The sequence below is a fragment of the Vitis riparia genome, chromosome 4, assembly GCF_004353265.1.
Source record: "Vitis riparia cultivar Riparia Gloire de Montpellier isolate 1030 chromosome 4, EGFV_Vit.rip_1.0, whole genome shotgun sequence".
Lineage (NCBI taxonomy): Eukaryota > Viridiplantae > Streptophyta > Magnoliopsida > Vitales > Vitaceae > Vitis > Vitis riparia.
In genome coordinates this window covers 5,414,729-5,485,616 of record NC_048434.1, presented here as the reverse complement: position 1 = coordinate 5,485,616, position 70,888 = coordinate 5,414,729, and the positions used below count along the sequence as shown (strand labels likewise).

General features: G+C 35.6%; 6 protein-coding genes across 8 annotated transcripts; 3 read left to right on the top strand and 3 right to left on the bottom strand.

The window, feature by feature from the left end:
* Positions 1–528: 528 nt before the first annotated feature.
* Positions 529–7,530, bottom strand: LOC117912419 (synaptotagmin-5-like). 2 transcript variants are annotated; one of them, XM_034826990.1, is made up of 13 exons: positions 7,209–7,530; positions 6,956–7,060; positions 6,820–6,870; positions 6,591–6,711; positions 5,507–5,628; positions 4,286–4,387; positions 4,027–4,101; positions 3,595–3,674; positions 2,632–2,782; positions 2,311–2,541; positions 1,689–1,976; positions 1,353–1,466; positions 529–1,086 (listed from the first exon to the last, which is right to left on the bottom strand). In XM_034826990.1, the coding sequence occupies exons 1-13, from the start codon at positions 7,518–7,520 to the stop codon at positions 940–942; spliced, it is 1,899 nt and encodes a 632-aa protein (XP_034682881.1). In that variant the 5' UTR covers positions 7,521–7,530; the 3' UTR covers positions 529–939. The 2 variants fall into 2 exon arrangements, with proteins under 2 accessions (XP_034682881.1, XP_034682882.1); XM_034826991.1 differs by lacking the exon at positions 4,027–4,101.
* An 11,440-nt stretch (positions 7,531–18,970) lies between these two features.
* Positions 18,971–33,875, top strand: LOC117912407 (probable sucrose-phosphate synthase 1). Its single transcript, XM_034826975.1, has 13 exons — positions 18,971–19,269; positions 19,826–19,915; positions 23,592–23,833; positions 23,993–24,056; positions 24,219–24,917; positions 25,106–25,222; positions 25,428–25,559; positions 25,693–25,869; positions 30,438–30,491; positions 30,582–30,644; positions 30,765–31,721; positions 31,842–31,969; positions 33,157–33,875. Exons 1-13 carry the CDS (start codon positions 19,087–19,089, stop codon positions 33,428–33,430), a joined length of 3,180 nt encoding a protein of 1,059 aa, XP_034682866.1. The 5' UTR covers positions 18,971–19,086; the 3' UTR covers positions 33,431–33,875.
* Positions 33,876–35,232: 1,357 nt separating this feature from the next.
* On the top strand, positions 35,233–40,021 carry LOC117913540 (probable glycosyltransferase At5g11130). The gene is made up of 4 exons (XM_034828534.1): positions 35,233–35,590; positions 35,667–35,824; positions 38,526–38,889; positions 39,195–40,021. The coding sequence occupies exons 1-4, from the start codon at positions 35,357–35,359 to the stop codon at positions 39,855–39,857; spliced, it is 1,419 nt and encodes a 472-aa protein (XP_034684425.1). The 5' UTR covers positions 35,233–35,356; the 3' UTR covers positions 39,858–40,021.
* Positions 40,022–40,679: 658 nt separating this feature from the next.
* LOC117912432 (probable glycosyltransferase At5g25310) lies at positions 40,680–44,947 on the top strand. The gene is made up of 4 exons (XM_034827008.1): positions 40,680–41,176; positions 41,452–41,624; positions 42,511–42,862; positions 44,169–44,947. The coding sequence occupies exons 1-4, from the start codon at positions 40,931–40,933 to the stop codon at positions 44,832–44,834; spliced, it is 1,437 nt and encodes a 478-aa protein (XP_034682899.1). The 5' UTR covers positions 40,680–40,930; the 3' UTR covers positions 44,835–44,947.
* A 1,745-nt stretch (positions 44,948–46,692) lies between these two features.
* On the bottom strand, positions 46,693–50,389 carry LOC117912911 (ACT domain-containing protein ACR2). Of its 2 annotated transcripts, none has more exons than XM_034827710.1 (8): positions 49,788–50,389; positions 48,977–49,048; positions 48,836–48,887; positions 48,617–48,731; positions 48,463–48,530; positions 47,658–48,323; positions 47,404–47,508; positions 46,693–47,318 (listed from the first exon to the last, which is right to left on the bottom strand). In XM_034827710.1, the coding sequence occupies exons 2-8, from the start codon at positions 49,045–49,047 to the stop codon at positions 46,950–46,952; spliced, it is 1,446 nt and encodes a 481-aa protein (XP_034683601.1). In that variant the 5' UTR covers position 49,048; positions 49,788–50,389; the 3' UTR covers positions 46,693–46,949. The 2 variants fall into 2 exon arrangements, with proteins under 2 accessions (XP_034683601.1, XP_034683600.1); XM_034827709.1 differs by lacking the exon at positions 49,788–50,389 and adding an exon at positions 49,323–49,767.
* Positions 50,390–50,553: 164 nt separating this feature from the next.
* Positions 50,554–70,581, bottom strand: LOC117912910. Its single transcript, XM_034827708.1, has 10 exons — positions 69,080–70,581; positions 68,089–68,562; positions 67,684–67,985; positions 60,984–61,709; positions 60,388–60,666; positions 60,029–60,190; positions 58,972–59,910; positions 58,655–58,868; positions 51,643–51,905; positions 50,554–51,255 (listed from the first exon to the last, which is right to left on the bottom strand). The coding sequence occupies exons 1-10, from the start codon at positions 70,425–70,427 to the stop codon at positions 50,911–50,913; spliced, it is 5,052 nt and encodes a 1,683-aa protein (XP_034683599.1). The 5' UTR covers positions 70,428–70,581; the 3' UTR covers positions 50,554–50,910.
* Between the last annotated feature and the right edge of the window lie 307 nt (positions 70,582–70,888).

The following is a 70,888-nucleotide window of genomic DNA, read 5'->3' as shown; positions in this document are numbered from 1 at the left end:
TACTTGAAACAAGGTTGTTTTATAGATTCAATGCCTGATATGTGATTAAATGGTGCAGTCAACCACACCCTTAAGAGTATAGCAGTATTAAGGTAAAGCAGGATCACCCAACAAGAATCCATTGATGGACAGGCGAAGAATATTCATGGGAATCAGTCCTTTAAGTTCAAAGTCCTTGCTGCAAAAATCTCATTTGGACAGTTGACAGCAAAAATGTCTTTAATTATATTGGAACATGGACCTTTTCCTTGTAGACTGGAATGATCCAGATGGTCCATCTGGAAAATTTAGCTTTGGGTTGAGAAAATCTTGATACAAATTGATGTTGGAGTTTGAAGAAGAAGCAGGTATCAAGCCCATTAACTGTTGAGCTTGACATTTTGAAATGTGTGAGAATGAAATGCATGTTGCTGGTTCTTTTTTTTTTTTTTTTGTACACTGATTTATTTGTGTTTACCCTGCAAGTATTTCATTGGTTTTTTATTACTAGCTTCAACAATGAAAACAGAGCTTTGCTCATTTTTCTTGACCAAAAATAAAGTATACTCAAAGGGGGTGGGGGGAATTATTTGGAAGAGCATACATGAGCTCAATCATCCAATACAATATAGAAACATCTCCCTCCACATCTCAATCTATCCAATCTCTCTTCCATATCTACAACAGCATAAGTATCGTTATTTAGCTATTTGCAGGTCTTATTTTGAACAACTTCAACTCTAATCTCTCTGTTCTTCTGGCTTTAACACAGGAAAACAACCAGATCCAGGTTCGATGCAGAAGCAAGGCAGAAGAATACATTTTTTTTTGGGAGGGGGGGTGTGGTGGGGGAGGTTTCAATTTTCTTTACAGGTGGGTCTTTGGGTATCTGTATCTTGTTCTGGTGCCCTGAAAATTTCATTCATACTCTGATAAGAACACTTCCATAACTCTCATCAATCAAGTATCCCGGAATATTGGCTGGGGGCTCCACTTGAGATGTAAATTCAGGCTTCCTGACTTAGCCCCTTCGAGAGGAAAGTTATCTCTGAACTCCCCTTCTAATATGACTCTAGTGAGCGTGAAGATGCATCTCCCAATTTTATCCTGAAAAATTACCAAAGCCATTGAAATTAGTGAAGCCCAAGGGAAATTTCAACAAGATGGTGATGATATGTTCAAATTGTCATGCCTAATGGTTGGACTATAATATGTCCTTGACCTTATGCATATTGATCAAGATTCATGAATTCTAATACATGACTAAGAATTGAAGAATGGAAGGAGCTTGACTAGACTTGTATATGATCTATGAATTCATGAACCAGAACAAAGAAGTGAAAAAAATTAATTAATCAGTATGAGAATAGTACCTTCCCAAAAGTGTCATGATCCCAGACATCCAGAATTAACATATCATGTAACCCATCTTCCACAACAAAGTCAAATGTTTGATTCCAAATTGGATTCAGGCTGTTATTTACAACCTGAGAATGTGAAAAAACAAAATAAAGAAAATGATAATCTCAGTATCATATGCAACAATAATCATTTAAGAACACATCAATAAAAGGCCTTGAGGTTTACAATTTGGGAATGGAAAGGGGCCAAATTTAGGACCTTCCAATAGATTGAACTGTTTAATGATTGATGACTGGAATTCTTTTTGCATGGAAAATAGAATGTAGAAAACATGGGCCGGATCTTACCCTAGTTCTGTGTTTTGTATTGGATTTCTTCATTGTAAGCTCGACATAGGGATCGGCCTTTCCTATTAGGTCTACAACTGGTAAGTTTTCTGCAGATATTACTGTCACAGAGAGGACTCCCCTCACAATAATATCCCTTTTCTTGAGCGAGTGTGATTTTTTAATATCATCAGCCTCTGTTCCATCTGCTTTAAGGACTTTCTCTAAGGAGGTCAATAAATTGGGCCTGAATGGATTTGTAAATACACTCTCCATGCCAAAAGGACAGTACAATAGCTCCAAGCGGACCTAAGGCCAACAAAAATTTATAAGACTGGTTATTGCAAGTTCCAAAAGAAAAGCATATGAAAACTGTGTTGAACTTCATGATGCATGCAGGAATAGAAAATTAAGCCTTCAAATTTATCTGGGTGTTTCATGATCTGTATGTGCATATACATGTATCTGCCTGTGAATTTAAGACGTTATGTAGTCCTTTTAGTTTGAAAATTATGAGCAGGAAGATGACAGAGCTGGTGTTCTTTTGTTTGGTGTAAGTGTCCCCTCAGCAATACAAATTATCTTTTGTTTACTGAAATTTATAATGCATAGGGGAAAAAGGAAGAACTACTTCTAATCTCACCTCCCCCCTGTATTTCTTATCTCTTTGGACATCCAAATCTTTGACCAGTTTCAACCAGACATCCTTCACCTTACCAGGCTCAAGGTCCTTTAACCGCACTTGAGCACAACCAATGAGTTCAGAAGCTTGAACACCTTCATCATCAAAAATTCTTACTGTCAAGTGTTGGGTCGATGCATCTTCTACTATGAACTCGAAATGCTCATTCCAAATTGGATTCAGTTCGTTATTCTGAAGAAATAATACAGGGTCATACAACTTATACTTAATTCGAGGAAGGAAAAACAGAGAATCGGTATAGAATGGTGATTTATATCTTACTATTGTTTTGCTTGTTTTCATTCTGTCACGTATTGGACGAACAAATAGCACAGCATAGGGATCAGATTTCCCAATCAGGTCTTTATTTGTTAAGTCCCTGGCTTGCACAAGCTTCACCTCTAATGTTCCAACAGGCTTCAACTCCAGGTCACTACAAGACAGAAGAGCCAGGGATGGGGTTGTAAGCATCATGAGTGAAAAAAATGTGATTTAGACTGGAGCATGTAACTATGAACAGCAAAGATTTTTATAAGACAAAGTAGAAAATTATCAATTGCCAAAAATGTATTAAGAGTTCATATGCAGGGATTGTGCAACCACTCTATGGCAAAACCAGAGGATATCTAGAACCAGAATCTGACCTGACAAGATGATTAAATGATCATGATGATCAGGATGCTACCCCAGAATCTTGGCTCCTCCAAGTTGAGTGCTAAAAATAAAATACTATTTATGCTTTCCAGTGAAAAACACAGATTGTAAGTTGTGGCATAACCTTAGACCAAAATAAAAATTCATTGATCACTGAGCCAAACTTGAGAATTGAACTCACAACTTCATATCTTAGGACCAATATTACCAAAAAATTCTGGCCTGAAAACTCTGGTCTTGAGCTCAGCCCAGTTCAAACTAGAACGGCTTGATCTGAGTTCAAACTAGAACTCAGACTGAGACCAAGCCACTCTGCCTTTAATCTAAAATCATAGAGACTTTGAATAAATTGAGGAATGAGGGAGTGTCCAATAGGCTGAATTGATTTGGTGGGGAAAAGGAAATTGGTTCTATACCATACCATTTAATTTCAATGCTGACATGCCAAGATTCTAATGACCTAGTTTTTCCACTTGATTTTTTCCTCAGAAGTAGTAAGATGTCAAAACTATTCATTCACATAATTTTTTTTTTTAAAAAAAAACCACCCAGTGACCCTGGGGAAAAAGAATCAGGGAAAAATTAGCATACCTGTAATCTCCAGGTATTATGGGGACAATTTTTCGAACAGGCCATGTTATAGAATCTTCAATAGCATCTAGTATTGTTTCCTATACAAAAGAATACCAAATTTTCAGTAGCTGCATGCTTGATTCATGGTATGATTCTGAGAGCTGGCAACAGAATATATCCAGGAAAAAATTAAACCAGTCAGCATTATAATGCATGAGTCTTTTAAATGAAATACAGCATTGCTGCTTAGCTTATCCAGATTTTTTTAACAGGATTCCTTCTCCCTATATTCTCACCAAGAAGACGGCTACAATCATCTACCCAATGTTCCCTGCTACAATCATTTTCCTAGTGAACCTTAAATCTATTTAATCCATTGAAAGACAGGTGCTCATTTTATATGCAAGTGAAAGAAATAATAAAGCATCAGATGATGGAAATTTCTCGAACCTCAATAGCATCAGAAATCCCTGGGAGTGCTGTTATATCACCACCAACAACTTTAAGTTTAAAATCCAGGTTTTTCTGTAGCCAAAAACATAATATATGACATCAAAATCATGTATGTTGATGATCATTTGCACTTTCATATATTTTTTTTCCATTAAAATAGGATCATATTTATGAATGTCTCTTTCTCAAAATGTTAAAGAAAAATAGTCCCTAAAATGGGGGGAAAAAAGAGTGCAACAAAATAGTAATGACTTACCTTTTCTCTCAAGGAATAACAAACAGCTCCAAAACACGGAAACTCTTCAACCATTGGTTTGAAAATTAACCGGAAAACCCCAGTGAATCCAATGTTTTTTACCTAGTTTAACAAATCAAAACCAAAAAATTAAAAGGCATAGCAGAAAAACCCGGTGATTAAATACACTTGAATAATGTGAAAGCCTGACACTAGAATTATCCCACCATGCTTCAATGATAAATGTTGCCATCCTGTAAGTTATCACTGAATATAATTTGCTGGATAAAATGGCACAAATTGAAGAAGGACTTCTTTTATGACTAATCATAGGTGTAGATGGACACATAAAAAGACGTCTGCTGACAGACTCTTGATATGAGATATAAGATTATTGCTTTCTTAATAACAGAACACAATTGTCAACATCAAGAACTTTTTCTATCTTCAAAATGGAAGTAATTCCAAATAGATATGTAGTCCATAAATGGATTATGGCCAATTCCAGTCCCTGATTGTTTCAAGCCCTCTCCAAGTTAATGGCCAACTGAAGCAATGTCAATTCATGTTGAAGCTAATACTTAGGACAGATTCAAACTAAGGTGCTAAGCTTCCTACCATACAAGCATTTCTAGGACAGGCAAATGACCATTTCATACAAGTATGAGATTCTGTTCTGTGTTGGTCCAAATTCACCATTTCTACATCAAGGGACCAATTCATATAAATGACTAGTGACCACAAATGCTTAGTGCTGGCAGAATAAATTGTTCATCATGCATATGTTTGGAGCCAAAAAAAAAAAAAAACTCTTAAGGCAAAGCATTGATCAACAAAGCATTATACCTACTTGCAAGTGAAAGACATAATAAGGGCAAATATTCTCTTAAATTTTTAGTTAATCAACTTAATTGCAAGGGTCAAATTAAGGAACAAGTAAGTAAAGCAAAGTTTCTATTTTAGTTGACATGGTATTCAAAATCTCAGACTACATTATAAAACAAAGTATTCAGATATTATATTCAAAGTTCAAAACTAGACCTTGAATTAATTATCAGGTATGGACATGAATGGCTTCGTTGTGATCTATGATTCTTTTCATCATACTGAGATGCCTGCGTTTTTTCTTATCACAAAGTTGTTCTAGGAAATTGTCACTGGCATTAAAAATCAATGCAACTTTCTAGAGAAATAAGAAGTTAGCAGTTTTAGCCCAAGCAAAGGTTGGTTGCTGACGATCACCTGTACAGGTAGTCCCACACCCACTCTCGTCTTAATATCAAGTACAATATTTGGGTTTCCATCCCACTGCATTTCCAACTCCATAGAAACTTCCCCTGCTTCACCTTCAAGGATAGAAACTCCTATAGGACATGAACAACTCGTATAAGTATCAGAACTTAATTCCAAATGGAAAAAATCAATGTGGTCTCTGCTTGAATACCAACATGTCTCTCCTAGAACACTGGCAAAAAATCTTCTGTTACAATATTTACAACTATATCATCCATATCAAAATTTTTATACATCGAGAGCATACCAGCTTCACTTGTGGAAATTCATATGCAATGAGGTTTCTCATTCAGATGGTATCACACATAGATCAGTACTACAACAACATTAGTTTCAGAGATGGTCATTCAAAAGACTGAACAATAGGGATGATTGTCCAGAGAAACTCTGAATATTTGAGTTCTTTGATTGAATAAGAAAAGTAGAATACTTTACTCAAGTGGAAGAGATTATGGCTCGTAAATTTCAATGATGTCATGATGAAATACTAAATTTCACGGAAGTTTAAGAATCAGGATCATCTTCTTGAGAATGTTATATCAAATATTCTGATTGAACATAAGAGGAAACCAGAATCATAATACCGATTATGCTATTTTACAATTTTAGGTACGCAGTGTTTGAGATATTAGATATCAGATGAATAACAAATTAGCTCTATGAATGATGAAAAACAGAGAAGTACCCCATCAGGGTCAAAAGAAAACAGAGGGCTCTCATTCAATGAGAAACAATGGGAATAATGAAGAGTAAACATCACTTTGAGTCCCATCCCATGAAACGCCTAGATGAGTTAAGCAATCCGTCACATAGAAATATTCAAGCAACAGTGTGGGCACAAGCTCAACTGAGATCATGTTGCTAATACTTTACCACACATGATAGAAATTGTACAAGGTTATAGAAAAAGTATTGAACATCTAAGGTGAAGAATCAGAAATTAATGATATATTTGTCAATCCAATCATACGACTGTCACTTGCTAAAAATTCAGAAACCCCATGACACGAACCTGAAAATCAATCAAACCAACCTGTAAATTGGGGAGCCACAGTCCCCAGTGTCAATTTCGAAAACTTGAGAGCTGACAAGATAACGGGCCTATATTGTTCAAGAATCGGCTCCACATTACTCCTTATCAATTCAGAAGCTGCCTACTTCAACAGATGGCCCCAAAAAGAGAAGGTCCATTCTCATCACTCATCACCACATCAAACTCAAACATATAATCACCATTGGAAGGCCAATATCAGAAAATTTACCTCATCAACATATGGCCATATCTTTCTAAGATGAGAATTCAGCCAAGTTAACTGCAATATAGAAAAATACAAAGCAATGTCAGAATCTGGGTCAACAACATATATGTACATAAACACATCCATTCATATAACTCAACTTCTGTTGCTGAGAAAAGACGACCCAAGATGGGTAGAACTGGGGAGGAAGAATTTTCCTGGAATCTTGAACTGTCATTCTCGCGAACGCAGCCACAGTTGTCGCCTGAAAAATCGAAAATTAATGGGAAAAAATCAGAAAATTCAGAAAAATCTTGTTAACCAACAAAAATGGGATTGGACCAATACGAACAGAAAAAGTTACAATTAATGGTCAAATGAAAAGGATATGAGAAACCAGATTGGATCAATACCAAGTCGCATCGAGACTTGGATCGGAGATTGGCCAAACGAGCGAAAACGACAACAACCGCAATGCCGCAGGCGATGCCGATAACAATGCCGAAGAAAAACGACATTTTCTGTGGGAAGTGGAGAGACCCAATTGAGTATAAGAGCTGGAAACAGAAGGTAGATGGGAGTTTCAGAGAGGACGTTGTAGTAGAAGAAGAATAGGCGTGGGTTTGAAACGACGTCGTCGGAGGGGTAATCTGAGGTGAGCCATTTGCGTCCAAGAGAGGGAGAGGACAACAGAATGTGAATAGGCGGTTAGTATGGGAAAGCATAGGGAATGTACGGACGTGTTTACATGGAGAGGATGCTTTGAGCCTGTGGTTATCTATTAATATTAATTAATTAAAGTGGTTTATTTTAATTCTCTTTTTGTCTGAATATATTCTTTTTCTTTCCTTTCAATTTACACCCTTAGTTTTCCTTCTTTTTTTTCAGGGATGAGGTGGAAAGAAGTAACCGAACAAACAGCCCCTTTGCTTTTGCCTTTTGTAAATATGCCCGGTTTTTATTTATTTATTAAAATTGGCATCACATTGAAAGGAAAATAAGAAATAAAAATAAGAAGCTCTAAGAGTATGTTTGGTTTCAAAAAATTCGAGAAAAAAATATAAGAAAAAGAAAATAGAAAAAGGAAAAAGAAAAAATGAATAATTGAAATAGTACTTATTTATAGCATCTACTTAGTATATCAAATTGGCACCGATTGGACATTGGTCTTGTTTAGTTTTATTGATTTTATCCGTATGTATGTTGATCTTATTTATGTATCATTCAATAAACTAGATTTATTATACACATTCAGGGGGTGTTTGGTACACGGGAATAGGGAGTGGGAATAGACATCTCATTCATTTTCTCCCTTATTCCTATGTTTGGATAAATGTTAAGAAGGCGGAAATGAAATAAAAAATTATTCCGGCAGAAATCAAATCCAACTTATGAGTCGGATTTGCATTCATTAAAAGTAGGTGGTATTCTGATTCCTTAAACCTATTTGATAATATAAAATAACCTAAATTACTATTTTACCCTCTTATCTTGTTCTTCAAACCCGATGTTTATCTTCTTTGTAAAGGTAGAGATTCATTCATCATCTACTTCTTATCTTCTTTGCAAAGCTAGAGACCCACTCATCATCCAATTCTCTGCAACAAGTGATTCTTCCAAATTGAATCAATTAAACCTTCCACGATATTTAAAAAAAAAAAAAAAATTAATTTATAATTTATAAGGTTTTGGATGTTCATTTTTATTGTTGGATCTAGGATTCGTCATTGTTTGCTACAACTAGATTCTGAAAACTCTCTTCTACATCTTCGATCAGGTTTACCTTATTTTCTCTTTTTTCTTCTACTTCTTTATATGTGTTTCTTCTTCTCTATAAATCGATTAATATTTTTTTATTAATTTATGTTTGGAATCTTTGATGTTTCTTTATCTTGTATTAATGGAAACTGGAGAGAAAAATTGAAATAGTTGGAAAAAGATTTTTCAATTTCACGTGTTTACAATATTGAAAATTTTTAATGGTTAGGAAAAAAATAAAAAGAAAAAAACAAACAAAAACAAAACTTTTGAAAAATATAATTTTATAACATGACAAATTATTCAAATTTTAATAAAAATAATAATTGAATATTTGTGCATTAGGGTTATACGATTTTTTATGGTTAATTTTTTATTTATTGAGTATATATATATTTTTTAGTCTTATTATTTAATAACAAAAAACCTCTCAAATTTTATTTTTTTAAAATAAAAGTAAAAATAAAAAAATATTTTAAATTATATGTAAGGATATTATTGTAAATTTATTTCTTTTTCATTTCCATTCCTATTATTATCAAACATTGGAATGGAAACAAATAATCATTCCAATCTTGCATTCCTAAGTTCATCCAAATGCTAGAAATGGAATCATTAAATTCATTCTATTCCACTAAGAAATAGGAAAGGAAACAAAATATTATTTTCATTCCCTATTCCGACGTACCAAACACCCCCTCAATGAAAGAGATTGGGAGTTTGGTGGGTATCGGCACCATAACATTTTCCTTATTTATATGATATATTTTTAAAATAAAGATATTACTATTCATATTTTATTTATTATATTAATTATACCTATAAAATTAGGGATAGAAATTGTCATCTTCTTCTTCTTCTTCTTCTTCTTTTTTCTTCCTCAAAATTATAATGAATGTGAGGTTTAAGTTTTCTTATCAGTTGTTTCCATTTCATGTTTCTTTGGAGTAGCCTCTAAGAATTGAAATAATGACATAAAAATGGTTTTTCAGAACAACAAACCTAAAATAATCATAATTGACATACACGCTTTTATTTTTGTACACTTTTTAACTTTCTAACCTATTAATATTTTCTAGTCTTACATTAGGTGAGAGTTCAAGATTCATATGTGACATCTCATATCAAATATCTGATATGAGAAAAAGTTCATAATACTATATAAACATGAACTCTTCTTATCAATGTTAAGGTGTTTTAAGGTTATGAGAATCCAGAACGAATAATATCTACACAACTGAATACGAGTTGTTACAAATCGTATCAAAGTCAATTCCGATTTTGGCATCAAGGTTTGTTTGACCTTTTATAATCTCATGAGATACAATAAAAACGTTGTGTTTGTATGGATGAGTAATTATGATATTCACAACGGATATGGAAGAATACATATGAATTCCTCGTACCTATGTAGACATAAAATGAAATATATAAATAATATAAAATAGTATAAAGGGATTATTGCTTTTTCCCATTTTCAACCAATCACATTTTTATCAAATAAAATATAAAATTTAAATAAATATTCTCTCACAACAGTTTTTGATTTTAATTATCTAAATCAAAAGTGTTAATAGATGTTAAATGTTTTAATATTGTTTATTCTTAAATTAATACTTCGTCTCAACACAAAAGGTGAATTTTTTTTTTTAATCTTAAATGTAAAATTTAAATGACAATTTTGCATCTATTTGTATTTATATTTTAGACAAATTCATAGCTATTCATATTTTCAATAAAAATAACAAATGACGTGTGGGAACAATTTTCATGGTTATTGGTAAAATTATAAGCCTGAATTTGGAAGGGAAGGGCACTGATGCAAAGAATTCGCAGAACACAGTCCACAAGTATAAAAACTGAGAGTGTAGGGCAATATAATAAAGAAACGAATATTTGATTTTACAAACACGCTTTTTTAATGGTATCTAATTCTTTGTTTCTTCTAGTAATCAATCTTTTTGCGACTAATGCTCCTCCGCTTGTCACGTGCACGTCTCCACTTTCCCATGCTTATGGTTACTTGCACGTGACAATAGGATGAACCAATCCTATATATCTATATTTCATTAATTTTTATAGGGGTCTAATTTTGATGAATCTCGACTCAATCTAACTCGGTTTTGGGAATAACCTTTTTCGTAATTTGGGTTGAGTTTGGGTAAAGAAAAAGAACAAAGAACAAAAGGTTGAGCATTGATTAAATTCCGATTGAGTTTAGATTTTGAATATTTGATAACTTGAATTTAGTATTTAATAAATTTAATTAAATAATCATATTTAACTATATATATCATAAATAATTAAATTGTCTACCATATTATTTAACTAGTAATGTTTAATTTTTTTTAACCATATTTTAAGAATTTAATTAATTCTTAAATAGATTATCTTATGTAAAAGTATTGTATCAAATTGATATATTAGATTGATTTGATTTAATATTAATGAGATTAATATGTTGGATTACTAAACTCTTATACACCTTTTTATTTTTTCTCTCAATGCAATCCAATTAATCCAAGCTAACCTAATCCAATCCAATCCGACCCCATTTTTTAGATGACTAACCCACTTTATCTTACTAATCTAGGTCTAACTCACATAATTTTCTATAACTCGGTCTTAACTTAATTTCAACAGAGGAAAAAAAATTTCGATTGAGCTTAGGTTGGGTAACTCGGGCTACAAATGGGGTTAGATTAGACTTCGAACAAATATGATGTATTATTAGGATGCGTTTGGATTTCCAATTAATCTATCCCAACCTACTAGAGTTGCAACTATAGTTATTTATTTATCAAAATCAAATATATTAATCTATTTAAAGAAATTTGATTCAATTGTAAAAACTATACCTGATTACTTAATTTTAAAAACAATTCCTTATATTAGCAGGTTGTTTGAACATATTTCTTGTTTTCTATTTTTAAAAATATAAAATAATAATAGTTTGGATGATTGGAGGTCAAATTTGCATCTTCACTTGTTGGTTTCACTAACAACTTCTCACGTAAATAAAGTGACGCTTTCAAATAGTTTCTATCCTCATTCATAAGAGGAGTTGCTTGAATTTAATATCATTGCATTAGGAGTGGCTTATACTTCACTCAAAGGTGTTGGATGGCACAATGCTTTAGTGCTTTATGCCTACTTGACTTGATATTTCACTCAAAGGTGTTGGATAGCACAATGCTCTAGTGCTTTATGCCTACTTGACTTGAGATCATGGCTCGAGGAGCCCAATTAAACTCGGTACACCTTGGTAGTGGCCTTGGCCTTGTTCTACCTCACCATTATGTACATGACATAACTCCTAAGCTCATTTTTTTGTTGAATTGAGAGGAATGGAAGTCATTTTAACAAGAGACACGTAATCATTGCCACATTGATTCCATAAACAATTACTTAAATGGCCAAGTGGCAACATGTTATTGATCCATATACACATGGCATCATTAAATTGATGCATGTACATATAATATGATTTTATCGGCTTTTGTTATGTTATAAAGTTGGTTCTTATCTAATATTCCCTATAAATAGGCCCCAAAAGGTCATCATTTTAGTAGATTAGGTTACAACGCTTTAATCATGATTAGGATCCTCCTTTTAATAGAAATGATCAATCCCTCTTATTTCTTGTGTAAAAAGCACTTAATCATTTCTATGAGACAAGGAATGTGTACGTTCATAGAAAGTGATTACTCATTTCGCGTTTTGATATGTTGTATATCGTTTTCCCTAGGTTACTTTAGGAATGATTAAATTTCATAACTATTTGTTATTTTCCCCAAAATCTATGATGTGCACTTCTATTACAATTCATTTCTTGGATTAAACAAATAAACTGTAAAGGTTCAAAGAAATTATTTTTGAAATAAAAGTAACAAAATAATTCGATGTGTGAAACAAAGTTAATACTTTCAATCATAGTACAAACATAACTCTCTTCAAATTGATAAATGATAGTTTTTTCATTTTTTTCTTTCATTCATTCATGTACAGAGTATGTATAGAGAGTAATCACCATTCTAAAAATGGGAAAGAATGGTACAAAGAAAGAATGATATAAGGAAAGAATAACTAATATCTTAATATCTCAACTTTCCTAATATCTCAACATTCCTAATATCTCAACTTTCCTAATATCTAAACATTCTTAATATCTCAACACTAAATGATATAAGGAAAGAATGATATAAGGAAAACATTCTTAATATCTCAACACTCCCCCTCAAGTTGGTGCATAGATGTCACACATGCCCAACTTGTCTAAAAATTTTGAAAACACTTGACTTGAGATAGCTTTGGTGAGGATATCGGCCAATTGATCTTCTAATCGAATCTTAGGCAATTCCACAATCTTATCATCCAACTATTCCTTAATGAAGAATCTATCCACTTCGACATGTTTTGTATGATCATGTTGTACTAGATTATGAGCAATGTCACATGCGACTTTATTGCCACAAAACAATCGGATTGGTTGCCTAGATAGGTAACCTAAATCCTATAAGAGGAGTTTTAGCCATAATGCCTCACAAAGTCTTAGAGTCATACCTCTAAATTCTTAGACAAGCGACGACATTCTGCTTCTTACTTTTCCATGTCACAAGATTACCACCTACAAATGTAAAGTAACCAAATGTAGATCGCCTATCATCCAATACACCGGCCCAATCAGCATCAGTATATACTTCTATACTCTGATGATCAACATTTTTAGCGAACAAAATTCCCTTCCCAGGAGCATTCTTTAAATACCTCAAAATACGCATGACTGCATTCATATGTTGCTCTCAAGATTATGCATGTATTGACTCACTACACTCAATGCATAAGCAAGATCTAGTCTTGTATGAGCTAAGTACATTAATTTCCCCACAAGTCTCTGGTATCTTCCCTTATCGGTTGATATTTGATTAGGTTCAACACACAATTTCAGACCTTCTTATATTGGTGTATTAACAGGTTGACATCCCGACATTCCAGTCTCTTGTAAAAAATCTAAGGCATACTTTCTTTGAGACAGAAAAATTCCTTCACTTGATCTGGAAACTTCAATCCCAAGAAAGTATTTCAGAGGACTTAGATCTTTCATTTCGAATTCTCTAGATAGATAATTCTGCAGAGCTTTTTTTTCTTCATGATCATTTCCTGTAACTACCATGTCATCCACATATCTGTTGAGTGTCGTAATCTTACCATGTTGTTTTTTCAAGAACAAAGTGTGATATGAGTTACTTTGACGATAACCAAAAGCTCTCATTGACTTTGTGAACCTTTCAAACCATGCTTTCGGGGATTGCTTCAACCCATACAATGACTTCTTCAATTTGCACACCTTCTGACATTGCTTTTTTGACACCATGCATCCTGGTGGAAGATCCATATATACTTCTTTAGATAACTCGTCATGCAAAAAGACATTTTTCACATCGAACTGTTGTAATGGTCAATCCAGGTTTACAGCTAAAAATAGTAATACTCGAATTGTGTTGATCTTAGCTACAGGTACAAATGTCTTTGTGTAGTCAATTCCATAAGTTTGAGTGTACTCTTTTGCTACCAGTCTTGCTTTAAATCGCTCAATACTACCATCTGCCTTGTATTTCACAGTATAGATCCAACAACACCCAACTGACTTCTTTCCTGGTGGACATTCTACGAGTTCCCAAGTTTCATTCTTCTACAATGATTTCATCTCTTCATTCATGGCTGCTTTCCACCTTGGATCAGTTAAGGTTTCCTGCACACTATTAGGAATAACTACAGTAGATAATTGATTTACAAATAACTTATTTGATTTAGACAAAGAATGGTTAGACACATAGTTGCTCATGAGATATTTGACTTTGGTAGACAATTCAGGTTCATATATGGATTTAAGAATACCTCTATTATGACGGTGTGGTACCCGTTTCATGCATGGATCAAGTTCCAAATTAAAAACACCATCAACAGACGACGATTGGTTTGGTACTTCAATGAAGGCATCTTCAGACCCAAATTGTTCAGATGGTTCAATTGTATTGTCTTTCCCCTCTTCTATCACTTCTTCAGCTTTTGGGTGGTCATCACTACTTGTTCTAGAGTTGTACCACTCATATCCAATTCACCCGCTTCCTGGTTCACTAGTTCAAATTGTCCAGATTCATCATCCTTAGAGATATGATAATCATACTCCCCCTGAAGTTCAGACTCAGATGAAAAATACATTAAATCTTCATGAAACACCACATCCATTGTAATAAACATTTATCGAGTTGGAGGATGGTAACATCGATACCCCTTTTTATGCAATGCATATCCAACAAACACACATTGCAATGCACGGGAAGTTAACTTGGTGCGTTGGTCTTTGTGTAGATGCACAAATGTCATACAACAAAAAATACGAGGAGGTAGATTTGTGACGATTAGGGCAACTACAACATTAGTAAGAGCTTGGAGAGGTGTTTGGAAGTCAATTGAGCTGGAAGGAACTTGATTGATCAAATATGCGATAGATGTGATTGCTTTTTCCCAATAAGATATCGGTATTTTTGCTGCTATCAAGGAAGCACGAACAACATCTAACAAGTGCCGATTTTTCCGTTCAACGACTCCATTTTGTTGGGGTGTATTAGAACAAGTAGTCTGATGAATGATGTCATGTCCTTCCAAATACTTTTGAAGATCAGAACTCTAATATTCTCCACTATTATCGCTACGCAGAACCCGAACCTTTGCATTGTACCGAGTTTCAATCATTTTATGAAATTTTTGAAACAACAAGTTCACTTCATTTTTGGTCTTCATCAAGCATAACCAGGTCATTTTGGTACAATCATCAATAAAAGTAACAAACCAATGTGAGCCACTCAAAGTTGGGACTTTGGATGGGCCCAAACATCATAATGTATATCCATAAAAGGAAGCAGACTTTTATTCAAAATTAACGGAAACGAAGTACAATGACTTTTAGCCAATTCACAAATATCACAATGGAAACCAGAAATATCACTCTTTGCAAACAAACTAGGAAACAATTTTTTTAAATAACCAAAGGAAGCATGTCCCAGATGTCGATGCCACAACCAAATTTCAGACTTTTTCTTCTCCCCCTCAGATCCATCTGCCATCAAGGCTTGTTGCAACTTATTTGAATCATTTGACTGCAAGTCCAAGTAATAGAGTTTTCCCCGCTTAATACCACAATCAATCGTCTGTCTTGTTTGGATATCCTTAATAACACAAAATTCAAGCAAAAAAATGACAATACAAGATAAGGTTGTAGTGATTTGAGAAATTGACAAAAGATTATAATCTAAAGATGGAACAACTAAAATAGAATCCAAATTCAAAGTATCAGTAAGAGTTAAGGATCCTTCTCCAATGACTGGGGTTGTGTTACCATTGGCTATGGAAACAATTTTTTTGTGAAGAAGGTCTAAGGGGTGAAACCTATCTAAAATCAAAAGTCATATGATCTGTAGCACCAGAATCAATTATCCATGCATTATTAATAACAGATGCAGAAGTATTCAAAAACTTACCACCATAATTTGTAGCGGCTACTAATGCAAAGGCTTTCTCAACAACATTAGCTCCTGTTTTTATTTCAGTAATAGTTGCAATCGAGGTTTTCTTGGAATCCTTTTTCCGTTGATCACGATTATTATCATTAATAACAAAGTGGTGATAGCCTAAACATGATCTAAAGGTCCATGGTTCAAACCTTTGGTTCCTCATTGTTTTACTGGTCATACCAAGAATCGTTGCTTTGAAATTATGGGATATCCAGACTGGTGGGATCAGTCTTATTGCATTAAGTACATTTGAAGGTTGACTTATCAATATTAGGGTTTGTCTTAAGATAGTTGATCGCTGTCAGACTACCATAGCGACAAAATATCCAGGATTTCAGTTTCATGGCTCTAATACCATTTTCAAATTGATAAATGGTAGTTTTTTCATTTTTTTTTTCTTTCATTTGTTCATGTACAGAGTATATATAGAGAGTAATCACCATTCTAAGAATGGGAAAGAATGATACAAGGAAAGAATGATATAAGGAAAGAACAACTAATATCCTAATATCTCAACTTTCCTAATATCTCAACACTGAATGATATAAGGAAAGAATGATACAAGGAAAACATTCCTAATATCTCAACAAGCTTAACTCATAAAAAGATTAAGATGAATTTTTAGGATATAATAAGGAATTTGCAAGTTTGGATTCAATGCATTTAAATAAAGAGCTTTGAAAGAGGGAAGGTAGGTGAATATTTAATCAATGCAAGTGTTTTTTACTTCATAAATGCAAAGAAGCTTTTCAATTTATAGAAAATCACCTCAAACACCAAAAACAACACAAAGGTGTTGATTGATCGAGTTCCAATTCAACAAGTTAACTAGTCGTTGGCATTTTTAAGGCTCGACCAACCTTGATTAGACCTTGATAGGTCAAACACTAGCTATTGGTTAGGACCTAGGCTGGGAAAACCTAATCAATTGAGTCGATTCCTTTATTCGTTCGATTAGTTCAAGGTACCCTTAATCGGTTGCACCAAAAAATGGCCAAAATAACTCTTTTTCAAATCTTTATAAGCCATTTTTGAAAGAACTGAACCTAAGTTTGAGATAAAAAAAAAAACATATTCATCCACTTTAAAAATAAAAAGCTATTTTGAAGCTTAGGTAAGGATGAATGAAAATTAGTTTTTAAGTACATAAAAATATTGAGATCTAAGTACATAAATGAAACTTATCTTACAAAGATTTATAGACACCTTTTAAATGTTCAAGTAATTCAATTCTTCACGTCTCTTGAATTTCTCACAAGAGTATTTAAGTTTATTTTTTTAAAAAATCATCTTTGAAACCTAAAAACTTCACTTGATTTAAACTTGTTAGTGAACTTAATCTTATTTTATAATCAACAAAACATAATTAGGAGAGTCTTTGGCCTAACGCCATGATAACAATTTAGTGACATTTATCCAATTCAAATTATGTGATTTACATAGTCATGTTCATTTTTATTTGTAGTCCACGATGTTTCAAGGTCGTGTATGTATTACTATATTTATTTTTTTATTTTATGTCAACATTGTTCTTATCGATTAATTGATGCATTTTCAAGATTTCCTGAACATTCCAAGTTTAGTGCAATACCTAACACCTTCTCATTACTTAATATGACCTTTAAACCATGCTTAATTCATAGACCTACCATCTTAGAGTTATTAACGATCTTTTGGATCTCTTTCCACTTAGGATTATTTTATTATTTTATATTTTTTAAATATAAATAATAAATAAAGATAGAACCACCACACGGACGAGTCCATAAAATGTCAAATCCATCGTGGAAATACCGGAAAGAAAAGCATATTAGAGAAGCGTTCACGTGGCATCATGTTAACTATGCCACCTCACATAGGAACTAGAATATTACAAAAAAGGCCCTAGATGTTTCGGTCCAAACCACAACCTTGATACTTTCTATTACATCAACATATTCCAGGAATGCTTGTAATATTTTGACTTGGTTTAATATTTAGTTCTATATGACTTAAAACGTAATTTGTCAAAAAAGTAGAAAGAAATTTAATTTTTTTTAATTTGAATAATAAAAGGAAAATAATTAAATTAAAAATAAAAATCCTTTTTAGGAACACATAAATTTAAAAATATCACAAAACTTAGGTAGTGTTTAGTAAAACTTAAAATTTATTATTTAACTATTTAAATTTACTTTAAATTAAATTATACTTAATTTATTGAATTAAAATATATACTTAAGTTTTATTTTAAGTATTAAGGTTGTTTAATAAAATTAATTTAAACTTTATTCTAAATTATCAAATTCATATTTATAAAGTTGTTTTTAAGGTAATTAAGATAAATGGAGATTAAAAGATAAAATGAAAATGTGAATTAAAAAAATTGTTTTTATTTATTATTTAAATTTGTTTTTTACTTTAAATTATAACATTAAATTATTTTATCAAATATACTTAATTTATTTAATAACTTAAATTAAATTATTAAGTGACTTTAAGTTAATGTCAAGACTTGATTTTTTGATTTTTTTTTTTAATAAATATATAAAAGGGAATTTCTTAATTTTTCATAATTTGAATGAATTTAAAAAAAACTATAAAATTCATGTTATAATGTTTGAAATAAAAATATCCTTATTTTTTCTTGTAAAAATAATTATTTTTTAAAAAACTTACATATAAATATTTATAATAATTAAAAGTATTTATATAAAAAAATGGTTACTTTTTTTATTGAAAAAAAGACACGGTGGATAAATTCACAGATATAGGATTATTCATCCCTTTTATGTCAAAATTTTGTGCTTCACTGTTCGTTCGGTTAAAAACACACCTCTCTCTCTCTCTCTCTCTCCTCATTCTCACGATATAGAACAGCAGAACCAGAAACAACGGTCTCCCTCCATAAATTTCTCTCCCTGGAATTCTGCATGCTCTTTCTCGCTATAAACAATTTCCACATTCTCTCTCTAGAAAAATGGCGGGAAACGACTGGCTCAACAGCTACCTCGAAGCCATCATCGACGCCGGACCAAACCTCGGCGACGCCAAGTCCTCTCTTCTGCTCCGGGAGCGCGGCCATTTCAGTCCCACTCGCTACTTCGTCGAAGAGGTAATCACTGGCTTCGATGAGACCGATCTCCACCGCTCCTGGGCTCGGGTACGCCACCTCCACCTCCACCTCCACCCCCGTTTCTCATTTCTCTCTTTTGTGTGTGTGTGAGCTTTTATTTTTTATTCTTATTTTGAATTTTTAGGTTCTATTCATTGGTTCTTTGAAATGCGGTTTGTCATTCTTGGATTTGAACCAGTTTGTTTTGGGAAGCATATGATTTTTTTAATTTTGATTGCTTTGGTTTCAAATTTTATTTATGTTTTCCTGTGTTTGATTCATGTTTTATTTGAATCATCGTTCTCAGATTTGTACTGGTTTGGATTTCGGAAGATATTAATGTAAATCAATTAAATTGGTTATGGCACCTCTGAAATACAAAATAGGCAATGATAAACAAATAGAGAAATAATATAAATAAATTTGATTTCGTTTCTTTTATATATTTGATTAGTCCTTTCTCTCGTTCTGGATTTGGCGTATTTTTATTTTAAAATTGTTTTTTTAATTTTAATTCTGATTCAATGGGTTTAAGTAATTATTGTTTCATTTAAGCAAGTGGTGGTTGTTGTTGTTTTTATTATTGTTATTTCATTTTTGGTAGGCCTCTGCAACGAGGAGTCCACAGGAACGGAATACCAGATTGGAAAATATGTGTTGGAGGATTTGGAATTTGGCTCGAAAGAAGAAGCAGGTAAACTTTTTTGGATATTTTCTTTTCTAGATACAGTGGTCACTAGTATTAGAGTCAGTTGTGATTATTGATACAGAGTTAGATGATTTAAACATAGTGCATTTATTTTGATAGGTAAATATTAATTGAGGGCATTGATCAGGATCAAATTGAATTGACAGCATGGTTAAGTCTGTCATGTTTGAAATATTAAATCAGATAACATGGCATGGTAAATGTTACAGATGATGATGTCATGTTTAAGCATTGAGCTAATTTGATGCAACCCATCTAATAAAAGATCAAAATGCAACACTTTACATGGCATCATCATCTGTAATCGCATTTGTTGTTGCATCATGTGTGCTTATTATGCGATGAGGCTGAAGTTATATGAGAGGCACAATCTCTCTGAAAAATATGGCATAGCGGCACTAGGTTATGTGTCCAATATGGTTGAAAAGGGGACAGTCCATAGTGACACCTCATCAGATTGAAATTTGGATCCTATAGCCCATGCAGCTATTTTGTCTTAGTTGAGCTGAGTTTTTTCTTTTTCAAATTTTTGTTGAAAGCCCCCAGTGATATAGAATACAACATCTCTTGTTTAGGATCGAAGGAGAAAGAATAACATTTGACGAAGGTAGTAGGAGGAAGGAGAGGTTATCAATTTCTACATCCATTACTTATCAAAAAAAAAAAAAAAAATTTACATCCCTCAATTCTTTTTGAAATCAAAATTTATTGGGTGGAATCATGATGCAGGGAGAAAAAACTAGAAAGTTGTAAGGCTTTGTTTGGTTCTCAAAATTTAGGGAATTAGACTTGAACTACTTAGGATATAATTTCCAAGGATGGGTTCCAAGAGTTAGTTATTCTCATTCTATTGGCATTCCTAGAATCCAATTAAAGAAATTGTTTATGTTGGTGCTCTACTTTCAGTTTGTGTAGAAATAAAAATTACCCAATTTCTTAATAATTTGTTGCACTAAGCCTTAACCCAAGTGGTTAAAGGATTGGGATGGGGAATTGGGGGATTCCAATTCAAGTCCAAGTAGGGACAAAAAGAATGTCACCTATCAAAAAAAAAAAAATCAATAATTTGTTGCATCACTAAGTGTATAAAATTAAAGTTAAAAAGATCTTTAAGGGTTTAAAACTATAATTTTATTGAAATATTTACCCCATCACCATGAGACATAATGTATACACTAATTTCCATTATACTTTAAAATTCCAAAAATAAAATAATCTTCTAAGGTCATATATAACATAATACCATAATTTTCTGTGTATTATTCTATTTTATTATTTAAAATACTTAAAACTTAAAAAAGGTAAAAGGTTTGCAATATCACTTTTCTTTCTTGTAGTTTAGGTTCAAATTTTTCTTTTTAGAGTAAGTCCAATGTAGAGTAAAGGGTTTGGTATTCATATTTTTTTTCTTCTTAATTTTCATCAAATTTTTATTTTTAGACTAGTTCTATAATTTTTAACTATCTTTATTTTGAGTCATGAAAAACTATTTAAAAAAGTTTTATGTTTGAAAAATTAGATAATATTGATGTCCTATTCTATAAAAACCACATAGACCAATCTTTGCATACCACATGTCTAATAAATGTCATGTGAGCTCCATTATGATATGATTAATTATGGAATGCCACATGTTGGTACATAGTACATTCTAAAAACCAATCTCTACTAACATGACATGTAGCACATCTCACCCTCGATCTCCAATGCATGGATAAATCTATGTTCTTCTTACATAGCTCCTATGTAATAGTGCTACACCATCTAGACATACACTGTTATCCCCAAACATATATCCGGGTTACTCGAATGCCCATAAAACATGGATACCCTCCTATAGCAAATGCCAAGAAGGTCTTTCCTTCTTTACCTTTTGGTGAAGGTGACATTAGGTGCGCCTAAGAGGGCTGATTATTTCATTCTTGTTACAAAAATGATGTTTTTGGTCTGATAATCTCCCACATTCCCTTCAAAGTTAACACCCTTGACACAACACCTTAATGTTAGAGTTAGGAGTGGGGATCATGCAGTCTGAAATAGACTTGGCACGTCTTAATGGTGGAACACGCAATCCTATCATCAAGCACTTTGGGATGGTTTGAAGGTCTTAGTTTAGTGGTTAGAGTTTGAGGTTCACTGAGATGGGACTAAAATGGGGAACTATTGCATCTTTGTGACATGTATCATCTCCAAAAGCTTCCACTTCATTATTGATTCATTAATATGGGAATTACTATTTTGGAGCACTATAAAAAGGCTCCATTTCTTGCCAAAAAAAAAATTCCTCCTCCTTCTTAGTGCTCTCCTTGATTCCATTGCCACTCTCTCCAACCCCTTCTTGTTAGGATAGAACCCTTAAAAGCATAACATAATGTAACAGATTTGAAATTCATGATTTATTTAATGATATTCCATTTTCACTTTTATCCATTATAATTTCATGCATTATACTTTACGAGCATTCTCACTTAGCATCTCTTATATTGTATATGACTTGGGTGGGTTAGGAGTTGCAAGGAAAATCTAAATCATCAATTCCTTGCAAATATATGATTTGTTCACAATCAATTTCAATTTTTGGGTCTATGCAACCCATTAGAGACTGTAATACACTACCTCCTAATTGGAGGGATGGGTGGTTTTGGCCATCAGGATGGGTTTCCCACGGTGAATGCACTTGTGTTTATGGTTACACATTGAACATGAGTTATGGTGAGTTGTGACGTAAGGTTATCAAGCAGTCATGACATCACCAAGCTATTTCATTGTGTCTTCTCTCAACTTTGAGAGAATACTGAGTTTGTGTCTAAGTTAGCAGTAATTTTGACTTTCAGTATAGATGTTTGCCTCATATTATCTCCTCATAATTTCTCCTAGTTCCAATTTCTTGTGCATTCTAATCATTATGAGGTCATCGATATTTGATGAGATGCTTCCAAGCTGTCAATTCCTGAATGACTGTTGGAATTCAGATTTGAGGACATGTATGATACATCCACTATTTTAAAGTTGTGCATTACATTTCTCTGACAGTTAAATGGCCATCCATTAAAGCAGTGACTTCATTGATTTGGCATCCATCATGCCTTAAATGTTCTTAGGCTCTTTTAATTATTGTAGTAAATTGGAATTGTGAGGATGATTAATTATGATCGTCAGTTCTTTTCCTAGGGAACTTCATTTTTATTTGGACATACTAATTCAATCTTCCTTGAGATTCAAGCTCTTGTTTGCAAACTAGAAATAGTCTATGCATATCTGAATTATTACTAGTGGATATCCTCATCTAGGATTAGTTTCCGAGAGCTTTACTAAACAATAGTGATGATGTGGCATGCTTTTGAGTTTCTTTTAACATTATTTCATTCTTCATTTGCAATATTTTGCTTAATTAGCTCACTTAAACTGCAGAACAGGAATAATTTGTCTAACTGATGGCTTACAGGGTTGTTGGTTGTTACTCTTGAGTGCTCAAATGTATTAGTTTTAAGTTTGTTGGATGAAGTTTCAGATGATTTGTGTATAAGAATGTTCAATTCTTTTCTTTCACCTGTACCTCATTTGTGGATAAGAATGTTGTTTTTTTTCCTAATAGACATATATTATTCCATTTCATTGTCTATACTCTCTCTCTCTCTCTAAACTTGGTTTTGTTATGTAGCTTGAGGGAGAGGAAGCTCAACGTGTGGCTAAACGTCATATTGATCATGAAAGGGGACGCAGAGAGGCAACTGCTGATATGTCAGAAGACTTATCAGAAGGAGAGAAAGGTGACACAGTTAGTGATCTGCCAGCCCAGGCTGATAATTTTAAAGGACAAATGCGGAGAATCAATTCTATTGATGTTATGGAGAACTGGGCTAGTCAACACAAGGAAAAGAAACTCTATATTGTATTAATAAGGCATGAACTAAACTTTTTGTGCTCGCTTTTTAATGGAATGGCTGGAGGTTTATCCTGAATGTGGCTTTAGTTTTTAAATATAGATGTTATTTAGAGTATAAATTATATCTGTCATTTGTGATGGTACTCGATTCCTTTTAACAAGCCATATTTATGCAGTCTTCATGGCTTGATACGTGGTGAAAATATGGAGCTCGGTCGTGATTCTGATACAGGTGGTCAGGTAGCTTGGTCTCAAAATTCTGTCCAAAACTCTTGTTGATGTGGTTTTGCAACTAGTTAATCTTCTTTCTTCTTCTTCTTTCTTTTTTTTTTTCATCCATGCAAAGGACCACAAATCACAATATTGTTTATGAGGTTGTTTTGATTGTGTTGATTGTATCAGGTTAAGTATGTTGTAGAACTTGCCAGGGCCTTAGGTACAATGCCAGGAGTTTATCGGGTTGATTTGCTGACAAGACAAGTATCAGCACCAGATGTAGATTGGAGTTATGGTGAACCAGCAGAGATGCTACATCCAGTAAACTCTGAAAATCCAGTACAGGAGACTGGTGAGAGCAGCGGTGCTTATATAATCCGCATACCATTTGGACCAAAGGATAAATATATTTCAAAAGAACTCCTCTGGCCCCATATTCCTGAATTTGTTGATGGTGCACTTGTCCACATTATACAGATGTCCAAGGTTCTTGGAGAGCAAATTGGTAATGGGCAACCAGTCTGGCCTATTGCAATCCATGGACATTATGCAGACGCTGGTGACTCTGCTGCTCTTCTCTCTGGAGCTATAAATGTACCAATGCTTTTTACTGGCCACTCACTAGGACGAGACAAGCTAGAACAACTCCTGAAACAAGGACGACAATCAAATGAAGAAATAAATGCAACTTACAAAATTACTCGGCGGATAGAGGCTGAGGAGCTAACCCTTGATGCCTCTGAGGTTGTAATCACCAGCACGAGACAGGAGATAGAACAGCAATGGAGTCTATATAATGGCTTTGATCCAGTAATAGAGCGAAAACTACGAGCCAGGATCAGACGCAATGTGAGCTGTTTAGGCAGGTTTATGCCTCGTATGGTTGTAAGTACTGCTTCTGTACTTCAGTTTAGTCCTTTATTTAATTCTTGAAGGTTCTTTTTCTTTCTTTATTATTATTATTGGTATCTAATTTAGTTTTATTGGTTACTATTATGTTGTTTTTTGCTGATATAGCCATTTTGATAACTTCCCTTTTATTGTGTATTTTACATTATCATAACAATGTGCAGATAATTCCTCCTGGAATGGAATTTCATCATATTATTCCACAAGATGGGGATATGGATGGAGAAATTGAAGGAAGTGGAGCTGATCCATCTTCTCCAGATCCACCAATTTGGGCAGAGGTTTTAACCTCTCTCTCTTCACCATCTCCTTTGGTTTGTAATAGAGAGTCAGGCAACATGAAAATAAGATACCATTGCTTTCAACTTGGTGGTTACCCTTTTTTTGCTATAGATAATAAGAAGAGGAACTCCTTTTTTTTTTTTGTCTTTTGGTGCAATTGAGATTTTGATTCCATTTTTTACTTTGGTGATTTTCATTTGGCAGATAATGAGATTCTTTACCAATCCTCGCAAGCCTATGATACTTGCTCTTGCAAGAGCAGACCCCAAAAAGAACATTACAACTTTGGTCAAAGCTTTCGGAGAGTGCCGCTCACTCAGGGAGCTTGCCAATCTTGTATGGCTAAATCTTTGAATTGCACCCGTCTAATAAATACATTTTCATGATTGTGCTTGTGCCTAGCTGTTGAAACGGCTCATTTTTTCTTTGGGGTTCTATGCCAGTGATTTTGCAATTTCTACTGTTGCAGACATTAATAATGGGCAACCGTGATGACATCGATGAAATGTCTAGCACAAATGCATCTGTTCTTATTTCAATACTTAAGCTGATCGACAAATATGATATGTATGGCCAAGTGGCTTATCCTAAACATCACAAGCAGTCTGACGTTCCTGAGATTTACCGTCTGGCAGCAAAAACAAAGGTATTCTTTGTGATACTGAGAACAGGATTGTACTTCAATAAATAATACCACATAAGCACAGGTATATATCCTGGTTGTCATTGTTGTGTGAATTGTGAAATTTGCATTTGGATAGTGTCAACCCATCTCATACTGGTGCACCTTTGTCTGATGTACCATGGAGTCCTCTTAGTTCATCCCCACCTTCCGCTGCACCTCTATACCCAAGGGTGAAGTATGGATATGGTCATGAATTTCATTACATTTCTCTGCACTGCACACATATCTGTCCCTCGTGTCATGCATTTTATCATTGAGATGAAAGATGAATATGCTGTACTGCTATGTGATTGACATAATGCCTGCCAATTAAAGTGAAATGAAGTTATTTTGGGGTTGCAATAATACTTTCCCCATTGGCACATGGTAACATTTTGTGGCTTTTGAGTGTCTTGTTTGCCTTGGCATGTGTGACTAGCATATGGAGTAGGGATGAGAATGATGGGAGCTTTTCAGATAACCCAGCCTTGCCTTGCCTATTGGGATGGGTATGAGTGAGCTTCAAACATGGTAGGGGTGGGTTTGGGGTTAAATGGTTAAACCCAATCTGGATTCAATCTAGGATAGGTCTTAGCCTAGCCCGCCCCAGACATATTATTTAGTTCCTACATTACCCATATTCTTATAGTTAATTGTATATATAACAAATGCAAAGCCATAATCTATGCCTAGTCGCTAATTCCATGCCTTTATTTCTTTTATATTGTAGTAGGGAAATCAATTTCATTATCGCATCTTCTGTGGCTTAGTCTCTCTTCATCTTTAAATTTCATCTCCAGGATTCATTTTTATTTTATTTTATTTCTTCTTGTTTGTTCAGTTTCTGTTATTCATTTTTCCTAAAAAATAATTACTATATTGGGAAGATGAAGTATAAGATCCTAAACCATGGTTTCATGATCAAAGGGATTATTGTTTGATCTTAGATTTAACAATCTCAAACACCACAAATAAGTATTCATAGTTGGGTTCTTTTTTCGTTTTTTTTTTTTTTTTTTTTTTTTTTGGAATTTTTCAATTTGTTTTTGGGATTTGCTTGTTTTAGAGTTGTTTTCTAGATTTTGTTTGTGAGTTTGGGTCTGTTTGAACCTTTCTTTTTCATATTAGTTTAGTTGTACTTCTACTAAAAGATTGCTTCCCCCCCTCTTTCGAACTAGATTTTGGATTTACATCAAGTTAAAGGTCGATTTTCTTTTATTAAGTAAAAGATTGATTTTTTGATTTTTTTTTTAGCTTTGTTTGACTGTTGAGTTTAAATGCAATGGTTTGTACTAGTAAAACCCTACCCTTGAGCAAGGCATGATGTTTCCAATTAGATGTCAAAATTAAATGTGTGCTTGGACCAAGGTGCAAGGTGGCACAAGAAACACCTCTTTCTAACTCTTTATGAAGTGATTCGAAACCATTTCTTTATCTAAAAAACTTCTAGATTGATTTTGGCCAAGGGAAGCTCATGAAGCAACATTTTCATTGTTTTTAGTTTCTAATCTATAAGTTAGGGAATTTCCTATATTTGGTTGCCTAAAGAATTCAAGTGACTAAGTGAAGTGAAGTTATGTCAAGTTCATAATAATGCTTTGGGATTGGCACATGATGCCATGGTGTGGCTCTTGAGGAGTATGGATGACAATGGTGTGAGGTTTTCAAGTATGGGGATGTATATGAGTGAGTTTCAAACAAGATAGGGTTGTGCTTGAAGTAAAATGGTTAAATTCAATCCGGATTCAACCTAGGATAATGTTTAACTTAGGCTGCCTAGGTATATTATTTATTTCCTGGATAAAGTTTAACATGGGTTGCCTAGATGTATTATTTATTTCCTAATTTACAAAAGTGATAAAAAAAAGAAAAAAAAAATTGGAAGAACGGACCTACTCCGGTATACTTGTGATATCTCATATTGAATAGGTGAAAAAGTTTCTAATATTATACATGTATAGGATTTTCTTAATTGGTGTAGGCACATTTTAAAGTCGTAAAGGTCCATTAGGCTTAAAGCAAACAATATCTACACGAAAGGAAGTGAGTTGTTACAATGGGTATAATAGTCAATTTTTTATGCCCGATGTGGGCTTTGTTTATCTATTTGACCTAACAATCTTGTGGGACACAAAGAGGACGTTGTGTCTATATTTGGGGAGGAGGACTAATTGTGATATTCCATGTTGGATGGGGAAAGAAGTTGATGACACTATGTATGTATGAACTTCTTTTAACTATGTAGACGTGTTTTAAACCCGTAAGGCCCATTAGGTTTAGAGTAGACAATATCTCATGGAAGGGAGCAGGTTATTATAAATGATATTAAAGTCAATTCTCGACCTTGATGTGAGTCTTTGTCTATCAAGCTCTACAAAGGGTGTTCGTTTGTTTGGTCCCACAATCCTATAGGACACGATAGGGATATCATGTAAAGAATCCCATTTGGGCTAATTAAGAAAATATTATAGTGATATATTACTAATACATGTACAAGAATACATTACATAGGCAGATTACAAAAGAATAGATACGTAAAGAATAGATAGGAAAAAAATCTCTACAACTAGAAAAGATCTCTATAGCTAGCACCTAGGATAACAACTCCTAGGATCTCCCGAGATTTCCAACATCATGTCTACATGGGGGTGATTGTGATATCTCATATTGAATAGGGGAAAAAGTTTTCAACACTATATATGTATGAGTTTCTCTTAACCATGTAGACACGTTTGAAATTCATGAGAACCCATTGTACCCAAAGTAGATAATATCTACATGGGAGGGAACAAGTTGTTATAATACTGATAAGACCCATACATTTGTATAAGATCATACAAAGATGTACGATATAAGAATATACAAAGAATTTCGACAATTAATTGTCCTACCCAATATTTACATTCATTTCTTCCTTATTGTATAGAAATCAATTCCGTTATGGCATCCTATGCCACTTAATCTATCTTCATCTAAGATTTTTTTTTCTCTTTTTTTTTTTTTTCCTTTTGTTTCTTTTGGTTTTGTTTGTTTTTGTTTCTAAGTTTACCTAAAAATAATCACCATGTTTAGCAAGACGAAGCACAAGACCCTCAACCTTAGTTTCATGATGAGAGTGATAGTCATTTGATCTTAAGACTTAACAATCTTAGATACCACAATTAATTCTTGTTTTGTAGTTAGGTTCTTCCTTTTTTTTTCTTTTTCTTTTTCTTTTTTTGAATTTATAGTTTTCATATTTTGTTGTTGCATTTGTTTGTTCAAGATTTTGTTTTAGAGTTATTTTTTAGATTTTATCTATGAACTTGGTTTTGTTTGAACTTTTTCCTTTTTAGATTAGATTAATTGTACTTGTACTTCAAGATTGAACTTTCAAGACTGGGAATGTTTTTTTTCTTTTTGGCTTTAAACTGGATTTTCTTTTCACATTGAGGTAAAGATCGATTTTCTTTTATTGAGTTAAAAAATCAATTCTATGTTTTGATTGTTGAGAAAAGGAAAGAAAGAAAATTTTATTTGAATTAATATTGCATGCTCATATAATGTTTATTTTTCTTGATTTCTATTCTCATTTCCTAAGGAAATAAACAAGATGAGACCAACCTACATGTTCAACCCCTCTGGTGCTGAACTGGGGATTGGATCGATGGTTACACTAACTCAATTTGAACCAGCAATGGGCTTAATGAGTTCTCAGTAAGTATGAGTAGGGAGGGGTATGCCCCATCCCAAACCCATCTCATTGACATCCCTAGGGAGGAGTCTCTACTGTGGACATTTGCTTTTCCTAGGCATATGGGTGAGAAGAGGTATTTTAGTTTCCCTGGTAATAGCATATAGTCAATCTGTGAAAGGCTATGAGGGCACTTGGTTGTAAATAACCTAGCTGAGCTGAAATGTCTTACTGTTTGAGCTCAGCTGAGCCAAACATGGTGTGTGTTCAACCTACTGTTCAGTTGCAGAGAAACTTGGGTATGAAGTAGGCATAATTAAGCTTTGCTCAGCATTTTTTACACATGCCCAGTCTTCACTTTGCTTACATGCTAAAATGAATCTATCTCAGTTTCAATCTTATTTGCAGTTGTAGACCAAGAGGGTTTTTTAATGCTCAAATCACAGATGAAGCAGGTTAACTCTAGAAACAAGAGAAGGAAGGCCAGTTAACAATGCCCTTAACTTCAAGCCCTAGCTTTCAGTCATTAGAAAATAACATTCCTCAGCATATCATAGTTTTAGGGCCATCAGTGGAATTAAGCAAATAATAATAAGAATGAAGAAGAAGAGAGAGCACAGGAGGGGAGGATACAAAATATGTGATTACTCTTGGTAGAAACTTCTTGCTTTGTTTTGATGACTTGCTGGGAGAAAAAGGACTACATCATCATTTATACTCGTTTGTTTTAAGTTTTATGTTTAGTTTGGGAATGTGGTCTAAGATAAGTAACTATTTTCTTCTGTGAATTTAATTGCCTATGAACAATATCAATTACACTAAAGTTCTGATTTCTAAATGTTGCTTGAGGTCTCACTCTGATCAGCATTTTTTGTAGGGTGTTTTCATAAATCCAGCTTTCATTGAGCCATTTGGGCTGACTTTGATTGAGGTGGGTTGTCTTTATATATTACCCATATTACTTTATGCTTCAGATTTTAATATATTAGCAAATCCAACCTAAACATTGTCCCCCAAACAGGCTGCAGCTCATGGTTTGCCCATTGTTGCCACAAAAAATGGAGGTCCTGTGGACATTCATCAGGTATGCTACCATTTGAATCCTCCAATATCTTACTTAGAATAATTTCCTTGTCTCTATTGTGGCTGTATTGAGATAAAGTTGCAAGCTAAACTTTCAATACTGGCATTTGGCTTGTTACAGGTTCTTGATAATGGTCTACTGGTTGACCCCCATGATCAGCAGTCAGTTGCTAATGCTCTTCTAAAGCTTGTTGCAGATAAACAACTTTGGGGAAGATGCAGGCAGAATGGACTAAAAAACATCCACCTTTTCTCATGGCCAGAGCATTGTAAGACATACTTAGCTCGGATAGCCTGCTGCAAACAGAGGCAACCAGAATGGCAAAAACCTGACGATGGATTTGAAAGTTCAGGATCAGACTCACCTGGTGGTTCCTTGAGAGATATACAGGATATATCTTTAAATTTGAAGCTTTCAGTGGGTGATGAAAAAAATGAAGGAAGTCGCACTCTTGACAATTATTTAGATTCTGAAGAAAATGCTGTAAATGGAAAGAGCAAGTTAGAGAATGCTGTTTCTTCATTGTCAAAGGGTGTTTCTGTAGGCACACAAAAGGATGGGTCCATCTACAAATCTGAGCATCATATTGGTAGTAGTAAGTCCCCAGCATTGAGGAAGAGGAAGTATATTTTTGTTATTGCTGTGGATGGCGATGGAACAACTGATTTTCTTGAAAGCATTAAAATGGTTGTTGAGACTGTCAGGAAGGATAACTATGCTGGATCCGTAGGGTTCATATTGTCAACTTCCTTGGCCATATCTGAGATGCACTCTCTTCTGGTATCAGGAGGTCTAAGTCATTCAGATTTTGACGCTTTTATTTGCAACAGTGGTACTGAACTTTATTATCCATCTTCAACTTCTGAAGATGGCACTCCTGGGCTTCCATTTCTATTAGACTCAGATTATCATTCACACATTGAATACCGTTGGGGTGGAGAAGATTTGAGGAAAACTTTGTTACGCTGGGCTGCATCTACCACTGATGAAAAGGGGGAAGAAGGACCAATTGTTTCTGAAGACAAATCAGGATCAACCACACATTGCTATGTATTCAAAGTGGAGAAACCAGAATTGGTAAATTTTCTTTGCTTGTTATTGACAAACTTCCCTCAAATGGTAGTGACATCTCTTTTGATGCTTGTTTTCTTGTAGTTTTGGGTTTTTGATTTTAAATTGTTCTTTTTGTCTTCACAGATCCCCTCTATCAAGGAACTTCGAAAGTCAATGAGAATTCAGGCTCTTAGGTGCCATGTTATATATTGTCAAAATGGTAACAAGCTGAATATCATCCCTGTCTTGGCTTCTCGATCTCAAGCCCTCAGGTATGTGCACCAAAATTTTGTCCTGGTTTATTCCTAGTGGTTTCTTGCTTTTGTCCCATGTGATCTGAACACATTTTTAATATGACATTGTGAAGTATTATTAGGATTACAGGCTTCATGCTTTAAAGAAAGAGATCTCTTAAATATGACATTGTGAGAATATTATTTGGATAACAAGCTTCAAATTAGAGAGCTTTCTAATATGGTATCATGGAGTATTATAGGGACTTCAAGCTACAGATTTTCTAGCTCAGATGAGAGAGAGAGCTTTTTTCTATGACATTGTGGAGAATTATGAGGAAGGAGGGAGGGAGGATTAAAATCACAAAACCTGCACGAATCAATCTCTGTTTTTATTTATGAGAGTTGCTTTATAAAGCTTCTTCTTTCAGTGTCTTTGTGATCACATACAAAATATCCCCCCACCCTTCCTTTCTTTTTTCTTTTTTTTTTTTTGTGATATAAGAATCTTTATTTGCTTGGAGTGTCACTGTCTATTACAGCACACACACAATTGTTTCCATCTTTGGTGACTATCATATCAAGGAGAAAAGAGTGCACAACTCAACCCTGATCTTGCCTATCTTCTTCTCCTTCTCACTGCTAGTGTTCAATAAGATTTGGTTAAAAGCAGGATGATTGGCATAGATTTTGGTTTGATCACTGGGCTTTGTTGACATCATTTGGATGTTAGGCTGATTTTTGGAATGTCTAGGGCCTAATATAGGAAATTCTACTTTAATTTTAGCAGCGTTACCATGCAATTAGAATGCAAAGCCAACTATGGAGACCCTGGGACTAGGACCCCAATTTCTCTGTTTCAGGCTTACATCAGAAAATAGAGAAAAATGATTTTGTATCCCAATATAGACAAAGAAATTATTTATTTCAAGAGGAAAGTTTAATATAGATTTCTTCCTTTTGTGTTTTCTTTCTAGAACTCAGTTCCTTTGTTTTCTTCTTTTAATAAACTAGAACCATTTGAAGATATTACAGAAAAATAAACTAGACTCACTTTAAATGGTAAAACAGATTGATCATTTTCAATTTTCACTTTGCATCCAAATGAATGTTTAATGTATTGCAACAATTTACTCTGCTGCATTTCTTTCAGTAATTTTACGGTCACACCTTGTTTCCTAAGATGTTTACCAACATTGTTTATCACATGGATGAATTCTATCCAGGTATCTGCATGTCCGATGGGGCATAGACTTGTCACATGTTGTGGTCTTTGTGGGAGAACATGGGGACACAGATTACGAAGGATTGCTCGGTGGACTCCATAAAACAGTGATACTGAAAGGAGTTGGCTGCAGTGTTGGTAAGCATCATGCTCACAGATATTACCCTCTCGAAGACGTTGTGCCATTTGATAGCCCCAACATCACTCAGACCGAAGGATGCAACAGCAACAGCATAAGGGCATCTCTAGGGAAACTAGGGGTTCTTAAGGTTTAAGAAATTACAGGTTTTTCCTTTCCTTTCCTTTCCTTTCCTTTCCTACACGAATATGATAGCATAAAACGCCAGATATGGCCATCTCATCGCATGGTTTGGCATCTGACACTGCCTTGAACCCAATAACTTGCCAAAAAATGACCTCTTTTTCTTCTATAACCTTGCTTTCTAAATGAATAACTGAAACCCCATCTGAATTGCACTCTTGGGTTTAGGTGTATCTACTGGAATCCTAGCTCATCTTTGTCTGAAACTTTTTTGAAATACAACAAAGGCGGTTATGCTAGGGTACATGAGTGTGAGGACAGAGTACCAAAGCTCAATTATTGCGTTTCATGTATTCTTCTTCTCTTTGTTGTTTAGCTACGTGGTAGTGAAGTTCTAAATCGATGAGCAACTGATCTCCTATTTACCTTTAAATTTGATTCAAATTCTTTTTTGGTAAGACAACTTGTGTGTTCCTTCTTTTCTTTCCTTTATTTTTTTTTTCTTATTTTGTTTCTTTTTCTCAGTGGGGATGTTTACTTGAACTACTCACATTAATCAGCAATTATATGCCCATCAAAAAGAATCTTTTGGTGAAGTAGGCAAGTTAAATGACAAGTTGTTAAATTAAACTCCATAATCTTACAAAAGAACTGCAGGTTGTACCATAGGAGGAAAAAAATTTGAAGCATCTCCTTAATCTTGGGCTTGTAGCACTTTAATGAGATCATCAAACTAATCCCTACTTGGATTGATTTTTAACAAGTCAAAAACATTCTTATTTTATTTTAATAAGAGTGTCTAAACGAGAAAAAATGTTAAGAAAAATAATTTTTTCATATTTAATTTAATTGTGACAACTATGAAATAAAGATCAAATAGAATTAAAATCAATTAAAATTTACATATTTTTTAATTATTTAATCTTTTATAGAGAAAATGAAAAATATGTAAAATAAGTTTAAAGTCTCATATAAAAATAATTTATTGATTTTAAATCTATTTTTTATATGTTTCAAAATTTCTTTTTTTTTGCATTTTCTCTTCAGATTTTTCAGGAATAAAACATATTATTTATGTTTGTTTGATTAATTTTGTTTAAAAAACTTATGACTTAAAAATGAACTTAATATAAAAGTTAGAAAAATGTTATTCCTCATAAAAAATCTATAGCCAGGGTCAAAAATCATTTACTAGATACCGAAACTCTATACTTGTTTGATTAATTTTATTCAAATATAGAAGTCACACAAATGTTAGTCGGCATAAAAGTTCTATTTTGATTTATATAAAAAGTTATCTCAAATGGGATTAAGGGGCGAAATTTGGTTTTACTAAATAGGAAAGAAAGCCAATTTTGGAGCCCATTAGCCCACCCACCTGCAATCGAAGTGATTGTAACTAAGACCCATGACCCATTTTGTAATTGACAATGGCAATAATACCCAAATGAAATATCGTATAACCATTTGATATCAAAACTTCCCCCATTTAGCTAAAATAACAAAGTCTAATCTTTCCAGGTTGTCCTTCTTGACCGGGTTCTCCCAAGATTTCTGTTTTGATAGGTGAGTTGGATAAGCTCCTCCCCTTAAGATAAGCCCCTACGACCCGCTTCTTTATTTTATCACTTGTTAATATTATAAAAAAATATATTATATGATTAAATTTGGCATCTAATCAAACCGTTGATTTGATGATTGATTAACGAGACCCACCAGTAAGATTGTGCTGATTGGGAGGTGGGCCCCCAAAATGGGTGTATAGAATGAACAGTCTCAATATGGTAAAAAAAAAAGAAGTGAGAACAATGAAAACTGAAAAGGAGTCTCACCAGCTTGGTGGACTTGTTCTGCAACAATATCTCATTTCTCTTAAACCCTAGAGACCATGATATTCCACTGCTGCTGAAGCTTGTAGGCAACCCCAAAAACCCTAGCCATGGCAGACTTCAGCTGCACTACCCCATTACTTCTCTACCCCATCATCCTTCTCATTCTCTTCTTCTCTTCCATTATTAATCAATATGATTCTCCTTCTTCTTCTCCTTCTTCTTCTCCCTCTTCTTCTACTTCTACTATTCCTCCTTCCCCACACAGACAAGTGTTCAATGAAAACCCAGAGCTCCCCTCCACTTTGATCAAACATTCTGACAATGGCAACAGGACACGTAGTGTGAGTGTTGAAAGTGACACCACTTTCTATGGAGTTTGGATTTTTTTTTTTAATGGTATTTTTGTGTTGTTTTCAGTTGGAGAAGAAGAGCTATTTTGAGAAGAGGGAAGAAAGTTTGGCCAAAGCCCGGGTGGCAATACGGAAAGCAGGAAGATCGCGTGATTACACTCCATACAAGAACGAGAGTTTTTTCCCCAGAGGACCCGTTTACAGAAACCCTTATGCTTTTTACCAGTTGAGTTTTTTCTTTTCCTTCTTCCTTTTTTTTTTTTCCTCAAATTTCTTCTGTTAGAGAGAGAAAAAAATTGAAATATCTGATAATAATAATAAAGCTAACATGGAGCTAATAGAATAGAATCACTGAGTAACCGAGTCATCTGACTAAGAAGTTGATTATGCGCTGGGGGAGGCAAATCGGTGTCCATTAGGTTTTGTTTGGTTTCGAAAAATGTAAAGAAACAGAAGAAAAAAAAATCCAAAGAAAATGAAAAAGAAGATTTAAAATCAAACAAATATTAAATAACTTTTTAAAAATAAATTTTTTTATTATTTTTAATTATATTTTAGTTTCTTTCATATTATGTATTTTTTTCTGTAGGACTTTCTCATTACTAAACATTGTGTTAAAGTTCATCCATTTTCTCATTACCAAACACTGTGTTAAAGTTCGAGAATCCCCGTCATGTCTACTCATTACCAAACACTGTGTTAAAGTTCATCCATGGTTCTCGAGAAACCCCATCATGTCTACATTCCTGCTTTACCAGAATTATGATTGATTAGGGGTGTATATGGGGTGAAGCAAGTGGGTATGGAGATGGAGTGGGCAGCCCAAGGCCAAGTCAATTGGCATTACCCTTCTGGGCTTGACACAATATCAGCCTACCACCCATGATTCTCACAAAGACTGCAATTTGCCCTACTAAAGCAAATGTGATGTATAGTCCGGGGAGTAGTTATTTCTTGGCTGCAATTAATTGCTGTCTCAATCCTTAGGATTTTCTAATCCTAAGAAATTGACTTCTTGACGGTCCCCTTTAGGAAGTATAGAGTAAACCCAGTACTAAGAATCAACTAATATTCTTCCTACTAAAGTTTATATGCTGACCCGAGATGGAAGCCAATTAATAAAGTGAGAGAATAAGAAGAAAGTAAATTAATGACAATATATGAACTAGTATTAGGTTTTAGTCCGTTTGTATATAAATTTGGCTCAACCATAATCCTTTTGCTTGGTTTTTTTTTTTTTTATAATTTTGTTTTTGTTGTTAAGATTGATATTTAGGAAACTTATCCTTTTTATTTTATTTCTTTTGTTGTTTGTGTGGTCACCAAATCCTAGCTTAATTTTTGAATCTTTTTTCTCGAATCTATTGTGCCGTTTTCCATGGAGTTCAAGTGCTTTTAGATAGGAGAATGATCTAGGAGGGTTGACCGGACCTAACCTGAATCCAATCCAACCTTTGGGTAGTTTTGGGTAATTTTGGGTAATCATTTTTAATACTTGAATTAAATTGTTTCAATGTGAACTCGATTTCAAATCCAACCTTTAGATAGTTTTGGATAATCATATTTAATACTTGAATTAAATTTTTTTAATGTGAACTCGATTTAGTTTAGTTGGGCTCCATAACTCATTTTAATATTTTTATACTATTGATAATTTATATTATTCTATATAATAATATTCATTTTATTTCTTTATTTTTGGATTTTTAAGGAAAAATATCAGATTTTAATTAGATCATATACTTTTTTTTTTATTTTTCTAAAATGATAAATAAATTTATTTTTAATTTTTGTTATTATCATTAAAATTTATCCCATTTTTAATTTAAATTTTGGAACAAGTATATGGAAAAAAGTTAAACAAAAAAAAAAAAAAAAAGATTTGTGGATGGATTATGAATCATATAACCCAATCAACCCAAATATAAGTTGTATAATTCAAAAAATAAGATTAAATTATGTTTAATATGGTTTAAAGATTGGATAGAATTTACTTTAGTTTGATTGTTTCTTAATTTGAAGTGAGTTTAAGTTAACCATCATACTGGATTTTTTTTTAAACTAAATAAGAACTTATGTCTCTTTATATTATTTTGTTAAAATAGCTTATAACTTTTTAAAAAAAAATAAAAAGCACTTAATAATGAGCTCAAATTGAAAAATCTGGCATTAATTACTAAATATTTTTTATTTCTTTCTGAAGGATGTCTTTCTATCATTAACTCCAATAATTTTTTCTAATAATTTTTCTTTATTTCCTGCGAATATGATTAGAAGTCACATAGAAATGGAGAAGAGATTCAAACTTAGATTTATCGGGAAGAAGAAAACCCCTCTTTCACTCTGGCCTCATGAATCTAATCATTTTTAATACTTTGTTAAATTTGAGTTAAATTTTTTCAAGCTAAACTCATTTTAGATTGGGCTCAAGCAAAGTTTCATAATATTTATAATTTATGTTATTTTATATAATAATATTTATTTTATTTATTTATTTATTTTTAGATTTTGAAGGAAAAATATTAAATTTTAATTAAACCATATATATATATATATATTTAATTTTTTGTTATTATTTTGAAATTTTATTTCATTTACCATTTAAATTTTGGTATAAGTATCTAGAAAAAAAGTTTAAATAAAAAAAATTGTAAATGAATTTTGAATCATATAACTCAATCAACTAATTAATTTGATTAATTTGAAAGTAATTCGAGTTTTGAAAAATGAGATTAGATTATGCTTTAAGACAAGTATCTTGGATTAGACTCCATAATTTTTGTATATACATGAAAAAACTAGCATTAATTACTAAATATTTGCCCAAGCCATGATCTTGACATAAATATTTTCATGCATAAGTTTATGAATTCTTCCGAAAGGATATCTTGGTATCATTTTTCTTATTTCCCGCTGATATGATTAGGAGTCACATAGAGATGGAGAAGAGATTCAAGGTATGGACCTACCAGGAAGGAGAAAAGCCCCTCTTCCACTCTGGCCCCATGAATCTAATCTACGGCATTGAGGGGCAGTTCATGGATGAGTTGGAAAGCAAGAACTGCCCTTTCTCTGCTCGCCATCCCGATGAGGCCATGCTCTTCTACATCCCCATTAGTGTCGTCAACATCATTCGCTACGTCTATCAGCCCTACACCAATTCCGCCAGCTACTCTCGGGTTCGCCTGCAGGGACTTGTTGCAGACTACATTGACGTAATATCAAGGAAATATCCATTCTGGAATCGAAGCAGTGGGGCTGATCATTTCATGGTTTCTTGTCATGATTGGGTATGCCACTCTTTTTCTTTCTCCAGCTTAATCATACGTATATATTTCAAGCAATTAGAAGATTAGGGTTCAAGCTACAACATGATTTGAAGTTTGTTAGGTTTCATAATGAAGGAAAATTGATCTCTCAAAGAAGCCTGACTTCACTCTCACATTACGCGTTACTCCAATGATAGCATGCCTCACTACTCAATTCCATCATGCATAATTTATTTTCTTTTCTTTTCCTTTCTTTTCTTTTCTTCGTATGTTCCTGTATGGATGAAGAATGAGTACAACACTAAGCTGTTTAATTTTTGGATTAGGCACCTGAAATTTCAGCTGCCAACCCTAAGTTCTTCCGACATTTCATCAGAGTTCTATGCAATGCCAACACCAGTGAAGGGTTCAAACCGGTCCGCGACGTCTCGTTGCCGGAAATCCTCGTCCCCTATAAAATGCTGGGGCCGCCTTACCTGGGCCAACCCCCTACCAATCGTTCCATCCTTGCCTTCTTCGCAGGCGGTGCCCATGGCAAAGTAAGGAGCATACTATTTCGTTACTGGAAAGAAAAAGATGAGGACATCCAAGTTCACGAGTACCTCCCCACAACCCTAAACTACACTGAACTAATGGGGAGAAGCAAATTTTGCTTGTGCCCTAGTGGATTCGAAGTTGCTAGCCCTAGAGTGGTGGAATCAATATACGCAGGCTGTGTCCCAGTGATCATTTCCGACAACTACTCGTTGCCATTCAGCGATGTTCTTGACTGGAGCCAATTTTCAGTTCACATTCCCATCGCCAGGATACCGGAAACCAAGACAATCTTGCAAGCAATTCCCATTCAAGAATATCTAACAAAGCAAAAGACAGTGATGCAAGTGCAACGACATTTCACGCTGAATCGGCCGGCCAAGCGGTTTGACGTACTGCACATGGTGTTGCATTCGATATGGCTCCGGAGAATTAACATCCAACTTCCATTATGATTCAATATTGCTGTGTACAGCTTGGAATTTCTTCTTAGTAGGAGAACAGGGTTCATGTAATGTTATATTATAGCCATGATTAGCTTAAAAATAGAGACAAGGACGATCATAAAGAACGGATAATAGACTAGCATTGGTGAAGTTGGTGGATAGATGTGGCAGATTTGAAGTAGGCGGGCAAGCAGATAAATTCATTGCTTGTGCATGAGCCTCCTAACTGACATCTGGGGATTGGGTCATTTAGATATTCTCATCTAAGTTTCGAAAGAGAAGGAACCTAGGATTCTAAAATGGCCCTACCCAAAAAATTAGAGATCAACAATGTAACGCTGTCCCGAAGAAAAGAAAATTTGATCCTATGTGTGAAAACGAAGAAAAGATAAATTGTTTCTTCCTTTAGAGGAATTGTGATGGATTCTTCCTTAGTTCTCAAATTATTGGAATATGGAAGAAAAATACATTTTCACATTGAAACTCGATTAAAACTATTTTTCATACCGGCATTATTAAAAGTGTATTTGATAGTGATTTTAAAAAACGTTTTTAATCTTTTTAATATTTAAATGATAAAAATCTATTAAAAATGTTAGATACGCTTTTTAATCACTATCAAATAGACTTTAAGTAAGGTGAAAGACCGAAATTCAAGTTTAGATGGAAAAAGAAATGGGGGAAAATAAAATGCACATCTGGCTCACACGGTAATATCCTTCCAAATATAGGGTCAAATTCGTAATTCAACATTTTATCATTTTCCGGTTTTCCGGTTTTCCGCCTTAAATGTCAGACCATGAAGAGAGCTCTCTCCAGTCTCTGCTCCCCCCGCCTTTTCACTTCGCTTTCACAACCGTTTTCTCGCATTCGTCTCTGTCTGGCTCTGTCTCTGCCTGTCTCTCTCCCTTCATTTCAATGCCCACAGCTCGGAGGATTCCTAACTAAATGATTCTGGCTAACCAAACACCAGACTTGAACATGCGTCCTAGAGTCTGATGATCACTCACAACAGAATTTCTGGTTTCTTGAGAGAGAAAGCAGACAGAGAAAAAGAGGTGGTGTGAATTGACGGTATTGGAATGGAGACTAACTATGGAACGCTTGTTTCGCTCCTTTCTTGTCTGTGCGTTGCGTCGGTGTTTGTGGTTTGCATAGTTTCGGGCCATTATAGTCAGTCCATAAAGTTTTCAGGTGCCGAACCAGGAGATTCAGTGGCCACGATCGAGTTGCAGACCAAGGTCACTGCCTCTCATGAGGTCCGAGCTGTTTTCTCCTCTCAACCTCCTGCTTTTTACGTCAATCGACTCAGAAACCATACTCTCATTGTAAGTTTCATCTCTCTCTATATATTATGATTTCACGATGATTTAGACTGATTTTTTTATGCCACAATTAAGACGGGAAATTTTCATTGGACGATTTGAGCATCTCTCGCGTTTTAATTTAAAAGTGTTTTTTCCTTATTAGATTTCAGATCACCGTGCCAAATTGCAAAATCAGTGATGCAAGATTTTCATTTTAAACTGCAACTCTATGCGTAAACTCGATCCTTTTTCCTTTTTGTATTTATATATATGGTTAATTTACTTGATAATTACAGAGAAAAATCAAGAAACGGACAAGATATCAAGGGCAGGAAGAAGGACTCGCTCGAGCGCGTGCTTCAATTCGCAAGGCGTTCTCGAATCTAAACCGATCGTCGGAGATCGACGGAGAAGAGAATAATGAGGTCCCCACCGGTGACGTGTATCGTAACGCCGGCGCATTTTATCAGTAAGCTATTTTTTGAATCGAATATAATAACAATAATAATTAAAGGTTTTGCCCTTTTTTTTCCCCACTTTTCAAAACCGACTTTGCCTCGAAGTCACCTCCAGCGTGTCAACTAGGGCGCACTACCCTTTCGTGCGCTGTAGGACTGAGGGAGGAGTGATGACTGAGGGAGTCTTCTAATTTACGCTAGGTGTGCCAAGTGCGCACTCTCAATCACTCCATTTCAGGCCTCTCAGTTCACTCATGGCTACTGGAAAAGCGACATGCTATTTACTTATTGGAAGAGATAGTGGTATATGGACACCCCCACAAACTTTTACTACTCCTTAGCTTTATCGTGAATAGACAAAATCGGTTTTGCTTTTCTTAAGATGGCAAAAATTGTCAAGTGGTCTTGAGATTAACGAAAAAAAACTGGTTCATTGAAATATAAATCACATATAGCATATCAATATGGAGAAGTTCAAAACTGAGGAAGCCTGGGACCATGGGAAGAGTGGGGCGAGGTTGCGCCAACTCCTAGTTAGGACTGGACCTAAAAGGATGCGTAGGTGTAGATGATTTTCTTCCATATAAAGAAGGATCTTCTCAATCATCAAAAATTTTCCCAAAATAACTAGCAATATTATTAATTCTCGCAGCTATTATTATGCAATGATATTTGGATGCTGTAGCGTGTAGATTCTATCATACTCTATTCTATTGTAAGCAATGACTAATTAATAACTATAACCTTCTACATTAAAATGATATGATGATCTTCCAGTTTCCACTAGCCTTTAATTTGAGGGGTACCCCTGAGTATCATTACACAACCCAAAAAAATGAATAAAAATAAAAATAAAAGAACATGTAATGATACTGTTTGTTGTGGAAAAAATTACAGGAGCTACGCGGAGATGGAGAAAAGGTTGAAGGTGTACGTGTATGAAGAAGGGGAGGTGCCCATGATCCACGATGGACCGTGTAAGGACATATATACTATAGAAGGAAGGTTCATACACGAGATCGAGCATGGAGATGGGAAGTTCAGAACCAGAGATGCTGAGCGTGCTCACGTTTATTTCATGCCCTTCAGTGTTACGTGGATGGTGAAGTACCTCTACAAGCCTCTCACCTACAACCTCACTCCACTTCGACAATTCGTGTCTGATTACGTGAGTGTCATCTCTACCAAGTACCCCTTTTGGAATACAACCCAAGGGGCTGATCACTTCATGCTTGCCTGTCATGATTGGGTGAGTCTCACCTCCTCTCTCTCTTCTTTTCCTTTTTCTTTTTTTTCATCTCTTTTCCCTGATTATTTTTCTTGGCAATAATACCTTGACTATTAGTAGCCCCTCCAACATACTTCCCCAAACCAAGTACAATGATCGAATACTAAGTTTTATACTAAATTACATGCAATGCCATTAATTGTCATAAAATTAAAATCAATATTAGAAAATTAGAATGTTTGGGAATTGTTCTCAAAAATGGTTTCTTGTTTTTTAAAACAAAACAATTTAGGAACACATTTAGTTGTCAATTATTGTCAACACAAGTTTTTGAAATTGTTTTGAAAACTTGGTGTTTTCTAATACCGTATTTTAGTTTTTTTTTTTTTTTTAGAATTCTTTTAAAAATTAATTATCCAAATATAAAAAATGATTGAAAATAAATCTCTACCTATAAAAGTTATTTTTAAAAATATTTGTAAACATAGAAAATGAGTTTAGAATATTTTAAGTTCTAAACAAACTTTTATTTTGAAAAATATTAGAGAACTATTTTAAAAAATTATTTTCACAATCTTTTTTTTTTTTTAAACCGTTTTGGAAAAAGCTTCTTATGTAACCTTAATATATAAGAATCTAAAAAGTTTCATTATGTTAATTTGATACCCTCAAGTTAATTTCTCATTGGTAGCCCACAGGGTCAAAAAAAAAAAAAAACATAATGATTAGTCAACATGACTTTGACAATTGTTTTTGGAGTATAATTTTCCAAAGGGTTTTCAAACTTGCTCTTGGCATTTTAGGAGGGATTATATATATATATTTAAAAATAAAATTTATTGTAGTGTTTTATTTTTAATTATTTTTCATATTTATATAATTATTTTTTTAAAATAATTAAAAACAACTAAAACATAAAAAAAAAATCCTATTTTATATTTTTAAAAATAAAAAAATATATATTTAGTACTTTATGGTTTAAAATACATTTTCAATTTTTTTTTTTTTGTTGTTGGAAACGGGGGGCTATTCTTTAAAACAGTTTTTAAAGGTACCTTAAGAATTGTTTCGTGGTGCAAATGGAATACCTTCACGTTTTTATGATTATTGGTCACGTTGACTTCGACAAAAATTGGTATATATGTGAAATGGAAGTCATGATTGTTAACGTCCTTTTTGTCCAATTCCAACTACTACATAGAAAAAATACCTTGACATACAAGAACACGGTGTAAGACAAGTTCAAAAAACTGAAAAAGTCCTCAATATCTCGTGGGCTACACGCTTGTAAGACCAAATTTATCGGAAAGACTTCTTGTTATGGCAGGGTCCTCACGCATCACGGGGCCACCCAGTTCTATACAACACATCGATCCGGGTGTTATGCAATGCCAACACCTCCGAAGGGTTCAACCCCCAAAAGGACGTGAGCTTGCCCGAAATCCACCTCTACGGTGGCAACGTAAACCCCAAGCTCCTCTCCCCTCCACCCCCCAACAGCCCACGTCCATTTTTGGCATTCTTTGCTGGTGGGCTTCACGGCCCAATTAGGCCCATCCTCCTCCAACACTGGATGGGCCGTGACACTGACCTCCGCGTCTATGAATACCTCCCCAAGGACATGGACTACTACTCGCTCATGCTCCAATCCAAGTACTGCTTGTGCCCCAGCGGCCACGAGGTGGCCAGCCCCAGAATAGTCGAGGCCATTTACTCCGAGTGTGTTCCTGTAATACTCTCCGATCACTATGTTTTGCCATTCAGCGATGTGTTGAGATGGGAAGCATTCTCTGTTAAGGTGGAGGCATCGGAGATCCCGAGGTTAAAGGAGGTGCTGCAAGCAATATCTGAGGAAAAGTATACGAGGCTCAAGGAGGGTGTGAGAGCTGTTAGGAGACATTTTGAGCTGAACCAGCCTGCCAAGAAATTTGATGTGTTTCACATGATTCTACATTCTGTTTGGCTGAGGAGAATAAACCTAAAACTTGGTTAGAAAAGAATTTGATATTTGTCAGTGAAGCTGTATCATTTTACATGTCCATCAAAAGAGAGAAAGAGCATCAGTCCTTTTTTTTTTCCTCTAATTTTATTCATCAAACAAGCAAATACATGTATAAAAATTGGATGCATCGAACCTCTTCCAACAAAATGTATTAATTCATATACAAACAATACTCTAACATTATTCAACCATTCAAAGCATATCACCAAATAGGGATGTAACTTGGGTGGATTAGTCCAAGTCCACCCCAATCCAAACTCAATTTGATGATTTGGCGGATTTGAACAAATATTTTTCGTACTTTTTAAGGCTTGACGTACCCAAGAAAACTTAAGGTGATTGAACTCGATTTAATATTTTATAATATTATATAATTATTATTTAAAAAAAAAAAAAAAGATAAATTAATTTCTTTTATTATTATCACAAATTGAATGTTCATTAGTTCAGGCTACATTTTGATTGAGTAAACATACAACCAGTACACCCAAATTATAGTCCTGTTACTAAATATCCTTTGGCATCATAACCAAACCTGAAATTATATCAAAGTTTTCCTAACTATACATGATGAAATTTCAATTCATTTCCTTAACCAACCAACCAATACATCAAAAGAGTATAGCTTTAATAAGTTCAAAGACAAACAAGTGGAGAAGAACAAATGAGGTGAAAGAGAGAGAGAATAATTTCAAGATTGAATACAAAACCACAAGCCTACAAACAATTAAAATCGGAAGATAAATTGCATCCACTGATCCTTTCTTGAATTACTTCATTAACATATTTAAATTTCAACTACGCACCTTCTTCTTGAACACATTTGCAATTGATACCAAGCTTGATCTCAGCCCAAAAGCTCATTAAAAAATAAAATGGTTGCTTTGAGAAGTGAAGCAATTCATTTAGAAAGCCCATCTTTAGGGCTCAGGGCAGTTTGGGTGAAATGGTGTGACTGATGACTAATGAGTTTGTCAGATTTCTTCTTGGCTCTACTCGATCGACCGCAATACTGGATGGGGTTTTCTCAACTCCACCAAGTTAGCTCTAATTTTGGTGTCTTCTTCTTCCCCATTTTCTCATTGAATTTACTTATTAACATTCTGTCTAGTTGATTGTCGAGCAACATGACATAAGCATATTGTTTCTTTGTTAGCATAAACAATATTAGATCAAGAACATAGAGATAAAATAATCAATATAAGGGAGCACAAGGTTTTAACGTGGTTTAAACAATTATACCTACGTTCACGAACAAGAAAGAATTATTCTATTATGCAATAGAAAACATTATAAAGAATAGAACCACATCCAATTATAAAATTCCTAAAATTTCTCACTTCTTATATTCATGCCCTGTGAACACGAGCTTCCTTACGCCTTCGGGTGTATCCCGTCCTTCCTCACATTTCTATCTATCACATATTCATCTCCATTTCATAACTTTTTCCTCAATCTAGAATATTTATAGAGATATTTTCAACAACTTTCCTTATTTTATAAGGAAATCTAATATTACAATAATATCAATTTTGAAAATATTTTATATGATTAATATTCTTTACAAAAAGAAATTCATATTAATTAGGAATTTGAGACATTTTTTAACATAGCCAAATTTCTAACTTAAGAATTTCTGGCCTTGTGGTTATGATTACTGTACCAATTAGGGTTTTAGTTTTTAGCCTTTAGCCTTTAATTTGTCAAGACCCAACCTGGTCTTATCCCTCAGAAATGAATATCAGCTCTCTTTAGGCTTGTCAAATCGTTGTTTTCTCTTTAGTTTCTGAACATTAGTCTTATGGAACACACTAACGTTTCCATCACACATCAAAATGTGTCCCAAGAGTTTGGCACGCTGATTATTCTAAGATGATATTATTCTTCATATTTACAACCTAGGGACAAATGAGAACATAAACCTACCAAAGAAAGTACAAAAAATGAACCTAGTGGGAACAAATTTTATTTGTACAATCCATGCCCTAGACCTAAAAGTCTGGCATCTGTACAATTTGGATAACCCTACCCCTTTACATTCCTGATGAGTTTATTTTAGGGTACAATCCCACTCCCTGCTAATTCACTTCATATTTACAGTACTCATCAGTTCTTGATGGGAATGAAATTGTTGGACAGGCGATCAACATGAGATTTCACCATGTCTGCAACAGAGAAGCGGGGCCTATGATCAGGAGAGCTAGGGCTTGATGTTATCTCTTTCTTCACTGCAAGATCTATTGGACCCATCTCTTTCTTCACTGACTCTATGAACTTCTCTTTCTTCTTTGGCTCTGTGAACTCCGTGTCTACATCATTGCCTGAAAGGTCTTTCACGTAGAAAGCATTCACCGCTTTCTCTCCCTGCGTTTCCACATCTGCCCGAACTACGGCAAGCCCGTTCTCTCGCAGAACCCGAGTTATATCAGACAGCAGCCCCAACCTATTATTTGCACATAGCTCCAGCCGGACCCCCTTCACAAACACGAAAACACCCATTATCAAACCATAAAATTAAACTTGTGCATGATTCTTCTGTTAATGCTTAATGCTTGCTTACCTCACAGACTCGACGCTCTATAGCAGCCTCTAGGCATTTCACAACATGTTCCTTTTCACCTTCACTGTTTACAATGCACCCATCTATATGTCTGATGAAGTACTCCTGTAACAACACGATTATTAAATTGATACCTTCTTGGATAAATGTCTCCTAACTTGATTTCAATTTTGTGAGTATCTTTAGGTGAATCAACGTATCATCTTCCCCAAATTTAACTATGATGATGGTGATATTAGGTGGTTGAAACACACCTGCATTGCATAACCTCCATGGGAAGCTGTGGAACCATGGAAAATCAGGTACTGCATATCAGTAATCGTGCAGACTACGTCGAACATGAGCCTCTGCCGATCCTTGCATTCTATGCTCACAATGGAGTAGCCCCTTTCGTTGCAGCTCTCAATGGACACAATTGCTTTGCTTCCTTCATCATCATCTTCGTCCAATCCCAATGGCGTCTCCGATGAACTTGTTGTGGGCGCAGACGGCCCTTCGAAATCCTCGACGGAAAGCATGAGCTGATGCAGCCGGCGTTCCGCACAGGTGGTGGTGGCATCCCCTACATGGAGATCAGCGCCTTTGACTTCTTGATGGTTGGTGCGGCTGATATTGGCTGCCCCAAGCACTGTGGCAAGGTGTTTTTCGATTTTGGCAAGGCGATGGGGATCTTCAATTCGGCTGTCCGTTGATTGATCAGTAATGTAGGCGACACAAGCCAGGCGTTCATTGTGGGTCCATGCATGAGCTTCCACAATGTTGACCTGGAGATCAGCTAGAGCAGCCGATATTTCAGAAAACAGACCTGGCCTGTCTGCTCCACTCATTTCAATGGCTGTGTGCTCGCTCGCAGGTTCGGATTCTATAACGTTGTTGACATAGGTCAGGGAGTTTGGGATCTCCCTAGTTGTCCCTATAGCCTGCATGTATGCATTTTTTTTCATATAAAAATCCAATGGGTGGAGGGGGGGATGAAAATAGAACAAAAATAAAAAATAAAAATAAAAATGAAAATAAAAAATCTAGTGGGTATGCCCATGTCTCCACCACTTGCATTACCTGCTGGATATAGTTAATGACTCTCTGATCCGTGAGTTTGTTGCCATGCTCATCCTTAACGTGAAAAACTGCAAATGAACATATAGAATTGGCCCTTAAAAGGCTATGTAACTTATTGGGATTAGTGTTTTATTGGAGGGTGAGGGAAGCATACCAAACATGAACCATCCTGCATCAGATGAAATGTAGCTCTTGGAGATGGTGAGATTCATTTCTGTTAACACTTTCACCACTTCCAGGAGAATGCCCTGCTTGTTTATGCTGTTCACCTGCAAGCACCAGGGCAAACAAAACGGTATTAGCTTCATTGATCCATGGCTGAGAGCCCCTAGGAAACCCTTTTTTTGGGGAGGTGGGGGGTCATCGTACGTACTTTGACCAGTGTGCAATCTTCCAAGCTCTCATTGTCGATGCAGACCCTGCAACTGTAAGGGAAACAAGAAAGGGACGCTTTTCATTTATCTCTAATGATCAAAAGGGGTTCCATGAATTAGGGTTTTGGGATATCACTTACGTTGGGCCGAATATTCTCTCTGGGAGCTCGTCAAACTCGGGATCAAAGTAAGGCGAACAAACCTTGTTCATGCTGAGGAAAAAGAAGAAGAAATCAAATTAGATTTCTGATGAAGATTTGGAAATTCTTACTTCATCGTATTTGAATGAAATGACGTCATGAAGAAGATAGAAGGACGAACTTTAGCACATTTCCTATCTGGGTTGATGGGGTGGGGTGTTTGTGTAGGTCTAGTTTTTTTATTGTATTTGCAGCAAAATTAAATTTTTTCAAAAAAAAAAAAAACTTGAAGAGGATAACTGATAAGAAGAGGCTTAGAAAATGGGGGTTTAAGAAGAGGGCTTACGTTGACATTCGGTTAGGGGTAAACCCAACTCATAACCTATCCTGCAATGCAGAGAGAGAGAGAGAGAGAAAGAGAGAGATTGTCAGTTCTCTCTCTGGAGATGAAGAAAGGAGACTTTCAAGAAGAAATGAGAGCTTTAATTTGCCGTAAATACAAATATATATATATATATATATGAAGAGAGAAAGAAGGGGAGAGAGAGAGATGCTAATTGTGGGGTTTGTGAATGAGTGTGATTAGCTTAAATAGAAACGGAGTAGAATGTGTGGAAGAGATTGAATTGGAAAGAGTGTTGAGGGAAGGGGACAAGTGCTAGTCAAATGAAATTTATCAGCCACGTATTTGATTTTGATTTTTTCTCGTATTTCTCAAATCCCACATATCTCCCTTGTATTCTTAGCCTCCCATGCAAACCACCCCCTTCTCTTTGCCTTCTTTCTCTATCACGCAACATTACAATCTTACCAAATTTCTGGGCAACTCAATCAGGCGAAGAAAGGCTTTCTGTGACGTCGTGAAAAAAGGGCCCTCGCCCTCTACCCCAACTCTCCTTGTGACGTCGTGACTCGTGAGGGCATCGAACTTTTCTTCTGCTTCCTATCCCAGAAATGTCAAGGAAAGGAAAGAATATTGGAGCTTGTTGATCATTCCAATGCATTTCCCCAACATCATCATTATCTTTTCTACATCATCATTATCTTCTCTTAAACGTGTTAAAACTTGTTAATAACCCCACCACGACACGATTGAGAATGGGTCAAAGGCCATATGATTCATTAGGTGGATCGGATGACCATGGCATTACTATCAGAGCCCTGAGCCCTTTGACTTATTGATCCAATGACGATCCTGTTTGGGCGGCTGAGTCATTAACCATTACATTGAACGGATGAATACCTTCTGGTAAAGGTATGGATGATTGCATACCAGTTGGAGTGGAACTAAACCAAACCTGGCCTTAAGAGGAGCATTTGTTTTTTCAGGAGATTATACTCAAATCGGCAACTCATTTCATGCAATTATTGCCCATTTGTTAATGGTTCATAAAGTCCCATTGCGCATCAACCTGCCAAGAGTCCCAAGACATACAACAGTTGTTGAGATAAAAGAAGTCTAAAACCCAAAAACTGGATGAAACGAGACGTCCAAATGATACCTGAAAAATGAAGCTAACTGGAATTTTATACCAGCCCAAGCATCAATGAGATTAAAAACAGAAGGATGGAGAGATGATTAAAACAACTTTTCAAAAGAGGCCTATAATTGACTTCAAAAGAAGGGCAAAAAAGTATGGCATTTGCAACTGCTAGTTCTATTGGACGCAGCTTTCTAACATGCTACTAAAAGAGCACTACCCTTTTTCCATCCAAACTTTCACTTGAGATTCTATGTCATTTCTTTTCCCACAATGTGTTCCAACAGCTCTACCAGTCAAAATGCCAAGAAAGAACTCAGAAAAAAAATAATAAAGAAAGAAACCCCTTCATATTGAGATGTCAACCCAGCTCTATTAGAGGAAACAAGGCCAGCTAGACAAATCAGAGGGGTGCTGCCTATATTGGCAAAAAGGAGCCTTTAAGCCTAGGATTCAATTATGGTTGAACCAGGATCCAACTGCCCCATTCACATGTCCATTGCTGTGGATCCCAACACCATTTGGAATGAGAGAAGGGGGCAATCCAACAGCCATTGGAGGTGGTGCAGGAGGGTACAGCCCATGGGAGTGCTGAAGGGTGTGAGGGCTCACAAGAGGACTGCCAGCTGGACTCCCTTTGTGCTGTTGGATGGCATGAATCTGCCTAAGCCCTTCTTCATGGATACGGGCCAATGTCTCCAGTTCCTTCATTGATAGTGCTTCCAAACCAGCACCATATAGAGGAGCATGTCGGGACATTTCCTCCTGGAGCGAAGCCTCAAGGGTGTGAATATATTGCTGCAAAAGAAAGGAAGGGCTATTAGATATTTCTCTTTGGACTGAAAATTACAGAAGCCCACACAGATGAGTACTATCAGTGCACACTTTCACACGCAAACAGAGACAGCAAAAAAAATTTGCACTGCATAAACTATCTCTTACCAGGTGAATATTATGATGCTAACTAGAAGCTAAATTCTAAACCCAAACATTCTCTGCCTAAGAGCTTTAAGCAGAAAGACATGATTTTAACAGGTTGAAGTTAAAAGAAAACCATGCAATGGTAAGATTGATATAGGAAACACCAAAAAATAAAGTAGTTTCAAATCCATGCAAGTGATTTTGACTGAGTAGATTGAAATGAGAAAAGAAAAAAACTACAGAAGCTGTGTAGAAGGCAAAAACCTGGCAGGCTTGCAATTTTGATTCCATTCCATCAATGTATGCTTCACATCGAGCAACCTGCTCTTCCTTCTCCCGCTTTTCTCCTTCAGTTTGGCCAACTGTTTGTGTCAACCGTCGAACTTCATCTTCAAGTGACTGTCGAATTTCCTCTCTTGTCACATTCTCTGTTGCATAACGTTTTAGTTCTTCATCAAACCTTTTCCTTGCAGCTTCAGCACTCTTCAACCTTTCAGCAAGAGCATTTTTTTCCTTCACTACTCTCTGTGAAATTTATAAATTGTTGTCAGAAAAGGCATTAACTGCATTTGCAGCATAACTACAAAAACAATTTCACAAATAATTTAATCAATTATTAGCACCTACCCTTCCCTTGACCACCAACACCATCCTCCCCCCTCTTCAACACCACACAAAGGGGAAAATATAAAACCAGACAAGCAACAGAATTCCATTTGCATATGCCAAATGATGGAGATAAAGATGTCCTTCCAACATTTTTGAAAGAAAATCCACAAATAAAGCTTAAGGAGTTGACTACAAGCTCCACAGGAAATGGAAATATATAATGCATCCAACTCATAATCCTAGAAAATCCATACAGAATGAAGGATTGCACACACTGTCTTAGCAACACTTTTTCCAAGTTCAAAATCAAGTGAGCATGCTCATATAATTTGCACACTAGGATTTCACTTCGGGATTTGAATTCTAAATCCAGGCAGCAATGGATTAGAATGGATCAGGTTTTGGGAGCTCAAATCCAAATTCCACAGCGAACGCCACCTAAGAGAAGAGTGATGGAGATAATGACCAAGGAAAAGTCAAGCTTGAATGAAAGAATAATCGCCACAATCAAGTACTCTAAGTTGTAGCTTAAATGATCTACAACTGCAAAGCTAGAGAAGATGGCCAATTAAGAGGCACTCATCCTGTCTTTTTCAGTTTCTCTCATTCCCACTCCTGATAATGGTCTAGAGTGGAAGAGACAGGACCCCTTCAAATCAGGGTCCACCAAGCAGGCAGATCAAATATACCTCTTCAAGTAACATGCAAGATGCATCCTTAGCACTGCTCTACCCATAAAATCTTCCCTGAATACCTTTAAAAAGCCAACAGGAAATTTTATCTGGATTATAAATCACTTAATGGTTAATGCTATGACCCATCTCATCCAAAACAAAACTTCCAGCTTGCTTAGCCTCATGGTGAACAAATTGCCTAATCTTCTTTTTTTTTTTTTTTATGATAAGCAAATAAATTGCTTAATGTTAAGACTGTCCAGTAACATATGCATGATGTTCCAAAGAATAGTTCACTGGCTTGAAATACGGATATTTTAACTTTTTGGGCAGTAGGAAAGGCAGGAAATTTATAGGCAACAAATGTTGACCTTGTTACCAAACCAAGCATACCCTTTAAACAGAATGTTTTCTTTAAAATGTCCTAGTGAGAAACCAATTACAAGCTAAGCACTGGCCCAACACTATCCACTTGACCCATACTCATCACTATATTTCTTCCCCTTCATGAAACAGATAACAGCAAGCATAACTTCAACTCCATGTCCCTAACAAAGCACAGAACAATATCTCTCTCCCAAAACAGAACAAAAAAAAGACACAAAGCACAAAACATAACAAGACCAAAAGACAAAAAAGAGGGCTCCATTACAAAGAAGATTAGGAACAGGTGACCAACTAATCTCAGCCATACCAAAAGGCTTCTACCAACTTGAATGTCGCAGTAAAGGAATAGATATGAAGTCCACCATCTTATTCTCGTTCTTACACATAATACATGCATTCAGCAGAAAGGTTTTTCTTGTTTTCATCCTTGAAGCACGTCATTAGTGCTCCTCTTAGTGTGAGTTGAAGGCTAAGTTAAAAGTTTTTCCTTTGAGGTACCTTAAAATCCATATCACCTCAGGATAAAAGGATGTTGAATGGTAAATACCTCTATAATTCAGTTTACAGATGGTTAAAATTCCAAGACTGATATTGAGAAGTGGAAACCTGAAGCCCGTCACAATGTAACTCAACAAAAGAAGGCAGGACTATCATGAGAAGATAAACAACACTCCAGTCAACAAGATGTCTTTCTGATCCAAAACCCACCCAGACCACAAAAATTAATTATCAACTTTCCTGAAATACAGATACACAAAGATTACCTAAAACAAACTAAATAAGGGCAACTCAGCCTGCCAAATAAATATAAGCCTCCTTCTGACCAACCTTTACTCACTGTGTCTACCGTAGGGGTCCAAAAATTCAATATTCACAGGGTATCAGCAAAACATTCAAAATTAACCATCTATGAAATGCCTATCAAATACACACACACACATATACACACATTCACAGGGTATCACCCAAGTTTTTGATGGAATATACTAAAACCAGGACCAAGCAAGCCAAAGGCGAACTAAAGATCTAATCTACCACTGCCAATATGCGTAGTCACAAGAGGAACTTCAGAAAATTCATTCTAAAGATCTAATTTACAGCAAGGTCAATATGTATATTCACAATAGGAACTTCAGAATGCCTTTTTTTTAAAAAGGCAAACAAGAATATATAAAAGATGGCAATCAAAGAGGGGGGCATACCCCAAGAACATGGCAGGTATATAGGAACTTCAGAATTGTTGATCCCAAAGACAAAGACCCTTAAAAAGATCTTAAGGATATGATTAAGGTTCACCATTCTCTTCTAACCTTGTAAAAAGAAGAAAATGGTATCATTGGAAAACTGTAATACAAAACATGAATCCTACTCCTGATCTTCAAACCAACCTCAAACCATTCTCATTTAAACACTAAAAAATAAGGTGAACTGAAAGGAGAGATCCACAAAAGATTCTTCCAAAGACTCTAAACTGCCTTTTTCCTTGCAATTAATGAAGGACTAAAGTCAAAAATAGTAAAAGCTTTGTGCTCACAATTCCAAAGTCTATTCAGAATTGTCACAATTAAAAACCTTCCTATCTCATCAATTCTTGGCTTCACCTACCCTTTCTCTTGGAACTTTAATTTTTGTCATAACCTTTCTAACTTGGAGATAGAAGATCTTGAAAGACTCATGTCCTCTCTCACTTGTTTGTATTTATCTCCATGCTTCCCAATTTTTATTTTTATTTTTTTGACAAATAAACACACAGAAAAAATATATTAAGATAAAAAGGCGCCTAAAAGGCAACCCAAAGCATATAGGGAGTATACAAGAGGTGCCAAAAGGCAAAAACAAAAAAGAAGCAAAAACTCATCAGCCCTCATCTAGAACCCAACCAATCAAAAAAGTTGATTAAAGGTAAAGGTCCTACATCTAAACAAGACTTAGACCAAGACCAAAGATTACAAACAAACGAATATTTCATCATTTGAATCGAAATATCCTCATTATTAAAAGCTATCTTGTTTCTTTCCTTCCAAACCGACCAAAATAAACAAAGAGGAGCTGTCATCCAAGCCTTTCTACGCTTCTTGCCCACAAAGGATCCATGCCAACCTAGAAGAGTATCTCTAGCCGAAAGCAGAAGGACCCACATCACACCAAACAATGCAAAAACAAGCTCCCACAAAACCCTCGCCTTGGAACAATGGATAAGAATATGATCAATCGTCTCCTCTTCATCACAACAAAGGAAACATCTGTTAGCTATGTTCTAAACCCTCCTTTTGAGTTGATCTAGGGTTAGGACCTTCCCAAATTCAAGAGTTTGGTCATTATCTTCATCAGGATTATTTACTATAACATCGTTTTTTTTAGTCTTGTCTAATCAATCTGATCCAATTCCATTCTATCCAACTAAATTTCTATGGAAATCTAAACTCTCATCTAAGGTTAAGACCTTTGTTTGGCTAATGGCACAGAAGAAGGTAAACACCAATGACATGCTACATTTGAGAAGATTCTACAAAGCCCTTTCAATGTTTGCTTATTAGGTATGGAGAGTGAAGAAATGGTGGATCATCTTTTTTTTACATTGTCCATTGACTTGAGGTTATGGTACAAACTATTTAGATTGGCTAACTTGGATTGGGTTCCTCCGAGGAGTATTTCTGACCTTTTTTTTTTTTTTGATAGGTAAAAGCATAGAATAAATATATATTAATAAAAAAACAAGGCGCCCAAAGGCTAACTCAAAGTGTACGGGAAGTATACAATTGGCCTATAGGCAAAAAACAAAAGAAAGAGGGGTGCAAAAAATCTCACCCATCCTCATCTAGATCCCAACCAATCAAAAAAGTTAATTAAAGAATTAGGCCCTTCATCTATATACAACTTAGTTCAAGACCAAAAATTACAAACAAAAATATGTCATCCTTTGTGACATGATGATCATCTCATATAAAGGATTGGGAAGCTCCATTGGAGGTAAGGTTCTTTGGCAAACTGCTTGTCTCGGCATTAATTAGGATTGTTAGGCAGGAAGAAACGGTAGGATATTTTAAGACAAGGCAAGGACTTCAAAGGCTCTTTGGGATACCATTTATTTATTTGCCTCCTTTTGGGCCTCTTGCACCTAAGTAGTTACTGGAATTCCCCTTAAAGTTGTCCAACTTGATTGATTTTCTATGTGTAGATTGAAAGGTGTGGGTTAGCAAAGAGAGGAGCATTGAATAGGTCTTGTTTGGAAGGAAATTATTCTAATGTTGGAGCTATGAATTGTTTTTTGTATATTCTCATGTGGTACTTTATTGTTGTATATGTTTACTAAATACTTTGGAGGCTTCAAACATATTTCTTATTAGTTCGTTGTATTTTTAGCTCATCCTTCTTTTGTATTTCTTTATCCTTCAAAAAAAAAACCAGTAAAAAGCTCACAGTCCAGTTCCTCCATCTGCAAAATATGCAAGGCCCCAACCACATGACAGTACGGAGGCACTATACCTGAGTACAAGAGGTAAATATGGAACACCATATACAAGATGTCAAAAAAGAAAACAAAAAAGGATATTTTGTACCCTAAGAACAGCCAAACATCAATGAAATCTACGAAGCAACACCTTCCTTATACTTCCAACACTCTCTCTACCTCTCAATAGGCCACCAAAGCAAAATTCAAAATATGTTTAACCTTAGCAAAAGTGCCTTTCGACCTAGATATCTTCTCATAATGAACATTGCCACAACTTCTTGCAAAGGACCTAATAAATTATTTCACAAATGTCAGTCACTGGCTTAACAGATTAAAAATACTTATCATAGAACCTTGTTCTTAGGAATCAATCAAAAGGTTACCTCCAAGTCAACAGATCTGTTGAACAACTCTTGACTAAACTAATAATAAAATAAAAATAACTTGCAGTAGTTATGCATTAGAAATAATCAAATACCATTATAATATTACTCCCCAAGAAACTCTTGTTACATCCTGCCCAAGATATCCTAATAATCCTGAAAGCAAGCCATGCCAAGGATTGATAAAGTCACTGCTCTAACCACAGGTAGTTTTTCATATTCTCTCAAGATATTTCAGGCATAACATTTCAAACTACTTTCTCAGAAATTTAGAACCATCAATGATGGAATTGGGGGAAAAATGGGCATTGTGGACCGAATTCCATCAAAGCAATGTACAAAATCAATTTTTTTTTTTTTTTTTTTTTGATAAGTAAAGGATATTCATTCAAAAGGCACAACGCCACAAGGATAACGTGTATTACCATGGTTATTAAAACATGCAATGCAAAACTATAAAATAAAATTCAAGAACAAAAAGCTTCCTATTTTATGCTTCTTATAACACATGCATAGAGACCATATCATGGCAAAAATCTACAGAGACATATAAGTTACAAAGAATATTATGAAAAAAGAGAGAGAAAAAAACATGTTGGATATGTCTACTAATATGCATCAGATAGAAAGTGGAAGACATTGAGTTGCTTCCTTGTATGTGTGGCAGCTAAGGTTATTGGGGATAATCAATGTTTTAAAAGGTTAAAGGTAGTCTTGAGACGTGTTGCCTAAATGAGGTGCGGCATAAGCCTTGAGGTAGAATGAGGCATAAGCCTCAACTTAAACAAATGAATAATAAAAAATTATCAAAAAAATTACTCATAAAGTCACAAGAAAATTAAATAATAAAAAAACATAAACTTCATGATTTTATCAAATTGTTTTCAACATTACACTTGCTAACACTAATAGGATCCTCCAAGAATATAATCATATTCAATTGCTATATCAGCTTCCCCATTGGTGTTAATATCCATCCATCCTTCCTTCTTCTTTGCCCACATTTTAGGGGCATCCTTTTTTATCTATGAATAATTAGATGATATATGAGATCAACCACAAGGATAGCCATCAATTCCCTTATTCTTATCAATCTCTCTTTTTCCTTTCCATTTAAAAGGTTCATTGAGTTAACTAAGTCCTTACTTTGAAAAGATTTAACCAAGTAGGGAACCAATACAAAACTTATGAAATCTATATATCAAAAGTCCACAAAAGCATAGCCATTATAACTCATTAAAAATTGAGACTTAGCCTATTATAAAATATATACCAAACACCCATAAAGGCCGAAAACCCTTTGGATATTTGAGGCTTGGGCCTCAATAGCCTTGTGACACTTAAGCCTCAATTACCCTGATTGAGGTTATAGTTTCAAGGCTAATTTGTAGAGCCTCACCTTGAGGTGAGCTTCAAAGCGTAAGCCTCAATAGCCTTTCAAAACACTAGGGATAAGAGGGTTCCTTTTTTAGATTTCACTGATAATTTAGGTCCCAATCTAATCTTAGGTTGCAGATGTGTTCTTTCCTCATTTCATTTCATTCTGTTGAGCATTTCTTAGGGGCACATATAGACTACACCCATTTTGTCACTTTCTTTTTCTCGATCTACGTAATTACCTAAAAAATGTGGATATGTTCCAGCCAAATTCATATCGTAGTGTCCAACACAATCATACTGGAGTATCTTTTTTTTTCTTTTCAGTTAGAATAGCTGCAATAGAACAAAATGCAATGAGACTAGAAGAAAATCATATTTTATTACTCTCTTCAATTCATCGCGTTTTCGAGACTTCAACTGTGAAAGTTGTGCCTCTGCATCATGAAGGCGATCCTGAAGAACTTTCTTCTCTGAAGTTAGCTTTGTAATTTCTTCATCCCGCTCTGATCGAAGCCATTCTAGCTGACTTTCAACTTCTTGTATCTGTTCAGAAAGCTCCTTTTTTTCTCGAGCAAACCGGTCCACCTCAGCCCTCATTTCAGACTGTCGTTTCATGGAAAATGTGAATTCTTAGAATCCCTAGAAGAATGAAAAAGATAAGACGGTGAATATATAGTCATATCATTAGTTAGAACAGATCAGATACCTTAAGACGGTTGCTGGTAGCCTCAGATTCACTAAGCCTTTGTGATATGATAGCTTTTTCTTTAACCAAATTGGAAATTTCAGCTTTCCTCTCTTCACGCATGCGAATAATTTCATCTTCACTGGTGCACAATTGATGCCAAAGAGCTGCCCGATCAACATTTGCAAGTTCAGCAACCTCACGCATCATGCTCAGAACTGGTCTAACAATTTCTTGTTCTTCACAAACCAAAATAACCAAAATTTCCAATTCTAAATCTATTTCACGACTACTGTCTGTAGTGCTGGTGGCGCGATCAACAAGTCTCTTAAGCATCCTGCCTCTGTATGATTCATCAGCATACCATTTAAACAATATAGTGTAAAGTACCTTGACAAATCCCTTTACACGAGGATCTCGAGAGAGAGCCAATGTCTCAGCAAGACCGAGAACTGAAGAAAAATCATCTCGTTGAGCTCTTAGCTGCTCATTGGTTTCTCCTTCTACTACAACATCTGTGTGCTGAAAACTTTCAGCAACAAATCTGGAATTAAAATTCAATCTTTGAGCAAGGCGACTTTCCAAGACCATGGCAACTGACTGGGCCACAAAGGCCCCTCGAGCTACAGCTCTCTCAAATGTTTGGGAAGCTTCAACAGCAAGGCAAGGTATCGATAACATCTCAATCAGGAGATAGATATCTGAAAAATGCCGAGTAGCACAGAAAGCCTGTTCATCTATTGCATGCAACCTTTCGGAAGTAGGCCTGTTTTCACCAAATAAGAAAAGCCCACAAGGAATTGTTGAGCAATTGTCACCAAAATCATCGTCACAATCAATATCTCTCAGTATTGTTTCAGCAACATCTCCCCAACTATTTACAGTTTTATTCAAAAAATCAAGGACACAAGGAGACACTTCTGCACCTAGATGTTTTAGCTTAACACGTATAGATCTGACCTGCAAAAAAGAACAAAAATGTTAAATCTGAATAAAGGAAAGCACAGAAAGGAATAGAAAACGGGCTATAATATGAGAAAAGGTCCCATTTAGTCTTTCAAAATATGTTTATGCATACGGCTTCAGGAAGATGTTGGCATTGAGATGCTGCTTTAAAGATGAAATTTATGGTTGCTGCCAGTGGTTCATCATTTGAGTCACTCAAAAGCTCAAAAGATTGGAATAAAATGCGTTCCCAAACTTCACTGCCACACTCCAGTTGACTAAGAGCCCCGAAAACCTGAAGAACAAAAATATCATAATTAAGAGATGGAAGATTGAGCACAGAACTAATCTAACAAAGTTCAACCCAGAACGGAGGACAATGTTTAACTTGAGTCTATGTTCCTTATATGCTTCTTAAGGAATGCTAAAAGAACTTCTTAATAAGACCATTAAATCAAAAGAAAGAAAAGAATATTCAAGATATTCTCTTACCGGTATCCGCAATGCAGGTTCAGCATCTGGCTTCTGAAGTCGATCCAGAAGTGCACAAGCAGCAAGTGGATGCTCTGAGTGCTCAACCAATTTGGGTACCAAAGCAACTAGGTCTGGTTGCAGGTGCTTGGGAGCTTTATCCAATACAAGAGCAATCTTTTGTGCAGATTGGGGCCGTCGCCTTGGCTCAGGACAACCTTGTGGAACTGCGCCATCTAGGGCTCTCAGTGAATTCACAATCAATCCCAATAGTTCCTCAGATTGCTCTGGCCACTTGGTCTGGAAGTTAGGATTATTCAAAACAGTTAATGCCAGAAAACAGAACCAGGAAGTCCACAACTTATGGCAGTTACATAAAAATAACACTTGGCTCCTCACTAATGTGGAGGAACCTCCAACTGTCCTACTGTTAGAGTAGATTATAGATATATTGAGCACTTATCTTGCAACTGATCATATGATTTTAAGAACATAAAACATAAACCAATTATTTAAAGGAAATAAATTCCCATTCAACGCCTGCCACATGATGGGATAGCAGGAGGCTCTTCCACACCGGCTTGGAGTCAAAATATTTCCTGTTAAAATGTTAATACCTTCGAGCGAAGGGAAGCATTTTCGATGGAACCCCCTGCAGATGTCTCTGGTGGACTTATAGGCTGTCCAGGAACAGCTTTTTCAGGTACAACAGTACCATTCATGTCTGAGCTTTGTACAGCAGACACATTGGTACTTTCATATACCCCAGAATCCAATCTCTCATATACAGGGAATTCTGCAGATTCTGTTGCTCCATTTTCCCGATCTGATTCCAGTGGGCTGACAGCTCCACTGCCACCAGGAGAAAGTTTTGAGTTTTCATCAGAAGAATCGTCATTAGAATTTCCTTCCGAAGGTTGGCAACATTCAACCATTATATCCAAAAGTAAATCAATAATCGCCTGCTGCAACACTTTAACTCCCATCAACAAGTTCATCAAACTGGGGGAAGATTCATCAGTCTTTGTGACTTTCTTTCCATCGTTGCTGCCAGAGAGTTTGGTTGGAAGAAGCAAGCGCTTTACCTTAGCAGGGTCATCGAGATAAACACGAAGTCCAGTCAGGAAACCAGCTATGGCACCAGCATCCATTAGAAGCTTTTCTCTCAAAGTGACCTGTGGTTGTGCAGGATTATCTCCGTATGTGAGGTGAAAGCCAGCTCTGGAAAGAAGGTTTCTAAAGATGTCTTCTTCATCTCCACTTATTCCTTCACTGTCTTCTGAATCAATGAGTTCATCAGGGTCAGTGGTTAAAGCATCCTGGTCATCCTCGGAAGCCAAAACCTGACAAAAGGAAGATTAAAGTTTGAACATGAGCTAACATAACTGACATGAAAACAGAGGAAATATAGTTCAAAAGATGTTTCCAATGAATGTATAATTCCATGATAAACATAAACAATAAAAACTGGAAGATGAATATAGCATAAGATGCAGCTTCATCATCAACAGTTTGAAGCTGTTAACAACACAATTATTGGCTCGGATTCAAGACATAGTCTATTCCACGTTGCCAAAGGGTCAGTTGTGATTCTGATTTTTCTAAGATCGGCTTAGTTGCTAGGCTTCAAATTTTAACATTCTTTGAAACCTTCACCAAATGTTATGATCATGTACTCGCAAACTTTTTAACACAATCACACTTTTAAAGTATCCATTAGCCAAATGTCATTTGTTCCTTTCTTTCTCAATAGTCACCAACTTATGGTTGTATCACGAACAGATGAGTTCAGAAATCAGTTGGCACTGGCACAAAGGGCATCCGATTTCAGTGAAATTACAACAGAAATTAGCCTAAGGTACTCATCCTAACTATATTCAATATACGAGATGCATTAGGTTATACTATTTTCTCAATAGAAGGTATATCCCACATACACACATAACGAGGAGATGTACTAGAACTATAATCTAACCAAAGAAACAACACAGAACTAGTAAACAACATTAACAACAAACAGGCTACTTTGCTAATTGCCCATGTGAAGAGGACAAACAATCCAAAAAGTGTTTTTTTTTTCCTTTGATGGATAAAGAAAAACATGCATTAAAAGATAGAAACGCCAAAGAAGTGCCCCAAAGTACACAAATAGTATACAACAGGCACCTAAAAGTGCCACCCAAAAACAAAGAGGGGCAACAAAAACTCAACAAAATCTCATCTAATCCACAAAATCTACAATAGAAAAAGGGCCAAGAGCTATAAAAAATTTGGACTACGCCCAAAGATTACAAAGAAAAGAAAGTTTAATCCCATGTACAAAATGTGCTTTTATTGAACGTCTTACCGTTCCTCTCCTTCCAAATTGTCTAAAAAAGACAGAGGATTCAATTTTTTAACCCACGAAGGACCAGTGCCAACTTAAAAGCATCTCTCACTGATGAGGTAAGCACCCATGATATGCCAAATAGCAAAAACATAAAATTCCATAAAACCCTTGTCTTGTCACAATGAATAAGAATGCGATCAATTAAATCCTTCTTTGCATAAAAAGGAAACATTTGTTTGTCAAGGACCACCCTCTTCTTTGAATGTGATCCAAGGTTAAACTTTATTCCAAGTAGCCTCCTATGCAAAGAAACTCACCTTAGGTGGCACCCAAGAGTTCCCAATAACCCTTGCTGGAAAAGCAAGATAACTTCCCAGCTCCAAGGCCTAATAAAGGGCTTTACAGGAAATTTTTCATTCTTTGCCCCTATCCACAACTTCTCCTTTTCTTTTATAAGTAAGCAAAGGCATTAAATTAAAAAGATGCGCTAAAATAGCAGCCCAAGATGTACAAAAACAAGAAACTCACCCTCTTATAGTTGTAACCAAAAAGAAAACTTTCCAAACAAGATGTACAAAAAACAGCCCCCCCTTATTGGGAACCCACCCAATCAATGAAATCTATTAATGTCAAAGGAACAACTTTTATAGACAGTTTGGTTTTCAACCAAAGTGAAAAAACAAAAGAAGCTTTCAGCCTTTGCAAGGACAGCACCCCATCTTTAAAGGCAATTCTGTTTCTAGCCTTCCAAATTGACCAAAACAAGCACAAAGGGCCCGGTATCCACAACTTCTCCTGCTCATCCTTGCATACCCTCCACCCTTGCAACTTCAAGAGGAAGCACTCCACAATCTCCACCTCCCAATCATTGAGCCACCTAAAAAAGTGAGGCGCACAACCCCCATCAGTTGAAGAATTACCAAACATCCTCCACCTAAGCCTCCTTAAGAGTAGCTGAAGCAAATAAAAAGGGAAAATAGATGCTTGGTGGTTCGTTTTCACACCATTTGTCCTTCCAAGAGTTCACTCCCCTTTCATAATCCATTGAAAAAAATTATCCAAAATTAATCAATTTTTTTGATTGATTGGGTTCTAGATAAGGGCAGGTATGTATTTTTGTACCTCCTCTTCTTTTTTGTTCGTGCTTTTTGGCACCTCTTGCATACTCCCTGTATGCTTTGTGTTGGCCTTTAGGCACCCTTTTCTTCTTTTCATATATATATATTTGATAAGTAAGTCAAGCATTGTATTACAAAAAGGCGCTAAAAAAGCGGCTTGAGATGTACAAGAAAGAGACACTCACTCCCTTACAATTGAAACCAAAAAAAACTGTTGAACAAGATGTACAAAAAACAACTCTCCCCTCAACGAGAACCTACCCAATCAATAAAATCAATTAGCATTGAAGGACCATCTTTTATAAACAATTTCGACTATGACCAAAGTAAACATACAAAAACACTTTCAGCTTTTGCATGGACAGCACACCGCCTTCAAAAGCAATTCTATTCCTTGTCTTCCAAACTGACCAAAACAAGCATAACAAGCCTGCATTCCAAACTGCCCTGTGCTTCTTACCCACAAAACATCCTTTCCACCCTAAGAGAGCTTCCCTAACAGAGGACGAAAACACCTAAAACACTCCAAACAAAGTAAAGAACAGCTTCCACACTTCCCTTGTCTTTTCGCAATGGAGAAGAAGATGGTTTATGGACTCCTCATGCGCTTGACACAAATAACATCTATTTGCTAAAGCCCAACCCCTCTTCTAAACCTGGTCCAAAGTTAGAACTTTTCCCCATGATGCTTCCCAAGCAAAGAAGCTTACTTTTGGCTGCGCACTGAAGTTCCATATTATCTTCATTGGGAAACACCTTGTTGAGTCCGGCTCTAAGGCTTTGTAAAGAGACTTTACCAAAAAAATGTCATCCTTTGATTCCACCCACCTCACCCTATCCTCCTCATCCACAATCAATCTTTTCTCACTCAAACACAACAATAAGTTTTCCATCTCATCCATCTCCCAATCATTAAGTTACCCACTGAAAAATTTCTCTGTGTTTAGCTATCAAAAAAATTACCCACTGAAAAAGCAACTCTACTACTCACAATGTCTCAATCCATATCCTACTCCATACCCTTCTCTCACATTATGAGATCGCAACCCTCCCTTCTTCCCCATATTTTCCATTGATTACTTTATGTCAAAAGGGCCCTCTTTCTTTCCCATTGCAAGGCTTTATTAAGGGACGAAAGATTCCTAATCCCCAAACCATCCTTTCTTTTTTCTAAGTAGATGATAACCCACCGTACTAAATGTGGTTTCCACTCCAAGGCCCCTCCACCCCAAAGAAAGTCCCTTTGGATTTGCTCTAACCTCAACTTGTCCTCAGGATGCAAAATAGGGAAATAAAATATATAGACATGCTAGAAAGGATGCTACGGATTAGGGTAAGTCTTCCACCTTTGGAAATGTATTGTCTTTTCCATAACACTGGTCCTTTGGAAAAGTGCATGTAGCTCATTCCTCTAAAGCCATCCATATTTTACCCATTGAACCATATAACTCATTGAATCATAAGGATTTTGTTTCAGTTTGATACAGCCAGCCAACAGCAGCATCATAATTTGAAATTTGAAGAAATCACATATTTCTAAAATTTGTTATAAATCAACAATAACACTCAGAAATAAGGAGTAGAAGATGTATTGTCTTCCACCTTTGGAAATGTATTGTCTTTTCCATAACACCAGTCCTTTGGAAAAGTGCATATAGCTCATTCCTCTAAAGTCATCCATATTTTACCCATTGAACCGTAGAACTCATTGAATCATAAGGATTTTGTTTCAGTTTGATACAGCCAACCAACAGCTGCATCATAATTTGAAATTTGAAGAAATCACATATTTCTAAAATTTGTTATAAATCACAATAACACTCAGAAATAAGGAGTAGAAGATGTCATGCTTATACTTCTTTTTAGCTTCTCTCTGCAATTCAATGGGTACTATTATATCTTGTGAGAAGTTATAACAATGTTCCAAGATGACAACCCATCTTAAACTTCAATCTCCTAGCCAACAAAAAATCATCCTTAAAACAAATTTTAAACCATATTAGCACATCCTATTTCAAGGAAACAGCCAATGATAAGTTACTCAGCATTTTCCATGAAGCAACTATTTGATTAAGCAATTGATATGTCAATGATCAGGTTGTGGCAGGGCATCATATGTAAAGTTTCAAGGTTGACAACTTTGAGACATATTCTTATGCCACCCATGGTAAATTTCCACCTTTATCAAGGCCATGGATATGAAGAACAAATAAATTGCCTCTTGTTCAAATTTGTGCAAGTCAACCCAGGATGTCTTTACAAAGTTTTTATGCAAGACTCAATTTGATGACCTCTCCGACAAGCTATCAGTGAAGGTATTTCCTCTCCAATTTGAGGAGAGTGTTTTAACTCACTAGTACTTAAACTGTGTGTTTTAGCATTTTTAACCAAAACGTCCTTTTAAACCAAACAGGGCACTAACCCATGAGTCTGTCCAACCATTCTTCACTTTTTGCTCTCACTCTTCATCCTACCTCTTCTATCTCCCGTTCTTGCAACTCATTACAGGAGGTCATTATCATTAAAGCAACCTTTACAAGGCATTCCTACTATTCTTACGAATATCAAAGCTGATTTAGAATAGTAGCCTAGAAAAAAGATTACTTATGTCAGTCATGGTAAATTTCCACCTTATTTTGCTAATGCCATTGCATGGCTGACTACAAAGAAAAGAGACTCATGTAGGTTTGACAAGTGAATCCACCAAATATTCGATATTGTTGTGAAGTTGGGTGTTCCTTTTGTTGGGTTCCTTGCTTAGTCAATCAAGTGACATACATTTTAGCCAAAAAAAGGAGCTAAATATTTGGTATCTTTTGTTGGGGATTTTTCTCCTTGTTGAGTTGTCATTACTGTTTGCTATGATTCACTCATTTTGTAAGATTCCTTAGCTGTCCTGCTTATATGGCTTCTCTTCAAGGAGTTCCTCCTCTTGTTTTGATCAGATTTTTATGTTGTAGAGGAATGTCTCATCCTTATTGATCTTTTCTCAATAATGGAAAAGATTTAATATTTCTGATGAAGAAAAATCCACCTTTATCAAGGCCATGGATATGAATAATAAATTATGGCTAATTCAAATCCATGCAAATCAGCTTGTGGTGTCTTTACAAAGTATTTGGGTAAGACATAATTTGATGGCATTTGTAACAAGCTATTAGTGGAAGGTATTTCCTCTCCAGTTTGAGGAGAGCATTTCAGGTCACCAGTACATAAAACTTTGTGAACATAAGCAGTTTTTAGCAAAGACATCCTTTCAAACTTAAGGAGGGCACCAACCCATTAGTCTGTTCAACCATTCTTCAAGTTTGCTCAAATTCTTCATCCTCCCTCTTCTATCTCCCATTTCTTCAACTCATTGCAGTCGCATAATAGAAGCCATTAGCATCACTAAAACAACCTTTAGTATGCATTTCTATTATTCATGTCATATCAAAACTGAATTAGGTAAGTAGCCTAAAAGGAAAAAGAAAAAGGGGAAAAAAAGGTAGATCCTCGCATGAAGCCAGTGAAATCAATGAATGTTATAAAGACACTGTAGCAGATCCAAAAGTTCACTACATTCTTTCCTTTCTTTTTTTTCTTTTTGGTACATAAATATCGGATATATTAAAAGCACCTCTCTTTGGCACTTTTTAATACATGCTCTTGTTGACTATCAACATATATATAAGCACATAACAAAACAGTGCACAAAAGTATACATGATGTACACAAAGGTGCTAAAAGGTCAACCAAAGCTAAGGGAATCCAAAAGTTCAATACATACAAAATTCACAATTAACAGGTTTTGAATCACTGTAAGAACATGAAAAAACTTATCATAAATAGCAGGGAACATAAAGAAAAAATTAGCCCACATATACTAACCTCTAGGTCTGAAAATTCGAACCACGGACAGCAATCCAAGATTTCACAAACAAAAACAACTGTGTCACGTACAAGAAATCCTGCATCTGCCTCCAGCATATCCGATACCTTCATGAATTGAAGAACAGAATTATTCCATGTCTTTGTGCAAATAGAGGACTCCTTCCACACAGTTTTGGCAGGGTTCTTTTGATTCACCACAGCCATCCTGTATCTGACCCAAAAATTTTTATCAGGATCACTCCCAACTGATTGATCACTCTCGAGGTATATGCATATGGTGTCAAAGGATTCATAGACACCTGCATTATGAAAAAACCAACTATCAATGAATAAAAGAAAGGTAAATAATTGCAACCACAATTTCAACAAAGAAAGTCAAAATTAAAAGACACAACAACTCACCAATTCGAAGCTCACATCCACCAGCTTGAAAGAATTTGCTAAAAATTTTTCGAGTTTCCATTATTTCCTTGAAGGACATGAAATTTTCCACTCTCCATGTAAATGAACTTCTTTTCCCAATCTTATCAATCTGGGAACCACTGTTGCTTGACTCACTGTCTTGATCAGTCAAGTCCAGTATTGTGGATGTCTCTTTCAAAATAAGAACCTCTGCAGAGAACACAACAGTGTCCTGAACAAGAAATCCAGAATCTTGATCAAAGAGACTAGTGAGTGTCACAAATTCTCGCCAGCCCCAGTCCTTTGCAGCTTTTGAGTAGCGGTTTTGAGATTCCTTGGTAACAGACTTGTCTTCCATCCTTTGGTTCACAACCGACAATCGGTGGCTCACAAAACAACTCCAATCACTGGAAGTATTTCGTGAATCTGTAACCTCGAGAAAGACTGAAAGGTGGCATGGTGGCTGAGACTGCCCTGAAACCATCAAGCATAGGGTTCATCAGGTCACTTTCCTAAGCAACTGGTAGTCTAGCACAAAAAGACTCAATGGAAATCCTCAGGGTAAAATGAGAAGCAGAGTACTACCAGATCTTTTGTATTTGCATTTCAAAGAATGGAAAGAATAAAGGTGCATTTGCATTCACTTCCAAAAATGGGTATGTTAACATCCCAAGGCATTTAGATTGAAAATTGGCAAAGCTTTTAAAAGTGGGTCCTCCCTTCCTGTCTTCTGTGATTTTTATTAAACAAAATTTTCACAAATGGGTTAGTTAACATCCCAAAATGTTTAAATTGAAAATTTTGAGAATGTGCCTCTTTCATCATGCATTTCAAACAAAAAATGGAAAGAAGCACAGAAAAAGAAAGAAGATTGGTGAAATAAACACAAAAAAAATAAGATAGCAGACAACTCTATCAAATAACAGTATGTAATCAATAAACCACAAAATTCAGACACAAGAGAAGTCTACAATGTAACAGTTTACGATACCTCGAGGATAAACAATCAGGCGACAATCACGATTCCCAATCTGAAACCTCCTGCTCTTGATGCACAAACCCGTAATCTTCCTCTTCTTTAGAAGATCTTTCAACCTTGTGAAGTTCTCAATCCTCCAAGTGAATTTCCCCAAATGCCCATCAGACTTCCGTGTGCCACCACTTCCACCCCTTACCCCAATCAAACCCCCATTCTTTGAAAAACTGCTGAACTCCTTAATCACATGAAAGGATGTACTAAAGACTGCAGTATCATCAACCAAAAACCCTGAATCTGATCCAATAAAATCTGACATTTTCATATAATCATTCCACCCCAAACTAGTATTGTCCCCACTCTTATTATCCGCTGCAAACCTACCATACGAGTCCCTATGCATGTGATTCAACCCCGGTTTCTGGTTCAAAACTGACATCCGAAACAAACACCAACAACTCCGGTCAGACACCACTGCCTTCTCCGTATCCTTACTCTCCAAACACATGGACAAATACTCAACCCCATTAACCGAACTTTGGTAGACACTAATCCTAAGATTACACTCTCCTGCTGGAAAAACGGGACTCATTATCTTTTGGGTCTTTATCATTTCTTTGAAGAGACTAAAATTATGTACTTTCCAAGTAAATTTTCCACTCAACACATCCGACACGGGACCGGCCACAACCATGGAAGCCATGGATGAGGCCGATTGCAATTCATTATTATCGCGAGTGAAATTTACGGATTCATTCAATATAAGAATATCGGCAGTTATGAGGACGGAGTCATTGTTGAACAAATAACCAGACTTGGAATCGAAAAGCGTAGTGGAGGGGGTGAAATCGCACCAACCGTGCGATTTCTTCTTACTGGAGAACCGGTGCCACGAATCGCGGTGGATAGACTTGGAATCGTCGGCGTGATTAACGATTGCGAGGCGGTAGCTGGCGAAGCAGTCCCATTTGGAGGACGATGAGCCGCGAGGGTCCATGATTTGGAGATAGACGCTGATGTAGCCAGGCAAAGCCTGAGAGTCGCCTTTAGGGTAGATTAGGAGACGACAATCGAAGCCACCGACTTCGAAGTACTTGCTCCACAGTGCCCTAGCTTTGATTTTGGGGAAATTGTGAACCGTCCATTTGCAGACGGCGGAGAAGTCGGTGCGGCGATCGACGGTCACCGATTCTTGGCCGTGGCCGTCTCTAGAGGCGGCTAGGGAGGGATCGTCGCCCATTGATGGACTCGGCGACGGAGTGGTGATGGGCGGCTGCGATTGCTCCGATGATGATGGTACTGTCGACGATGATATCGTTGACGATGAGGATACTGCTTCTGAGGAAGTGTGATGCTGCTTCATTGCTGTTGCGCGACGTCCTTTTGGGTTATATATCTTCTCTCTCTAGGTCTGGTTTTAGAGAGAGAAAACAGTGAGAGGGAGAGAGAAAGAGCGAGAGGGGGGAAGGGTGTGTTGAGATGTGTGGTGAGACGGTACCACGAGGGATTTGGACAAAGTGGAGAGCATGATACTTACGCTGGGCTGCCCTTGTTCTACAGTTCGTTAGGTTTTCACATTACAAAATATCATCCCCTTCTCACATGTTTCACCCTCCCCTATGATCCTATCCCATTTTTCCTCTCATTTTGTTTTCCATTTGTATTTTTTAATTTTTTTTCTCCAATAATTACTTCATTCAAGCCATGTTTTACCGTTTTTTTAATAAAATTTAACAATATGTATATTTATTAAAATTAAATTTGTAATTATTAAGAAAAATTAGCCTATCATAAATATCATGGTTCCACAAAAATTACTTTTAC

Excerpts from the sequence above, each read along its gene's own strand:
- LOC117913540 (XM_034828534.1), top strand. The coding sequence starts at position 35,357 with ATGGCAGACTTCAGCTGCACTACCCCATTACTTCTCTACCCCATCATC. Across the intron at positions 35,591-35,666 it reads ATGGCAACAGGACACGTAGT|TTGGAGAAGAAGAGCTATTT; the intron begins GTGAGTGTTGAA and ends TGTTGTTTTCAG. Across the intron at positions 35,825-38,525 it reads AACCCTTATGCTTTTTACCA|GAGTCACATAGAGATGGAGA; the intron begins GTTGAGTTTTTT and ends TGATATGATTAG.
- LOC117912407 (XM_034826975.1), top strand. The coding sequence starts at position 19,087 with ATGGCGGGAAACGACTGGCTCAACAGCTACCTCGAAGCCATCATCGAC. Across the intron at positions 25,870-30,437 it reads GTCTGGCAGCAAAAACAAAG|GGTGTTTTCATAAATCCAGC; the intron begins GTATTCTTTGTG and ends CATTTTTTGTAG. Across the intron at positions 30,492-30,581 it reads TTGGGCTGACTTTGATTGAG|GCTGCAGCTCATGGTTTGCC; the intron begins GTGGGTTGTCTT and ends TCCCCCAAACAG.
- LOC117912419 (XM_034826990.1), bottom strand. The coding sequence starts at position 7,520 with ATGCTTTCCCATACTAACCGCCTATTCACATTCTGTTGTCCTCTCCCT. Across the intron at positions 6,871-6,955 it reads TCTTTTCTCAGCAACAGAAG|TTAACTTGGCTGAATTCTCA; the intron begins TTGAGTTATATG and ends TCTATATTGCAG. Across the intron at positions 6,712-6,819 it reads TATGGCCATATGTTGATGAG|GCAGCTTCTGAATTGATAAG; the intron begins GTAAATTTTCTG and ends CTGTTGAAGTAG.
- LOC117912432 (XM_034827008.1), top strand. The coding sequence starts at position 40,931 with ATGGAGACTAACTATGGAACGCTTGTTTCGCTCCTTTCTTGTCTGTGC. Across the intron at positions 41,177-41,451 it reads TCAGAAACCATACTCTCATT|AGAAAAATCAAGAAACGGAC; the intron begins GTAAGTTTCATC and ends TGATAATTACAG. Across the intron at positions 42,863-44,168 it reads TGCTTGCCTGTCATGATTGG|GGTCCTCACGCATCACGGGG; the intron begins GTGAGTCTCACC and ends TTGTTATGGCAG.
- LOC117912911 (XM_034827709.1), bottom strand. Across the intron at positions 48,888-48,976 it reads GAGAGAATATTCGGCCCAAC|TTGCAGGGTCTGCATCGACA; the intron begins GTAAGTGATATC and ends TTTCCCTTACAG. Across the intron at positions 48,324-48,462 it reads TCATTAACTATATCCAGCAG|GCTATAGGGACAACTAGGGA; the intron begins GTAATGCAAGTG and ends GCATACATGCAG.
- LOC117912910 (XM_034827708.1), bottom strand. The coding sequence starts at position 70,427 with ATGAAGCAGCATCACACTTCCTCAGAAGCAGTATCCTCATCGTCAACG. Across the intron at positions 61,710-67,683 it reads TCGAATTTTCAGACCTAGAG|GTTTTGGCTTCCGAGGATGA; the intron begins GTTAGTATATGT and ends TCCTTTTGTCAG. Across the intron at positions 51,906-58,654 it reads TCGAAAACGCGATGAATTGA|AGAGAGTAGTGAAGGAAAAA; the intron begins AGAGAGTAATAA and ends TATAAATTTCAC.